This window comes from Dermacentor variabilis, chromosome 5, assembly GCF_050947875.1.
Source record: "Dermacentor variabilis isolate Ectoservices chromosome 5, ASM5094787v1, whole genome shotgun sequence".
Taxonomy (NCBI): Eukaryota; Metazoa; Arthropoda; class Arachnida; order Ixodida; family Ixodidae; genus Dermacentor; species Dermacentor variabilis.
This window is the reverse complement of record NC_134572.1, coordinates 195,896,154-195,968,242: the sequence shown is the minus strand read 5'-3', so window position 1 is coordinate 195,968,242 and position 72,089 is coordinate 195,896,154. Positions and strand designations below refer to the sequence as shown.

The following is a 72,089-nucleotide window of genomic DNA, read 5'->3' as shown; positions in this document are numbered from 1 at the left end:
GGTCCAGACGGGCTTCGGCACTCAAGGCCGTAAGGGCTTTGCTGAAGTTTTTAAGGACATGCGAATTGTGCGACCACCTTTGAATGTTGTAGCGCGTAGTTTCGCGTGTTAGTGTTTGATTTTCCTGGTTTCCATTTTTTCCTCTTCTTCTTTCTCCTTTTATTCCCTTTACCCCTTTCCCCAGCACAGGGTAGCCAGCCGGTACTTACACTGGCTAACCTCCCTGTCTTTCCTCCCCTTTGTCTCCTCCTTCTCCTCCTTGCCGTGTACCAGACCTTTTCTGCAGACTCTTGTCATGTATGGTATGAAGCTCAAGTAGAGTTACAGACATCCATTGTATAGTGCTTATTTTTATCAAGAGTGAAGTACTTAAGGTTAACCCATATTATGCTTCCATCTCCTGTAATAGCAGCATCTGTACAAAATACATTGCTCCAAAGGAACATCAGTGTACGGCCATACCATGGCCTCAAGTCTGTTCTTGCACCCAAGCATTCAGAAGTAACTGCAGCATGCAACCTCTTTAATTCACATGCTCATTCACGTTGGATTGGCAATGTAGCCATGATGTTCACCTGGGCATGTTCTTGAGCGAATAGAAGGAGAGCAGCTATTGCCCTCAACACATTCTGAATAATGATCTCAATCTGGTCCCTCTGCTGCAGCGAGAGCCAGTAAAACTGAGCCTGATAAATAATATGTCGCTGGAGTACAGACCACACAACATTGCCGGCTACTTCGGTACGCGCTCCTCCCCATTTAGAAGCAATCCTTCATATCAGGTCGAAGGTTGACATTGGTGTTTTCTTTATTTTGCCTAGCCGATTTGATCTTGTTCCGGATTGGCGAATATCGAGAACATGTATCTGTACTTCTAGTTCTTATAACAAGAACGTACGTGTGTGTGTGTGTGTGTGTGTGTGTGTGTGTGTGTGTGTGTGTGTGTGTGTGTGTGTTGTTGTGTGTGTGTGTGTGTTTGTGTGTGTGCGTGTGCGTGTGCGTGTGCGTGTGCGTGTGTGTGTGTGTGTGTGTGTGTGTGTGTGTGTGTGTGTGTGTGTGTGTGTGAGTGTGTGTGTGTGTGTGTGTGTGTGTGTGTGTGTGTGTGTGTGTGTGTGTGTGTGTGTGTGTGTGTGTGTGTGTGTGTGTTCGGGGCCAAGGGGTTACGCTCCCGGTGTCGAGCATGTTGCAAGGCAATGCTGGTCTAGTCTGGTGTGGTTGGAAACGCCTCTCAAACTAATTGCCAAGAATTCTTAGCTATATTGTGGCTCCTTTTCCTTGCAGCAAGGTGTGTATGGTCCAAAATCAGTGATGCACAAATGATGGATGTCGCTGCACCTATTGCTGCCTGCAAATGTGAGCAACCATTCAGGAACACAGCAGTACTGGGCGGTAGTGCTAGTAAATTCACATAATTAACAAGGCTTCATTATGCATACAGTGGAGTTAAATGTCATTTTTTTACTCCAATCCCCGGCTTTGCGTCTCTGGCTATTTAAGTACTTCGGAATGCAGACTTGTATGATGTTAACATATCTGAAAAGGAGCAGTATACACACTGAATACTATTATTATAGAAAGCCGCTGCTGTAAAATTAATGGTCAATCTCGGAAAGGGTCACGTCAATTAAACATAATGAATAATTTACTGAAACTATAAAAGCTGCTTTTCTGAATAAATCTTCCCAGAGAAATAAAGTAATGTGTGTGCCTTCTTTTACAAGAATTGCCAATTATCTTGAACATATTTGCTTTGAGGATTTGTCTCACGTGCCACAAGCACACTTAATGTAAAAGCTTGAAAGCAATACAATGACAGCCACACAACTCTACCACGTGAAATAAAAGAATCCCAGATGGTAGCACACTGCTTACCGAGTTAAAAAAACCGTCATTTATTGAAATTCCTCTTTATTTTTCAAAGTCAAATTCAGAAGAAGTTACTACAGAGTGCATTAATGTTTACGTCGGTTTCCATATTACTCGCCCCTCTGCGGCAACAAAATGTTGCACATACGCAATTAATCATGCATGCCCTCCAACAAAAAGTGCACTTTCTGGGTTGACACTGAGTGAATCGAATGACATGCGGCTCATTTCAAGTTGTAGGTAAACTTGATGGCTGATAGCACTAAGGGCAAGTTGTAGTAGTATAAATTTAATTTTACAGTGGTTTGCGCGGTCAGTGCGTCCCTCAGTCAAGGGCTCCACTGGTCTCTGTGGTTCGCTGGGGTTGATCGAGAAGAGCTCGCTGGCTCCCTACATCTTCGCTAGCAAGCCAAACATCCCACTGCCTCTTACTAAGCACTTGCGCTGTAAGGGGCGAATTGGAATTTGGAGGCTGTAGTTTACACGTTCGTGTTACGTGGGCAAGAGTTGGCAGCTCCCCGCACCAAGAACACGTACCTTCATAAAATACAGGGTGTATCTTACTCAGTATTTGTAGGTGTAGATATGTGTTAGTCTGTACAAAGCGCGAATCCCTGGCCTGTTCACTAATAAGGTTGGGGTGCTGGTGGCTGTATTTTTGTCTCTCTTTTTCCTGGTTTTCGAAGGTATCGTGTGGATCAAGGGGGGCTCCTTGAAAGGATCGACTAGTGCTCGGATGCTTATTGCTCGAGCAGTTCGGTCCGCCCTCTCATTTACCTCGAGTCCAGAATGCACCGGGCACCAAATTACAGCGTGGTGTAATCATGGTCAATGCAGACAACTTCTTTTGCTTCTGCATCTCGAATGGCGAGTGCTATGGCTGTTGCCTCCACGGTGCAGGTTGAAGGTTTTCTAATGGAGGTCGCTATTGTTGTGGACCGATTGAAGGCCACTATTGTGCATTTTTCTGTTGCCGCTCTACACGCATCTGTGTAGTATATGTCTGAATTTCTTTTATACTTCTTTTGAAAAGCCTTTGATTGCGCTTTTCTTCTGCTTTGCTGGTGTTCCGTACTCATATTCTTTGGGATTGGTGAAACTATAATTTTCTCTCTTGTTAGTCTGGGTAGCAAAACGGTTTTTTTCCAGCCATACTGCGCTCTCAGTGGATATCTCACTTTTTGCAACAGGGTCTTTCCTTGTTCTGTCGAATTCAGACGTTCTCTCTGTCGCGTGACCACTGCCGTGGCACGTTTTTCATATGTGTTGTGAATACCAAGAGCCTCGAACTTCTTGGCTCATGTGTTTTTGGGAGCCCTAACTGCCCTGATGATGAAGCTCAATTTAGACATTTCAGCCTTATTTAGTTTATGATAGGGGAGGATATAGGTCAACCTGCTAATAACGAAGGCTTGCAGAAGTCTGACCGCCTCCGCTTCTTTAAAGCCCTTTTGTTGTTTTGTGACTCTGTGGACCACTTGTGCCACATTCCCTGTGCTTTGTTTTAATGTTTCTAGCATGCCTGATGCCCTGCCGTTGTCTTGGTACAAAATCTAAGAATGCATTCAGGTACGTGGACACCAAGTGTAAGAAACAAGAAATAGACTTAAGATTGGCTAGGTGCTTTCGTTTAATGCAATGAAACGTAACTAAAGTCCCAGTGTGCATTCACACAGCATCTGCACATGAACACGTTACTAAAATACATCAAAGCCTCACCAAGCAGACAAATTCGCAGCTGTCTTTGAATTTATTCCATTTATCCTTTTCAGCACTGGTCCAACGTGAAATACAGGACTATGAAAAAGCAGTTAGTGTCTACATACAGAAAAAAAATTGTATGCCGTAACTGCCTCAAACTGTGATTTCTAATGCACACATTTTTGTGCACAGAAAATTTAGTTGAAGAGAGTGCTCGTAGATATTTCCTAGTGAAAATATATGCAGTTTGAAGCTTATATTTCACAAAACTGATAAAATCAAAATATTTGTGTGCACACACTCTGTGCCTCCGTTTAACAAAGAACTAGGCTGGCTATTCGCATTGTTCACGCTGCATAACAGTAATTTGTCGCCTTCAATATAATGTTGCTGTGACAGAAATCGCTGTCACAACCTTTATCGACACTTAGGGTGAAATGGTTATCACACCTGATGACAAAAATCCAACACTCTTTGACTCGCCGTAGTTGCTATAAGTGTCCTTGGCATTGTGGTCAGCATTAAGCACGAGGTCCTGGCCACGGCGGCCGCACTTCCGTACGGGCAAGTACGCCCGCGTGCCGTGCATTAAAGAACGGTGCACGGTAAGGAACCGCAGGTGGTCAATATTAATCCCAAGTCCCCAGCTGTGGCGTGGCTCATAATCATATCGTGGTTGTCGCACGTAAAACACGAGAAATTTAAAAATAAAGAAATGTCTCTTTTTCGTGCGGCACTGGCTCCTTGAGTTTTCTTGAGTGCACTGATAGGTTTCAACACCGCGACATAAAAGGTGTGAGCATTAAGCGCATAGCGCATTGGGTCCGCGCCGTACTTACCTCTGCAGCTGATGAAAGCCGCGTGAAACATGAGGAAACTGGGCAAGTAGTAATCCGAAACGCGCCGTTTCCAAAGCCGTCGACCCCGTACGCACTCCGATTTTGCGAGGACTGCGCGTGAGGTTTCACTAGCCGCTTTCATATCGCGGCGCAGTAGAGAATCCCTGAGCATGGCTGCGCGAACCACAATAGCGTATTGTAGTACACAGGTCACGACAAGGCGATGGCTACCCGGTGGCCGATCACCGCCGTGCTGCGCAGTGGGGCAGGTAGTTTTCTTGTGAGGTTCCACAGTGCACGAAACACTCTCCGACGGCCGCCAAAATTCTCTCGTAAGCACGCATATAGACACGCAGAACTACGAAGAGCAAAACAGGTTCCGTCACCGGCGCCGACGGCAGTGGCGCTTTGCGGCCTTTGCCTTCAGTTTCAGTTTTAGTTGCTGGGAAAACGAACAGAAGCGAGGACATTCTACGGCCGAAGCCGCCGCAGTTTTGCACGGTCCCGCTTCCGAATTCAGTTCGCCAGGTGCCGACATGGGGTTCTGGCAGCGCGACAGGACATTGTGGTCGATGAGGCGAACAAGTCGTCTATTATATCGCTCTAAATAAGTTGGCTTGCACTCTGGTAATGTATAATTTTGCAGAAATATAAAAATAAAAAGAATCACTTGGAAAATATATCTCTCCTTTCTCGTTTCCTTCTCACAGATGTGTAATATAAAATAATAGAACGCATAAAGTAAGAAATACAACTCTTTTTCACTAAAGGGTGTCCTCTATCTTTTAAACTCCCTCTTAAAAAGAATGTAGAATTGAGGTTCCTCCTCCTTCTTTCATCCCCATTCTGCGAGCAAGCGAAATGGAGGACGCTGAACATTTCTACACCACTGTAAGGGAGCGCGGTTTTCAGGTACGTAGTCTCAAGGGAGGTCACATCCCTTAAAATGCCCTGTTCGGCACATTTCCGTTTACACTATAGATTTTCTGCTCTTGTTCAAGTATTGACATCGCCTCGTATTGACACCCTGCATCCGCCGCCATGCTTATTAAGCAAGCGACTATTAAATGAAACCACACATGCTATCTGAATGCTTCAATTTATTAACCAGTTGCCTTAACCCGAAAATATCACGTGCACGTGACGCCTGCGTCGAGAATGGTGCTCCACGCCCGCCGCACGAGTCGTTAATGATGAAGCTGGCCAACACTTCCACGTTTAGTTCCAGCAGATAAGCATAATGACCCCGTAAAGGTGAAGGGATAACGGCGCCGAGGTAGCTCAATTGGTAAGAGCATCGCACGCGTAGTCGGAAGACGTGGGTTCGTATTCGACCTGAGGCCAGTTTTTTTTTAATTGACGTTCGTTTCTTTTAATCCATTGTTTCTTTTATTCAATTATTAAGTACGAGTGATATCGTCCCCTATATTGTCTTTGGTGTCTTTCTTTGTTCGCTTCTTATCGTACGACAGCAGCTCAGTGGTTCAGCAACCTTTGTTTACTGCGCCACAATACTGTACGCAGTGCTTTAGAAGGAACACCATCTGATTTCAAGGTGGACATCAATGGCACTTCCAGCTTCTTGCAGGAAATCATGCAGAAGTTGCTGCGCATGTGTTTTGCTCCGAAATAGTTTTACACGTGGAGTACGACAACCATCTTACGAAGCTGAACGATTGCGTGAAACTTCTTAGTTGTAAGCGATTACCAATCTGAAGTAGAATATCCGTTGTTTTCCACGAAACACGGCACAAATAAATTCCCTATCGTTCTTACAATTTCATGAAGATTATGGCTCTCATAATTTAAAAAGAAAACTGTTTTCTGCACTACAAAAGGTGAACGCTTGCTGTATTTGTGATGAACGTGAAGCGTGCTGTCACATTTACAAGCTACATTGCAATAGCTCTTCGCTTCAGAAAAATAGGTTGATAAAAAGTGGGTTGAAAAGCCGGCCAGAATGAAGGACGCCGGTTTTCCCAGAACTGCTTTCCCCGGTATATGTAATTATACCATATTCCGCTTTTTTTTTTTTGCTCACAAGGAAAGCAACCTTGATCCATCAGAATTTTTTTCGAACAGTAAGAACGTCCAGTTTGTTTGTGTTTCTGTTTAGCATTGTATTGTTTTAGACAGTCTCGCTATGTATATATTAGTCTTTTTGCGTGTGTGACAACGAGACTTGAATTGCAGTTCTATTACAATGCAATGCTGCCAGTATGTAAGGAGACTTTTCCGTTTCAAGACTTCTAGTGACAAAGCGCCGTTACTTGTTAAGATGCAATATTAGCAAAATTACAAAAGGTGATATAATTTCTATTCTGCGGCGCGGGGAACATTTCTCATGGACATCTGATATCATTTAACAAATATTCATGGACGGAACATTGTATGTCGAAGAAATTTATTAGTACTTCGTGGAACGCATCTACCAAAGTATCCCTCAAAGCGCTGCAACTTAAGGTCAATTTTTATTCATTTCATTGTAGACCTCATACTTAGGTTGCGGCTCATTCCACTGGATAGTTTCTTAGAATAACTGACGTGACTGCGCAACGCAAATGGGGCGTGCGATTCACTGCTGAATTGATGAGGTTTCACGAAATCGCAGTGATTGTACCACGTAAAATTCTGCAATACTTGAAAACAGAACTTACCTTCGACATTTCAACTCCATTTCATAGAACTTTATTCCTTTACGCTAGACACTTATTATTTCAATAAAGGTTTTTCTGTGGTGAATACTGAAAACAAACGGTGCTGTGTAGTGCAATGTTAGTCGTCGTATATTTCTGGTTGAATGACTGCGAAAGGTTAGAAGCGTCAATGAATCTGGCTGGACAACGCACTACATAATCTAATTAGAGTGATCTTTCGGACACATTTGCAGTAAGTTTCTAGGATTTTTAACTTTCTTGCATACTCTGTTTCCTTAACACTTAAGAAATCTAAATATTAAAACAAATTAAGGCTTCCCTCCTCATTACGTCAGCAACAGCTCGAGAAGTCCTGGGTTGGTGCTCAGAGGCACTTTTCCAATGTGGCGTGCTGTCGGACTAAGGGCAACTTTAGCTGTCAGCATTGTCTTTCTCTTGATGTGAGACCGAGGCGACAGGGGAATTTGCACATAGAATGATTTGCCTACCATCGCCATGGAAACGCCCCTCTTCGACGATTTCTGATTGTTCCCTACGAGCTATCGCCATGGTAACACTCGCGGAGGAAAAACATCCCGTGCTCTCTTTTTTGTTTCTTGCTGACTCCTCTCCCGTGCGCTCAATGGAGACCGCCCATTGGACAGCGGCACCGGCGCGCAGCCAATGCGGGACAAAAGCGCGCACTCTCTCCGAAGAGGAGAAAAAGGCGGCCGTTCGCTGGAGCGCGACACGCCGGCTCCGCCCCGTTCTCTTGATCACGGGTCCTAACGAACGCTTTCCCACTCCGCTCCATCCCCCGGCGGGCAAAAAGGCCCCGCCCTGGCAGCTTTCCTCTTTCCCCGCGTCGCAGTGAAGCACAAGATCTCCCCCTCCTCGACTGCTCCCGTGAATCCTGATTAGGTTTCCCCAAATGGAAGTTTCTCCGTCCTCTTCTTTCATCCCGGGTCATTCTGGCGACGGTGCTTGTGCTTGTTTAATGGCGCTGCCCTCTGAAGAGCGCGTTCATCGTACAACGCGCGCTGCGCAAAAAGCTGTCCCCGCAGGGGGAGTCCGCCGTTTGTTTGCGAGCACGCAAACATCGCTTCGTTCAAGCGCAGAGAGAAAAATGATGTACGGGTAGAGCGCCGACACCGCGCTCTCCGTCGGCAGTTTATCTCGCTGCCTGCTTGAACGGCAGAGGAGCCCAGAGAAGTTGTTGGCGCTTGCTTGTTTGTGCTGCACGTGATCAGAATTCCTGCAGCGCGTATCGAGCGACGCATCTTGGGCCTTAGCACTCCATGCGCGCTCTTTGCGAGTGTACTTGTTTTGTGCCCCGTCGTATCTCTCGCACGCCTCGCGGATAAGTGGGAAGTTTCACATGTTCGCCAGAACACTTTCGTTGGTGGAGGCACTTTTCTGCTTACAATAGGGAGAGGTTGCTTGCCTGCCCTTTCATTCGCCGCTTTCGCTGACGCACTATGCATGGTCGGATACATCGGCGCAAGGCTCGCCTATTGGAAGCACGGTGCACACACTTCCAAGAGCAGCGGCTTCGGTGCCGCTTCCAGTTCGGCTCAGCGCATCGCAGCGCTGAGAAAACTAGTCATTTCTCAAGGGTATCTATATGGAGAAAGCAAATTCAACGGTCAGCTTCGCAATGCAAAAGGCCTGCGGAGTGCCTGCTGCAATGCCTGACAGTTTCGTTGTGACCACAGACTAAAGGTCGGCTGGAAAAGAGGGGCGTGTGGGCAAGCTGGACTCCGAAAACATAAGCAATCATCTCCTCCTAAGATACCTAACGTTAGAAAGTCTCAATTTTCTATTTTCTGTTCCCATTGAAGCCTTCAGTGTTCAAGAACATTCTGGTACGGCAGTAAGTCGGAGCCAATATAACAAAGACTCGTGTGGATAAGTATAGCACAACAGTAGAAGAGAATATATACGTATATGAGCTAGACTGACGACCTGAAATAGATCAGCCGTGAGATATAACAACTCGCATTCAGCCTTGTTTAGTGATTATCATACCAAATTTCGATACAATTTAAAATCAAGAAGGTTATGTTCACTTGCCTTAACACTCGAAGGAACAATTCATATTGCCGACGTTGACAGAGGTAGCAAAATTACGGTGTACCTTGTACCGGGATTGTATTTCTTGCGTCTTCTCCTATCCATTTGCGTCGAGAATAAGCAATACAACCGAGCTGCTTCGGCTAACGCAAGTCTGGTGACATGAATGAATGTTTATATTTACAGAAAAATTGGTCTCTGTAAAAGAGGCTGACAAAAAAGACAAGAATGCCTAAGTGTCAGTCCCCTTCCCCGACCCGTTCCCAGTGCACAACATACTCAAGCACAAAGGGTAACCAATGTACACAAAGTGGACACATGCACAAAAAATGGAAAGCACATGCAATACGAAACAGGAATATTGAATGCGATTTGTATACAAAATAATGAACAGTCCCACCTGAAACTACAACAAATACCTGTTCACTTTCTTTTTAAAATGATTAGGGACGGTGATTAATTTATCATAGCGAGTAAGCCAAGGTGATGATTCAAAAAGTCGGTGACTATAAATGCTTGCTTTTGCATGCCATATTTTGCCCGAATCTTGCACTTGTTGTAAGCTATGTGCCTTGTGTTGTATTTATGTTCATTCGGAAGGTGCGCTCTGAAAAAGGTGCTTTTATTGAGTCTTAAAATGTGTTCAAGAAAAAAAAGAAACGACGTTTCATTCAAGGCAAAATTGAAATTCAAAAAATGTAATCTACAGTTTGTTTACACATACGCTTCTCTCTATCTATCTTTGGTATGGACAAGTACTGTAGTCGAATTTTTCGTCTCCTAATTCCCCACTCATGTATGCATTGTATTTGTACGTGTATGACTTCGAGTGCTTGCGTATTACCTCGCACATGTTCGTTTTTTTTTTAAATAAGTTTTCCTGTGCGCATTGTAGCGTTGTTTTGACATATTTGTCGCACCTTCTACGTACATTTTTTGTCGTTATATTATTACTGCCAACTGTATGGGTACCGGGGCCTCGTCAGGCCTTACCGCCTTTTGTCCTGGTCCACTCTTTTCCTTGAAAAAAAGAATAAACTTCACTTCACGTCACAAATATTACAATGGCTGTTGTTTTTGTTATTAAGGTTTTCTATTGTTAAAATACAATTCTTCTTGAAAGGCGGAGCGTAGTGGCTTCTAAAGTGCGCATTCTCAATTACACGAATCATGCGTTTCTGCAAGGTTAGTTAACTACGGTGATGGTTTTCGTCGCGGTACACCAGTAAGATAAACAATATTGGATGTGCGAATGCACTAGGCTTTAGTATAATTGTTTTTTTTAATCTAGAAGGTAATATATGCTTTAGTATAATAATAACACCAGTCGATATTGCAATGCTGGTTTTAATACTGCCAACATGACTAGATAGTTTAAATTTTCTTCACACGTAACGCCATGGAGTCTGTGGGACGTAGGACATATAATGATTTTATCACGGAATTTTAATACTGAGCTATCATAAATACCTTTGTTTTGAGCCCGAAATATAAAGTATTTTGTCCTTTTAGTGTATAATTCCAACTTATTTGCTCTAAGCCAGTCTGACAAATTACTGAGCCAAATATTTGTTTCCTGCTCGAGAGTAATCAGGTCTCGGCCAGAAAAAAAGGTGTCATCAGCATATACGATTACGGCAGATGTTAGAGGCACGTTTGTGATGTCATTGATGTATAACGAAAAAGAAGTAGACTTAGGATTGACCCCTGCGGTACACCGTATTTGATTTCACCCATTGTTGATTTGGAATGAAAAATTTCTGTATATTTTAGTCAGTGAAATAATTTTTTATTCGGTTAAAAGCAGTTCCCCTAATTCCATAGTCTTTTAACTTTTGTAACAAGATATCGTGTTTAATCGAATCGAATGCCTTTTTAATATCAAGAAATATTCGTACTGTGTGGAGCTTATCCTCAAAGTTACTTATTATTTTATCTTTAGTGTGTAACAACGCCATTTCAGTGTATCGGTGTTTTCGGAAACCATATTGCTTTATTATTATAACATTATTTTGGGCACGGATATTTGAAATTCTTTCATTAATGACCTGCTCTACTATTTTTGAAAATATTGGGAGAACTGAAATCGGTCTGTAGTTGTTCACGTCATTCCTGTCTCTCCCTTTAAAAACTACCGATACCCGTGCCATCTTTAATTCATCGAGGAATGCGCCAGTACACAAAGTTAAATTGCATATATTGGACATTGTTTTACAAATATGAAACGCCACAGCGTTTGTTGGCTCTGCCTTTATGCCACCCGCACCACACGCGGTGGAATTCTTTGACTCCAGAAATAAGCCCCTTATTGTAACAAATCCTAACTAACCATACCCGCCAGTGCAGCCCCTGTGAAAGATACGCCTTTACGCTTAACCTCAAAAACAGAATATTGTTCACTGTTCGGAAGTAATCATAAAATATTTTCTAAACATATTTTGGATAATAAAGAATATGAGTGAACATATTCTCATACTACCTCTCCCTCGTCAGCTTTATATCCCGGCCTAGTTTATTCCTGACCTTTCCGTATTTCATTAAGTGCTCTGGCTGCATTGTTTTTCTAAAGGTAGCGAAAAGTCTATCTCGTTCCTTTATTCGTTTTAGAAGCGCATTGTCAACCCACGGTTTCCTGCATTTCTTGATTCTTCTAACTTGTCTTAGAGGGAAAGCTTTGTAATAAAGATCTTTGATTATGCCAAGAGAGCGACTGAATGCCTTCACAGGATCCGTCAATACGTATATTTCGTAGCGATGCTGTCGCTTCAAAATCATCAATCGTGTTCTTGTTTATCAATATGTACTGCAAGCGCGTGTCACTTTAGCGCTGTCGGCATACTTTCGTCTCACGTGCAAAGAACAGGAAAATACGCATGGTATTGCCTACGTCAGATATGAGGAGACCCGTCTCTAATGCGGTTAATCGCTTTGTAATGCACAAATCTAGTAGGCTTTCAGAATCATTCGTCACCCTGGTTGCAAGAATATTAACATTTTCGTAGCCAAAGGAAAAGAAAACGTCCAGTAACACTTGTTTGGACCGGTCTATGGAAAGCAGGTTAATGCTACAATCGCCCTTAACAATGAGGGGACTGCCAAGCTGTGTACAAAATTCCAACATGTATTGAAGGAAATCTAATCACATGGACGCAACTCAAGATAGAGGCCTGGAAATATTTACAAATTTAGTATTCGCACACTTGATCATGAGGGATTCATAGTGCTCGTGCGATACAGAAAACTCAGAAATGACATCAAAGCATAGATCTTGTTTTACATAAAAAAGCTACACCACTCCATCTTTCATTTTTTCGCGACAGTGGACAACTCTTCTAAGCTGGAAAGTGTACAGCATCGTACTCGTCGCGGAACCAAGTCTCAGAGAACGCTAAAATATCAAATTCAGGCTGTAATTCGTGTAGAAGCATGCAGACAGATTTGTGCTTGCTTTTTAAACTGTGTGCATTCAAATTAAACAAGGACACCTTATTTTTACCACATAACGCACTGCTCTGCTTGAAGGAAAGCTTGTCGCAGTACTTGCACTCCTGAAGAACGAGCATACAAAACAACACTGGCTGACTATCTTATTCTGTCAAGCTCTTCCATTGTGATAACCCTGATGACTCGATCACGAGGACCACGACGCACTAAGAATTTTCCATTCTTGTTCGAGGCGAACTTGCACTCTTTTTCAGCCACTCGCGCCTTCATATACCAGAAAGGTTTTTTTGTTCAGTGGTGTGAGATTATTATTCAGGTAATTTTTTTACTTTGATCCTTCCAGTTGCGTTTTTTTCCCCGGCCAAGTATGTCTCATCCCGCGAGAAGTGAAGTGAACCAAGATAGGTGAGACTTTTTGTGCTTTTTCTGTGCTGATTGTTTCATTTTCAACGTCCACTGAGTCAACCTTGACCTTCAACGGAATGCGATGGACCGCTTCAATGTCCTGTTATGAAAGTTATGGGAGCTCGAGATTATCGACTAGTTTAGCTTTTCCAACAACTTTTCATTGACATGATGCGGCAGACCATGCACTTCTAAATTCAGGCGTCTGGCGCACTGATGGAGATTATTCAAGTCTTGCCTAAGTTTGTCGATTTCATGCTCTTTCACCTTAATTTCAGGTTTTTCAACACGCTTTCGAAGGCTTGCAGTGTCCGCATTTTGATGCTTCATCTCAAGGATGACCTCATCATGTTTTATAACGATTTCCTGCATTTCCTGTTTAACGCTTGTCACCGTTTCCTTTTTCTTTTGTTCCAAAGCATCTATCTAGACTTTCATTTCAGGCAGCCCCGCAAGTTTGCAGTGTATTTCTGAAATTTCGCTGTTTTGGTTCAGTTCTGGTCGTTCGTCGCCATTTTCTGAGCTCTGACCGCTTCGGGCCCTGCCTGTTTTGCACGTGGTGCACTTCCAAGATTTCAAGGCGGTCTCAGATTTCTTTCATTACGTACTTACTGTTACTCCCGAGCAAGTGCCCGCATAATAACTAAAATCGCATTCACAGCATGATAGGTATGGCTCATCGTCGTGAAGCAGCTTGTGCTAAACAAGACAGTCCGACATGATTTAGTTGATAATTCGGGAGCAGTGGTAGCACTAGACCATAAGAGCACAAGTTGAAAAACAACCAACCTGTGAAAAAAGATGATACTTGCTTAGACTCAGAGCAGCAGCATCAAGTGAAGCCACTGCTGCCGAGTGTGTGCGCGTGTCTGCAGGATGGTAGCGTCCTTTTATAGAAGCTTGCGCTAACGTAAGGAGCTCGTTCTTTCGTGGAGCCAATGGCAGTCTTCTAGGTCACTGTATGTGCCGGGCTCTTGTCTGGAATGTGACGCGTCGGTTCCTGTGAAGAGAGATTATGCTTCTTAGAATCAGAGCAGCAAGACCTAGCGAAGCCGCTGCTGCCAAGTGTGTGCTACCAATAAGCTACCGCAGATAGCTTAGTGACTATAGCGCGGTGCTGCTATAGGCTCCAGGTTGCGGCTTTGAACCGGCCTGGCGATCGCATTTCGATGGCGAAGAAATACAAAGCGCCTAATGATTGAGGCGCACGCTAAGAAACCACAAGTGGTCACAATTATTCCTGAGTCCCTCGCAACGACGTACCTTATATTGAGATCGGTATGTTGTCAACTACATATAAAAACATTTTTTTACATCTAAGTATTTTGCCCATGGTTAGCAAATACCTTTCAAATGTAACTCCGCAGGAATATCAGCGAACATCTGTCGCAACATTCAATTTCAACGAACTCGTCGTTTTAATGTGAAAGCATTATGTGCCCCATTACGCGAAAATCTGGCGCTGTAGCCGGTGGCATGACCGAATGATGGTACCAGAAATGACCGACGTCAAAGCGTAAAAACACACATTTCTCCTGGAGGTTTCAGTAGACAAAGTAATTTAATGCTATGAGAAGATTAGTAGGTAAACTCCGGTCAGTGTGGGAATCGAGCCTCCGGGGTCCGAGAAGCTTCACCGATGCCATGGCGGCTCCACGGTTCTCGATGGCCAAATGTGTGCCGAGTGCGTGCGTAATGGCGCACGTCACGTCGAAGCCACCTGGTTCACCAAACGTGTGGCCTGGTTCGTGCGTCGTTGGGCACGTGGCCGCGCAGCCGATGGGTAGGAGCTGGCACCACGTCAGAAGTGCATCAAATGACTGTATAAAAAAAGCATTGATGTCGAATCAAATGCCGCTGAGCAGTCCTTCAAATTATGAACTATGCAAAAGCCATAAAAAAAAACAAAAAGCCATGAAAAGCCATAAGAAGGCTTTTTGTTCGTGGTCCTCAACATTGTGGTGTTGAAATAAATTGAATTGAATTGAATTGAAGTGAATGAACTACTCGCGGGCAAGCGAGTGCGTTGATACGCGTGGCGCGTTTTCATTTGGCCTTACCAAGGTGCAGTTGAAACACAGGCGAGACCTTGCGCGGACAAGGAACGCGCAGAAAAAAAAAGATTTGACCTAAAGGACTATATTGCTTTCCCACACGCAAGCAGTCATAGGTGTCTCTGCCGAAGGTTTTTGGCATAGGGGCACTGTGTCTTGCAATTGTATACTGTGGCATGCAGAGAACATACTTTACTCACCCCTTTGTATACACATCAGGCAGAAATGGCAGCTGTAGTGTATAAGATCAGCGGTTGGTCCATTGGGGCAATAATTTTGGCCATTCCTAAACGAGGCCACGCCAGTAGTATATTCCCTACTCCTAATATCTCGGTCGACTTGTTTCAATTCGTTGTCATTTACCGGTGACAAGGTCAAAATGCATTCCTTATAGATGTTTCACCACCACTGCGTGACACCGCTTTAAATATAGTGGTTCTGACGATGAGAAACGCCCTCACATATGGTTTGGTAATAAAAATATAGCCTTCGTAAATATTTCGAGCTCGCCTCTCGAGTATGCAAAGCGACATTTGGAAAGAAGGGAGTGCGAGGTGTCTCTTCGAATCGCCTACGCCTGTGTTCGTTTGCTAGGGCAAGATAATATTTCTACACGGCCATTTAATGTAGTGGCGTTTTGGATCACTGACCATTATATTTACGCATGAACGCGCATACAAGCATCCAAGTTTATGTCAGTGGTATAACAGCGTGCATAACCCTGTTTTTTCCTGCTTCCGAAATGAACATACAGGCACTTGTTTATATGGATTATGAGCCAAAAAATCTTTGATAATGTATGGAAATTACAGAAGGACCTCTCTAAAGGACACCTTAAAGCAGCGGATAAAGGCGTTCCCTAGAACATTCCATATGATACTCTCTCTTAACGCTGTTGTCACAATCGTTAAGCATCACAATGTGAGTGTAGCTGCACGGTCCTAGAAAAACACAGAAAAAGGATCAAGCACTTTACCACAGCGTCCACAACATTTATTTTGCAGCTAGAGACTTTTCAGGCAGCCGTCTACCGATAATTGATATTAGAAAGCTCCGCAAGGAACTTGGAATAACTGGAAATCCCAAATAGCCAATTCGTGTCAGAAAATAAGTCACCTTATTTTTCAAGTAGGGACAAATAAAGAGAAACATGACGGACTCGTGACAGAGACTGGATTTACTATTTATGACAGCAGTTTGCACTTCGAACAACGGCACGCTCTCCTCACTACAAGTAGAAGAGTAGACCGTATACATGTGCCAAATGTCCACCAATTGTCAATTTAAGAGAGTTTAGCCGCGCTATTATAGCCGTGTGATAGCGGGATTCCATGCGGCACTAATTTTCTCGCACTTCCTTCATGTCACTGCTGTCCACTTGGCGCGCGCGGATATCGATGGAGAAGTTGGGGCTATTTCAAGCTGCTTGGTGATTCTGAGCGACAATAATTTGTAAGAGCAGCCAAGGAAGTCGCCAGAGAACGTGTCGCAATTAAACGTGCTAAAAACGAACCTGTTATGCTACCCGCGAACGGCATACACGACGAAGCCTAAACGTTACAATATAGCTGCTTGACTTAGCTTGTCCAAGTCTTGGCTTTGACTTGGCTAGGTTTCCCCACTTTCAGTTTCGAGGGTGCGCCGGTTATCTATCGGAACAAGAAATTACCCTTTCTGTTAGATACAGTGGCCAATTAGAACGCGGTCATTCAGTCACAGTCCAAGTTATAGGACGGTGTTTTATTGACGCAGTGCGATAGGACTAGGACAAGAAAACAACTACAATAGGACTGGCGCTGACTGTCAGCTGAACATTGTTGAAGGAAGCGTTAAACATTTGCAATCCTGAGAAAAAAAGAAGAAAGAGACGTGTCGACTAACAGGCATGCCGAAGGTGGCACTACAGTGGCCGCAGTTGCTTATTACGGGAGAACATCTCATCCTTTGATAGGCAAAGTTACGTCGCGCTGACAAACTTATCTTTCGATTTTTCCACAGTCAGCGGCTACACAAGTTTTCTTCATTTTTTCCTTGTTTTCTCGCGTTGCAGAAATCTGGTACTATATACTGAACAGTGGAGTGCATGCGAATTTGTTAGAACGAGCGTCTGGATGTTGGCTGTAGCAATTTTTACGTTGTTCTTACGCTGCCTGGGTACATCTTAAAACATTGCCCAATTTATAAAATGTATATATTTCCGCAGGGTAATTAAGGTAATTCATAGACATCAGGAGTGCACTTGGTGAATTTGGTTGTTTAGTAGAATATTTCGGGCGTTTACAATTTTTCATTAGAATAAACAGTTTTCGAAGTTTTCAAGGAGTGGAGAACTCTCAGTTGACATGATGTCCGCTGTCGGCTGTCTTAAGAATATGGAAATACCTGTGAGCATACGGTATGAAGTTACGAGAACAAAGAAAAACTGCGCAAAAAGGGACAAGACAGAGAAAGAACTACACGACACAGGCGCAGACTAACTGGTTTAATGCTCCAACGCCACCTTCCTACAAACAACAGAACGCTTGCGCACCAACCGCAAAGACCAATGCCGCTATCATGTAGTCAAGCCTAGGAACGCCAACTCCTTGCGGTACAAATGTATGGAAGCCTCGCTAACACATTTATCCGGCCCTAATCTCGCGATTTCTAAAGCTTCGATTACTTCACGCTCTTTCTTATCACTTGCGCGTCCGACAATCTTAGTCCTGCCGAAAAGTGGAGAACAATCATTGCCGTCATGCCTGCAGGTCTTGCAATACTTAGGAAGATGCTGTCCTCTAGAATCATCTAGTGAATTGGCATGTTCTAATAATCTAATATTAATGCAGCGGCCTGTTTGTCCAACGTACACGTTGCCACAACTCAGCGGAATCTCATAGATGACATTCGCTCTGCAAGGCACAAACTTGTTCCTGTGGTTAGTGCTGCACTCGATTTTCTTTTTCCTATTAGGTCTAGCTAAATTGCACAGACTGGACAGCTTACAAGGTGCCGAAAAGAGAACCTGCATGCCGAATTTACCCGCAACCCTCTTCAGGCCGTGCGAGACCCTGTGGACATAGGGCGTAACTTCATACTTCCTCCTCTCCTGTGGATCCGCCCCACGAGGCTTTGAACTTGGTCGTAAGGACTTCAACAGGGACTCGGCAACAGCCCGAAGAAGGGCCAACGGAAAACCGGCCGACCGAAGGCGATCAGCCTGGGCATCAAAACTAGACTGAACCATGTGTGGACAGGACTTCACTAACGAAGCCCTGAGGCACGTTGACGCAATCCCCCTCTTGACCGGCTTCGAATGGCTCAAGTTGAAGGGCAGAAGTGCTTTTTTCGACCTAGGCATGTACGCCCATCAGAGGTGGTCGGGATCGTTAAAAAATAATTTTAAGTCTAAGAATTGCAAGCAAGAGTTTTCAGGAAGTTCAATAGTAAAATTAAAACTGGCAAAAGCAGACTTAAAGGATGCTAAAACCTCCGATGCCACCTGTGTCAAGTTATCGTTGTAGTCTAAATTTAAAAGAATTAAAAAATCATCAACGTATCGGAACACACGAACGATGCGGTCGTCAGAAAGTACCCGCGCTAGCTGGCGGTCAAGTTCGGCTAAAAGGATCTCAGACAAAACGGGGGCTACGTACGACCCGATGCAGATACCGCAGTTTTCCTTTGTTCTCATAATGTCATACCAACTAGCCCCTCACCGTACGCTTCTAGGTATGAAGTGCACTTGTTTTTGTCTATGTTATAATTGCTCAGACGGATATATAGCAGCTTTCATTCACTGTGGATATCTAGCAGCTTTTATGGACTATATGTCATTAAACAGGCAATTTTTCTTTTAGTGTTCACATGACTTATTAATTGCTGCTTGAATGCAAGTGGGCACAGTGTCCATTTCCACCAATTCGGAATGGTCACAGGTCTAAGGAATGATGCGCTTCTTTGACTAAGCAAAGATGTTGACTCGATTAAAATGACAGATTGATATCTATAAAATACACGTTAAACTTATTAGGCAATTCAAACGTGAAAATAAATCCGCCTGGCATGGCTAGTATGAATTCTTTGAAAATTCACGTCTTTGTTGTGGAAAGAACAACCTTACCGACTTTTTAGATGAACAAGCTAATCATGTACTCAATAATGAGAGTAGGAGGTGAGTCATATTGCGCCACTGTTGCCGTAAATTGCCGCCAGATAAAAACATATTAAAAATAGGCGCCACGGACGACCAATTACAAATTCCGTGCGTTGGAACTAAAAGTGGCATTGTATTTGCTGGCTGTCAAACGAGAATAAAATTGTAAAAGTGTGATAAAATTGTCTGTATTATTCCAATTTGATCTTGAAATCCACAGGCACTTGATGAAGCATTCAATTAGAACAAACCTATAATATGGACACGCGTACTATTTAATATCCCGATCCCGAGCCCCTTTGCCGACACCAGGCTGCTACCTGTCGTCCCCGCGCCGACCATATACACTGCCCTATCCGCGGCCGACGTCTCAGCCCATATCCGGAAAACGGAAAGCCGCAACCGAAGCAGGTGCGGTGGCTGTTCGTCGAAACGACGAAGGTCCACCGCTGCCGATGTAGGTGAACGGCGTGATCTGTGTTGTTTCTTGCACTGCGTTGTTATAAGCGAAGATTACGTACGGCAGGATGGCATTCCAAGTCTTGTGTTCGACGTCGACGTACATGACTAGCAAGTCGGCGAGGGTCTTATTCAGCCGCTCAGTAACACAATTCGTCTGAGGGTGGTAGGCAGTTGTCCTCCTGTGCCTTGTGTGACAGTACTGCAGAATGGCTTGGGTGAGCTCCGCTGTAAAGCCGTTCTTCTGTAGGTGATGAAGACTTCTGAGGCGCCATGTCGCAGCACGATGTTCTCGACGAAGAATTTCGCCGCTTTGACTGCGCTACCTTTCGTCAGAGCTTTCGTTTGAGGTAGTCCGTCGCCCCGACGATGCACTTATTTCCAGTTGTTGATGTCGAAAAGGGTCCCAACAAGTTCCTCCCGATCTGCTGAAATGGTCCGCAAGGAGGTTCCATCAGCTGTAGTAATCCAGCTGGCCTTGTCGGTGGTGTCTTGCGTCGCTGACAGTCTCGGCATGTCTCGACGTAATGGGCAACGTCGGCGATCAGGCGCGGCCAGTAATACCTTTCCTGTATCATCGATAGCGTCCGGGAGAATCCGAGGTGTCCAGCGGTCGGATCGTCATGCAGGGCGTCCAGTACTTCTGGACACCGAGCTGAGGGCAGAGCACACCATGGAACGTACCACAAGAAGGTAGTTGGCGCGGACTGGTGAGAAGTTCTTCTTCACTGGTAGGCTGTTTTGAAGCGAGAATGAAGACAATCCTCGCTTAAATGCCGTAGGGACAACGTCGGTATGCCCTTCCAAATACTCGACGAGGCCTTTTTAGCTCCGGGTCGGCTCGTTGCTGATCACTGAAGTCTTCCGCGCTTATTCCAAGGAAGGCGTCGTCATCCTCGTAATATTGCGGCGCCGGGTCAATGGGGGCGCGTGATAGGCAATCGGAATCAGAGTCTTTTCGTCCGGACTTGTACGTTACAGTGATGTATTCTTGTAGTCTGACCCTCCACCGCGCCAGTCGTCCTGAAGGATCCTTTAAATTCACTACCCAACACAATCGTGGTGGTCGCTGACGACTTTTAATGGCCTGCCATATAGATAAGGGTGACATTTTGCTGTAGCCCAAACGATGGCGAGGCATTCCTTTTCGGTTGTAGAATAATTGCCTTCAGCTTTTGACAGCGACCGGCTAGCGTAAGCTATCACCTGTTCAACTCCGTTTTTCCTCTGGACTAAAACGGCACCGAGGCCTAGGCTACTGGTGTCAGTATGGATTTCAGTATCGGCGTACTCGCCGAAGTGCAAAAGTACCGGTGGCGACTACATGCGTCGTTTGAGTTATTCAAGGGCGTCGGCCTCCGGCGTTTCCCACTTGAACTCGGCATCACATTTAGGTGTGTCAAGGGCTCAGCGACGCGTGAAAGGTCCTTGACAATGCGCCTGTAGTAGGCACACACGCAAAGGAATCTACGCACTGCCTTCTTTACGATGGGCTGCTGGAACTTTGTGATGGCGGCTGCCTTCCGTGGGTCGGGCGGACTACAGATTTGCTGATTACGTGGCCCAGGAACATAAGCTCATTGTAAGCGAAGCGGCACTTTCTCGGCTTCAGAGTGAGCCCTGATGACTTGATGGCCTCTAGTACTTTCGCAAGCCGCCTAAGGTGATCGCCGAAATTTCCGGCGAAGATGACTACGTGATCCAAGTAAACTATACAGGTCTGCACGTTCAACCCTGCTATACACCGTGTCCATGACGTGCTAGAACGTTGCAGGAGCCGAGCACAGTCCGAATGGCATGACCTTGAACTCGTAGAGGCCGTCTGGAGTGACGAAAGCGGTCTTTTCTCGATCTTTCTCATCGACTTCAATTTGCCGCTAGCTAGACTTGAGATCCATCGACGAGAAATATTTAGCGTTGCAGAGCCCATTCAATGCGTAGTCAATCAGGTGGTAGAGAAATATGCGGAATATCTGCGTTCATTACTAATATTCGAATCATCAAGAATAAGCACACTTCCTTAGCATCTGCTTTAGAGACTTGAAATGCCGGCATTGTTGTGCTTATCGAAACGTGCCTACATTCACAGATTCAAGATAACGAAATTCTTCAAACTGCACACCATTTTTCTCTCTATCGTTGTGACCGTACAATGCGTCAGGGAGGCTGCGTGCTCTCAGCCATTTCTAAAGATTTCCCATCTCAGTCTATTCATGTCAATACTGACCTCAAAGCGGTTTCGGCCATCATTGAAATAAATCGTCAGAAGATAATCATTGGCGTTTGTTACCGCCCCCTCCCCACTTATTCAACTAATTTCGTAACTGAGATGCATGGTATCAATAACAGTGTTAAATCACGTCATCATACATTACCGTTATTTTTGCTTGGCGATTTTAATCTACTGAACAGAATATGGAACACTGAACCTCCAACTTTACAGCCTTTTTCGTCATTAGCCAATGAGTTCTTAACATGTGCTCTGTCTTTTCACTTTCACAACTTGTTACGCAACCCACACGAACTGCCGAATCCATTGAGAACACACTTGACCGTGTATTAACATCGCGGCCTGACCTAGTTTCCGACATCACGTATTTACCCGGCTGGAGCGACCATTTGGCATTTCCGTTTGACATAAATATATTGCGACCAAAACCGGTAAAAATTCAGAACTTCTCGAGACTGCGCGAAAGGAACTTTTGAAGCCATCAACGCCGAATTATCTGCTTTTCTAGACGTGCTTTTAAACAACTTCGGCAGCCGTAGCATTCAGACCAACTGGAATATCTTTGCTGCAGAAATTGCTGAACTAACAAACAAATACATCCCACTGCGCACCCTGGCATGTAATCTAAACACCCCGTGGTATAACATCCGTCTCAAGCGCCTGTCTAATAAAGAAAACGTCTTCACAAGTTAGCCAAACGTTCCCCTAGCGTAAACCGATCAACCAAATACAAACTGGCGGCAGATGAGTATGTAGCCGCACTTAAACAAGCCAAGGATCACTTTCTTGGCAATACCTTGCCATCAATGCTTAAAACTGACACCAAGAAATTCTGGCGCGTCATTAACCCCAAGGCGGATGACGTGATAACCTTAATTGACAACTCTGGAAACGTTATTCCAACTAATGAATGTGCGTCCGCACATAATGATGTTTTCCTGCACAACTTTTCATCAACTACAGATATTACTCTCCCATCCACGCACGACTACGATCACCAAGCAATGTTTCCCATAAGCATTGAACCAAAAGGCGTCGTATCAATTATCTCATTTATATAACTGTTTTCCGCTCCAGGACAGAATTTAATAAACGCGAAATTTTTGAAAAGCACTAGCTGTTACTCTTCCATTTTTCTAGCATTGATATTCCAACAGTCGATAGATAAGGGTTTTTTGCCTGCTGAATGGAAGATCAGGAAGGTGATCCGCCCCCCCCCCCAACTTCATAATTCTTCACTATAATTCAAGCATCTCAGCACTAAAAGCCCAAATAAACCTACCCTCTCTAGCCTCACGCCGTAGAATAGCACGTCTTAACCTTTTTCATAATTTTTTTCATTCTTTGCCTTTTGAGAACCCGTACATAAACAGAGCACATCGCATTGCGCGCCAGTCACTCTAATACAGTATATCCCCCACAAGCCCATACCGTTACTTTTCAGCAATCATTTTTTCTGCGCACAACACGAGACTGGAATGGCCTGCATGCCGAAGTTGCCACTATTATTGACCCACTTGCATTCAAGCGACTCATGGGAAATATCCCTTTGTAATTTGTAGTATCTGTCTTTGTCACTAACTCCCCACTCCCTCAGGTAATGTGTCAACAGAGAACTTTGACGAAATAAATTGTGATGTGTGTGGTGCGCGAGATGGTGCTGGGGTCGGGACGGGCAGAAGCAGGCGATAAGGAGTGCGCGCGCCGAGGCGAACTCCGTGCTGGAAGGAGAAAACGACAACGCCGAAGAGCGTCCGGCACGTGAACGCGCGGCGCAAGAAAAGGAACTAACAGAAGAAAAGCCAACCAATTAGGAAAGACCACGGGGCGTCAGGCAGCCAATCGGAAAATGACTAATCGGCCAGAGCAGAAGAAAAAGCGTGGTGCGCTGGCAGAAGGGGGAGACGCAGGGGGGAGACGCCGGGAGAATTCCAGGAAGCGACGCCACGAGAAGGTCAACCACCGGACCAGCAGTTGAAGACGGGCCGTCGGGTTGCGGACCCGAGCCACCAGGACTTCACCCGACTGGGGCCTCCTGCCAACCTGTTCCAGTGCGTCGCCCGTCTACCCGAGCGTACCGCAAGCTGCTCAAGGCCGGCGAGCTTCTGCGCCTGTGGGCAGGACGAGACCAGTCGGGCTACGGGCCCGAGTTCTAGGCCAGCTGCCCGGCCAGAACGCCGTCTCCGTCTGTCGTGCCGCCTGCTGCCCAAGGCCGGCGTTCGAGCTTCTGTGCCAGTGGGCAGGACGAGAGCAGTCGGGCTACGGGCCCGAGCTCTACGCCCAGCTGCCCGGCCAGGACGCCGCCGCCTTCTGCTCTTGCCGCCAAGCCGCCTGTCTTACCTCTCCAAGCCAGAGCTGGCGCGCTCCGGTCGCCCGGTCAACCATCCCACACCCCGACCTTTGGTGAGACCGGCGCAACTCCTTTCGTCAACTTACCGCCGCGTCTCCCCGTCGAGACTGTTATGCGTCCCTGCGGTCGTGGCAAGCCCGGACTCGCGAACTAGTTAACTTCATAGTAGCCCCAAGTGTGTTTGTTACTGCCGTGATGCCTATTTGAGTGTTTCTTTTATGTTTTCTATTTTCTTCTATTTATTTTAAGCCTCTTTTTAGTTCCACTAAAAGTTTGTGTGTGTTTTCGAAACCAACAGCTTTGCCCTCAATTGGGTTCGCGGAGGCTCCACCTAAGAGAGCCGTCGGAACCTTTGAGTACACGAACCTTTGTCCCCAAATGGGCATCACATAAATAAATAAATAAATAAGTCGGGTGACAAGCATTCTCCGCATAAATACCGCCCTATCTCGCTCACTTCCATTCTATGTAAGATGTTAGAACATATACTTGCCTCTAATGTTGCTAGCTTTCTTGAAACTAATTATTTTCACCATCGCAACATGGCTTCCGCAAGACATATTCAGGTGAAACACAACTAGTTTTATTTGCGCATAAGCTAAGCGTCATTCTTGACCACTTTTCAACTGCCGACTGTATATTTTTAAACTTTTCGAAAGCGTTTGACAAAGTGTGCCATAACCTTCTTATCTTTAAGCTGCATCGAATTGACATCAATCCCAGACTGCTTGCATGGCTTGAGTGCTTTTTTCTGAACGTTCAGAGTTTGTCTTTGCTAATGACTCAAACTCACAACCAAGGTGCAGTGCGGCGTACCTCAGGAGTCGGTACTTGGTCCCCTCATTTTCTTAATTTACATAAGTGATCTACCTTCTTGTGTTTCCTCTAACATTCATTTCTTCGCCGACGATTGCGTAATGTTCAGGGAAATAATATGCGACACTGCTATATCTTCTCTTCAATCGGACCTTAACGCTATATCTACTTGGTGTTAATCATGGTCAATGGAATTAAATATAAAAAAAATAAAATTTATGCGCTTGTAGAGAACACCTAACCAGCTTCCTTCTTACTGCTTTAATAATCTCCCCTTATACCCTGTTTCATCCTACAAATATCTTAGTATCCATATTACTAGCAACCTCTCGTGGTCCATGCACGCTTCTTAAGTAATTAAAAACGCTAACTGCTTGCTGGGATACTTTAACGCAGTTTCACTCTAGTCTTCCCTAAAATTAATGCTATACAAGTCACAAGTCCGCTGAAGCTTAAGTACGCCGTAGCAGTTTGGGATCCCTTTGAGAAAAGCCTAATTCACTCATTAGAAATGGTACAAAATAACTTTGCTCGTTTCGTTTTTTCCAATTATAACCGAACTGCCAGCACTTCCGTAATGAAATTAAACTTTGATTTGCCATCTTTAGCCTCTCGCCATAAAGGCCTTAGACTCACGTTTCCTAAGGTATTTCATCATGCTTCCCTTCGCGATGAACTTATCTCCCCTCGTCAATACATTTCATCGAGGTTAGATCACAGCAACAAAGTTAGAATTTCATTATGCCAAACCAATGGCATGTCTCATTCATTCCTTTCGCGTACATCTGCTGAGTGGAATCGCCTGCCCGCCTCAACCGCTACTATTGTTGAGCATCAGTATTAGATAACATTTTATAAACAGGAGCATTTCATTCACGTTTCTCTACCACAAATTCTATCACAAGGATCATTGTATTACTGCACTCTATGCACCGTATTTAATTTTATTAACCAGCACTCCAAGAACACTCAGATATCATTGTACAACCGAGAGCCATCTATTTCTGTACTACTAACCATTTTTCTGCACTGTACTTTTTTTCAGTATTTGATATATTTTTCAAATTTGAACTAACTACTATCCTCTTTAATGCCCCTGGCGCTGATGGTAAACAATATAAATAAATAAATAAATAAATAAATAAATAACCAACCCTTATATATAGCTTTCATTGAATAGAAAAAAGTGTTTGATTCAGTCGAAACCTCAGCAGGCATGCAGGCATTACGGAATCAACGTGTAGACGAGCCGTATGTAAAAATACTGAAAGATGTCTATAGTGGCCCCACAGCCAACGTAGTCCGCCATAAAGAAATCAACAAAATCACAATAAAGAAGGGCGTCAGGCCGGCATATCCAAACTTTCCCATGCTATTCACAGCGTGTTTACAGGAGGTATTCAGAGACCTGGATTGGGAAGAGTTGGGGATAAGAGTTTGAAGTTTGAAGTTTATTTTCTTTCTTCATTACAGAAAGAGGAAACGAGAGCTAAAGGCCATTTGGCCTGACAGGGGCTCTTGCTCCTAAGCGCGTTCGGCTAGTATGATGATACAATGTACGAAAAAAACAAATATAACAAGAAACAAGCAAGTACGATGTAGAAAATACAAATAAACAAGATTTGGGCAATACAAACATACAACAAATTATTTGGGGATAATCTTAGTAACATGCGATTCCCTGATGATATTGCCTTGCTTAGTAACTCATGGGACCAATTGCAATGCATGGTCACTGACCTGGACAGGCAGACTAGAAGGAGGGGTTTAAATTAATCAGCCGAACTCTAAAGTAACGTTTACCAGTCTCGTAAGAGGACCGCAGTTTACGATAGATACCGAGTCACTGGAAGTGATAAGGGAATACACCTACTAAGGGCAAGTAGTCACCGCTGATCCGGATCATGAGAGTGAAATAATCAGAAGAATAAGACTGGGCTGGGGTGCATTTGGCAGGCATTCTCATATTATGAACAGCAGGTTGCCATTATCCCTCAAGAGAAAAGGGTATAACAGCTGTGTCTTACCGGTATTCGCCTACGGGGCAGAAACCTGGAGGCTTACGAAAAGGCTTCTACTTAAATTGAGGATGAGGCAACGAGCTATGGAAATTAGAATGGTGGGTATAACATTAAGGGATAAGAAGAGAGAAGATTTGCTGAGGGAACAAACGCGAGTTGATGACATCTTAGTTAAAATCATCATCATCATCAGCCTGGTTACGCCCACTGCAGGGCAAAAGCCTCTCCCATACTTCTCCAACTACCCCGGTCATGTACTAATTGCGGCCATGTTGTCCCTGCAAACTTCTCAATCTCATCCGATCACCTAACTTTCTGCCGTCCCTTGCTACGCTTCCCTTCCCTTGGAATGCAGTCCGTAACCCTCAATGACCGTCGGTTATCTTCCCTCATCACATGCCCTGCCCATGGCCAATTCTTTTGCTTGATTTCAACTAAGATGTCAGTAACTCGCGTTTGTACTCTAACCCCAATTCGCTCTCATCTTATCCTCTTAACGTTACACCCATCATTCTTCTTTCCATAGCTCGTTGCGTCGTCCTCAATTTAAGTAGAACCCTTTACGTAAGCCTCAAGGTTTCTGCCCCGTACGTGAGTACTGGTAAGACACAGCTGTTATATACTTTTCTCTTGAGGGATAATGGCAACATGCTTTTCATGATCTGAGAATGCCTGCGAAACGCACCCCAGCCCATTCTTATTCTTCTGATTATTTCAGTCTCATGATCCGCATTCGTAGTCACTACCTCTCCTAAGTAGAAATATTCCCTTACAACTTCCAGTGCCTGGTTACCTATCGTAAACTGCTGTTCTCTTCCGAGACTGTAAAACATTACTTTAATTTTCTGCAGATTTATTTTTAGACCCACCCTTCGGCTTTGCCTCTCCAGGTCAGTGAGCGTACATTGCAGTTGTTCATCTGAGTTACTAAGCAAGGCAATACCATCAGCGAATCTCAATTAACTAAGGTGTTCTCTATCAACTCTTATCCCCAATTCCTCCCCATCTAGGTCTCTGAATACCTCCTGTAAACACGCTGTGAATAGTATTGCAGAGATCGTATCTCTCCGCCTGACGCCTTTCTTTATTGGGATTTTGTTGCTTTCTTTATGGAGGACTACGGTGGCTGTAGAGCCGCTATAGATATCTTTCAGTATATTTACATACGGCTCATCTACACCCTGATTCCGCAATGCATCCATGACTGCTGAGGTTTCGACTGAATCAAACGCATTCTCGTAATTAATGAAAGCTATATATAAGGGTTGGTTATATTCCGCACATTTCTCTATCACCTCATTGATAGTGTGAATATGGTCTATTGTTGAGTAGCCTTTACGGAATCCTGCCTGGTTCTTTGGTTGACGGAAGTCTAAGGTGTTCCTGATTCTATTTGCAATTACCTTAGTAAATACTTTGTAGGCAACGGACAGTAAGCTGATCGGTCAATAATTTTTCAAGTCTTTCGCGTTCCCTTTCCTATGGATTAGGATTATATTAGCGTTTTTACAAGACTCCGCTACGCTCCAAGTCATGAGGCCTTGCGTATACAGGGTGGCCAGCTTTTCTAGAACAATCTGCCCACCATCCTTCAACAAATCTGCTGTTACCTGATCCTCCCCAGCTGCCTTCCCCCTTTGCATAGCTCCCAAGTCTTTCTTTACTTCTTCCGGCGTTATTTGTGGGATTTCAAATTCCTCTGGACTATGCTCTCTTCCATTATCTTCGTGGGTGCCACTGGTACTGTTTAAATTTCTATAGAACTCCTCAGCCACTTGAACGATCTCATCCATATTGGTAATGATATTGTCGGCTTTGTCTCTTAGCGCATACATCTGATTCTTGCCTATTCCTAGTTTCTTCTTCACTCCTTTTACGTTTCCTCCGTTCCTGAGAGCATGTTCAATTCTATCCATACTATAATTCCTTATTTCAGCTGTTTTGTGCTCGTTGATTAACTTAGAAAGTTCTGCCAGTTCTATTCTAGCGGTAGGGTTAGAGGCTTTAATAGATTGGCGTTTCTTGATCAGGTCTTCCGTCTCCTGCGATAGCTTACTGGTATCCTGTCTAACGGAGTTGCCACCGACTTCTATTGCAGACTCCTTAATGATGCCCATAAAATTGTCGTTCATTGCTTCAGCACTAAGGTCCTCTTCTTGTGTTAAAGCCGAATGCAGTATGCTTCACGCACTGGCTGATTACATGCGACGTTATCTTCAGGATACTCATAAAATTATACTCACGGGTTACTAAACCTACCCTCAATAGACTGGGCAACGCTTGACGGCGGAACTGCTGATGCGTCCTGCACAGAAGCTCTGCTGGAAATTGCCTTTAACTTTAGCCTTAAGCAGATCATACATGCACCAACACGTGTAACCACGAAAATCAGCAATATATTAGATCTCACCTTCTTGAGCAACAATATTCCCGATAACACAATCTCTTGTGAAACAGTCAATGACATTGCAGATCACAAAGCAACCATATGTTCATTAACATTACACAACCCGCCGCGAGCGCGAAACAAAGACTCGAATATACGACTGGACAAATGCCGATAACGTTAGGGTTCTTGACTTCATAGAAGAATCTTACCCAGAATTCCTTCGGTGTTTCCACGATGGAAGCATGCCAACTGATATCCTATGGGTGCTTTTCAGGGCCAATGTTGAGCAGTGTCTCAGGAAATTCATTCCTAAGAAAATAAAAACCGTACACAGAACGAGGCCATGGATATCAAGAGAGATTATACATTTAAAACGCAGAATTGCAAGGCTCAGAAAACATAGAAACAAAAGAGCTTTTTTCTTCAAGTGTACAAGAAAAATTTGCGAACTTTCTCACGCGTTGAAGATAGCAGCGAAAACGGCTAAACAGAAGTACTTGGACTAAACCTTAAATACCTTTATTAAAAAATCCCCTCATAAATTTTGGCACTATCTCATATCTAGGGTTCCGAAGGAGAGCAACTTATTGCCAACAGACGCTTTAACCAAGGCTACTCAATTTAATCACTTTTTCCACTCAGTTATCACAGTGGACCATAACACTATCCCAGACAAGGTCGCACAGGCAAGTGACATAGGTGAAGTGCCATGTGAGCTAAATATAACGGGAGCGGGAATTCTTTCTTTATTACTCAATCTTGATAGAAAAACATCCAGCGGCCCAGATAACATTCCAAATACTTTTCTCAGAAGGTAAGCTGAATGGGTTTCCAAATACTTATTGCTAATTTTTACAACATCGTTGCAAACTTCTGAGGTTCCTCAAGAATGGAAAATTGCAAGTTATTCCGATACATAAATCGGGTGATGCTACAAATCCTTCAAACTTCCGTCCTATTTCACTCACTTGTACAGCGGGGAAAAATTTTGAGCATTTAATATTGAAACACATCGTAACCTTTGCTGAAAGTCATTCTCTGATTAACCCTAACCACCATGGATACAGGAGTGGTTTGTCTACAACAACTCAATTAATAGAGACTGTTCATGACCTAGCATTAACAATCGATAAGCGAGGACAGGTAGGCATAATTTTTCTAGACCTATCGAGAGCTTTTGATCGGGTATCGCATCCAAAACTAATTCATAAGCTGCAAGGATTTCTGGGACACGGTATTCTTACAAAATGCTTAAAAGTATATATTTCAGGACGTCAACAATTCGTTCATCTCGAAGGGCAATCGTCCGACTACGTTGAAGTTTTATCCGGTGTGCCTCAGGGCACAGTTTTCGCTCCCATTCTCTTCCTTCTTTTTATCAACGACATAGCAAATGGCATGACACAACGGTACGCATGTTCGCAGATGACTGTATTATTTATAAACCAATACAGACCAAGGATGATCAGGTTGTTTTGAATGACGCACTTAAATATATAGCAAAATGGTGTCAGGACTGGCAGGCGACGCTAAATGCAGAAAAAAAATGTCTGCATGACAGTCACGAGAAAGAAAGCACCACTAACCTTTCCACACCAAATTCAGCAAACAGAACTACAAAGGATAGAATAATACAAGCATTTAGGTATCATTATTTCTTCCGATATAAAATGGAACAAACACGTGTCATACGTGGCAACAAAATCACTCTCAGCGCTTTTTTCCCTCAGATACATTTCACCCAATACCAAACTACTCGCGTACACGTCACTAATTCGCTCCGTTATAGAATACGGCGCCATATGGTGGTTTCCATACACTAAATGTGCCATAGCGAAGTTACAGGACGTACAAAGAAAAGTGGCCAGATTCATTTATAATAAATACCGTCGTCATGATTCCCCAGCTGAACTTCTACCCTTAGCCGGACTCCCAACTATTAGTGATCGTGCTAGATATATCCGACTAAAATTCCTCTTTATTCTCCAGAACAATGCCCTAAAAATAGACAAAAAGAAGTTTTGGTACACTCTAACGCTAGAATTTCAAGAACGACAAACAATAAACAATTATCTGAGTATAGGTTTCACAATGACACCTTGAGATATTCATACTTCCCACAAGCTATCAAAGAATGGCATGTTACCACAAAAAGTTGTCGATTGTACAACCCTCGATCCTTTTTTGTCTTTGCTGTCCAACCATATCTTTGTTGCTACATGATGAAATGTGGTTTTTACATTATGTTCTATTGTCACCAAGAATGTGCATTGTCTACATCGCTGTACGTGTGTATGAATAAGCTTGTTTTTAAACCAAAGGCCTCTTGTAAACGATTATCGTTGAACCCTGTGTGAATGATGTATTTTCCCTTTTATGAATTTACCCTTTCCTGCCAAAGCCTTCGTTAAGGCTAGCAGTATGTACCAAATAAATAAATAATAAATAAATACCTGTTCCGTAGCTTTATCCGGAATTCCTCTATTTTCCTTCTTACCGCTAACTCATTGATCGGCTTATGTGCCAGTTTTTTTTCGTTCCCTTCTCAAGTATAAGCTAATTCGATTCCTTACCATCCTATGGTCACTGCAGCGCACTTTGCCGAGCACGTTCACATCTTGTATGATGCCAGAGTTGGCGCAGAGTATGAGGTCTATTTCATTTCTAGTCCCGCCATTCGGGCTCCTCCACGTCCACTTTCGGCTATCCCGCTTGCGGAAAAAGGTATTCATTATCCGAATATTATTCCGTTCTGCAAACACTACTGATAACTCTCCCCTGCTATTTCGAGACCCTACGCCATATTCCACCCACTGACTTGGCTCCAGCCTGCTTCTTGCCTACCCTGGCATTGAAGTCGCCCATATATATAGCGTATTTTGCTTTGACTTTACCCATCGCCGATCCCTCGTCTTCATAGAAGCTTTCGACTTCCTCGTCATCATGGCTGGATGTAGGGGCGTACACCTGTACGACCTTCAATTGGTACCTCTCATTAAGGTTGACAACAAGACCTGCCACCCTCTCGTTAATGCTATAGAGTTCCTGTACATTATCAGCTACATTCTTATTAATCAGGAATCCGACTCCTGGTTCTCGCCTTTCCGCTAAGCTCCGGTAGCACAGGACGTGCCCGCTTTTTAGCACTGCATATGCTTCATTTGTCCTCCTAACTTCATTGAGCCTTATTATATCCCATTTACTGCCCTCTAATTCCTCCAATAGCACTGCTAGACTCGCCTCACTCGATAACGTTCTAGCGTTAAGCGTTGCCAGGTTCAGATTATAATGGCGGCCTGTCCGGATCCAGGGAATCTCAGCACCCTCTGCTGCGCTGCAGGTCTGACCGCCGCGTGGTCAGTTGCTTCGCAGCTGCTGGGGACTGAGGGCCGGGGTTTGATTGTTGTGTTCATATGGGAGGTTGTAGCCAAGTACTGCACCAAGGTGGCCAATCCTGCTCTGGTGAGGGAGTGCGTTACCGGTTTTGGTCACCGGGATCAGGCCGCACTCCAGACCTGTTTGTGCAAGTTTATCAACACGCGGATATTTTTTATATCCGGTGGAAAATTGCGCGGTGCCGGGATTCGAACCACGGTCCTCTTGCACGCGAGGCGGATGCTCTACCTCTACGCCACCGCTGGAGACCTTCAGTTGAAATCTAGAGAAACAAATGGGGGGGGGGGGGGGGGGCATGGGCAGGGCATGTAATGAGCAGGGAAGATAACAGATGGTCATTAAGGGTTACGGACTGGATTCTAAAAAAAGGGAAGAGTAGCAGGGGCAGCAGAAAGTTAGGTGGGCGGATGAGATTAAGAAGTTTGCAGGGCCAACATGGCCACAATCAGCACATGACCGGGGTAGTTGGAGAAGTATGGGAGAGGCATTTGCCCTGCAGTGGGTGTAGCCAGGCTGAAAGTGGCACATAGTGAGCACAATGGTGCTCACTATGTGCCACTTTTTAATGAACGACTTACAGGTTTAGCTAACAGCGCCATGAATGACAAGGAAATGTGCCGATTTTCGATGAACATCATGCCACCTTGTGTCACTGATTGCGTCCCATTGGGCGCGCCGTGAGCGAAGGAACAATTCTCAGCATTCAAATGCACCGGCACGCCACACTTCTTGTATAGGAGGCGTTCTCGGTAGCCCGCCACAAGAGGGCACAGCTTTTCCAGAGAGAACCACGGGAGGGGAGTCTGGTTGCCACACCACGCGTTTCTCAGCGTTCGCATGCGCCGGTGCGCCAGGCATTTCGGAGGCCAGGCGCCAGGTTCGTGGCGGCTCCGCTACCAGGCCCGGGGTGTTCTTCCCGAAGCATACAAACGAAACCGGTTGCATTACAGGCACCATAGATGCTTGTTCCGACCGTGGCAATGCGTCGCTGTCGCTATATTGATTCAACGCTAAACGCCTCCCCATCGACAGTCATCGTGAGATGAGTTCTGTGGTGTTTTTTTTTCTTTTTTTACCTCAGCGTTCAGTGCACGTTCCGTTTAAGCCTTTGTGGCTGCAATGGTCGCTTAGTGGCTATAGGGTCCTACTCTTGGGCCCAAGGTTGCGGTTTCGATTCCCGGCAGCCGCGGCGGCATTTCCACGTGGTCGGTATGATACAAATACTATGAATTATTCAGGCACGTTAAAGGCGCTCCAGCTGGCCGAATTATTACCATTCCAGTGCACTGCCTCTCGTAGCCTCTGACTTGCTCTTGATGGCAAACGGCATAATTTTTAATTCCTACGCCTGTGCAGTTTAACAAGTGACACGCAACCCTTTGGCTGGGACGGTATGATGCGCGTTCCTTTATTATAGCGCGCATATTGACACGTGTACTTGTCTTTATCGGGCGACACGTTTTGCCGCCTAAGGACGCGCCGGACAGCGTGGGACGCGCCTGCATGTATCCGAAGTTTCTGGAAAGTTATCGACGCTTCTATCCGCTGTCTGTTGTCGCCGAACGTTGTGTTATCTGATTTCATCGCTTGACACGAATGGTGTAGAACTTTGTAGAAGGCATGCGGGTCCCAACGATTAGTCTGGAACATTCGATGACTGCTTTATAAAAGCCGACGCGCTTGACCTACTGATCAGATTTTCGACGATCGCCGAGCGTGCTCGCCGCTATCGTTGTGCTATAAGTGTAGCCTGTTTTGTGGGCACAGGTTCGCCCAATAAAAGTTAGTTTTGTCGTTCACAGTATTGCTACTGTGTTATTCAACGTAACCACCACGTGACAATATACAAGTGTTGTACTTTCATTTTCGGGTACTTCGTCTTTTTAAGAGCGAGGTGTTAGCTGGGGGGGTATTCAGCTCACAATATTGAGTTTCGATAACTCCGTCACAAAAACTGCTGCGTCAAAAAACGATTTGAATGCAACAGTTCAGGAGAATTTCTGGGAAACACATTATTCTTCAAAGCACAAGATCGGCGTAATACATTTGCTCTTGCTCGGGCCTAGCATTAGATAACTTACAGGAAAACAGCTGTCATTCCTGCGCCCCCGAGCGTATAGACACCACCTCTGTGTGAGGCATGCTAAGACCGCACGTGTGTGACAACAGCGAACTGGGTGTTTGGACATTTCGGCCTTGTTAGGAGCCACTGTGCGTTCCGGTGACTGTCCCGGGGGAGCAAACAACATAGTTGGCCGAGTTGCGCCGCCCGCCGACAGTTACATAACTCAATTTTCTGCTTCTGTACGCAAATGAATTGGAGTAACGGCACGTGCCAGTGCCGTGCAGCGCTTGCAGAGCAGCACGCCATTGAAACATGGACCGTTCACATGATTGCTTTTACCGGGGTTGTCTCAGGGCCACATCCTCCTAAGTACTGCATTGTAATTACCTACACGCGCGGACGTGTTCGTGCATCTACATGGAATAGCCAGTAAGAAAAAAAGATACGCAAGTGCTCGCTGAAACGCAGCTCGTGTGTGAGCCGAGGCTGTAACCCTTGCGCACTTATCTCCATCGACCCGGTGCGAAGGCAAGCACACAAATGGGGGCCCGCAATCAGCTAGCTTGCTCTAACGAGGAAGCAAAGAGGGGCTTTTGGTTGAAGACAGCGACTAATTGTCACCGGCTCGAGAGAAATCAGGCGACAAAGCATTCATTGTTCCCTACAGGGAAAGAATTGTGCCTGACCGAAGGTCGAACAACCCTGTTTTCTACTGAAGTTGTACATGTAGCTGTTAGAACGCGTATGGCTATCTGTACCACACACTAGCTATTGTGTACACTTCTATACAATAGCTTCACCGATCTTGTTCTCACTCTCATTTCAACATTCTTCTTAATTACTACCTCTATACACTACCTTTCTCGTTCTTTCCTTCGTTCGTTTTGCTTTCGCTCGTATTCAGGTGTTCAGACCAACTATTGTAGTAGTCTCGTGTGCCGGTTCACTCTTATACCTCCTCTTCTGAAATTTTGTTATGTCTAAGCGAAACATGAACATACCTACTGGTTTTTTGCTCACCTATTACTACACACACACACACACACACAGATTATATATATACCAGAGAAAGAAGCAGTTCTGGGTCCGGGTAAATATCCACAGTGAAGTAGACGCGCGTATGAAAGAGGGTTCATCCTTGTTTCATAGGACTCGGAAGAACACGAAACTGAAACGCGTGTGTAGCATGTCTATTGCACGCAAACACTTAAGTTGCAAGTAAGCAGCAGCGGTACCGCACCACTGCACAGGGATTCTCGACAATTCTGAGACAAGCGAAAGTTGTCGAACGACTCGCGACCTGGAAATATCCCCCGGAGACCCTCCTGCATTGCACACGCCGGAGCACTGCGCAAATCCGCCATAAACCACAGTCGTTTAAACCATAAGCCACAAGCGAAACCGAACGGGTCGTTGCTAAATCGATTCGTGAACGCACGGTCTGCTGCAGCGAACGGCACAATATTTGCGGGTAGGCAACCCGTCTTGCAGGTTTTTGTGGCGCACGTCCTCCTGCTGCGGAGTCGCTTCGCCGAAGGTACGAGCATTTTGGTCCGGCACCGTAGTGTCTTGGCTACACCACCTAGATAGCACAATGCCTGATCACTCTGATCCATGACGGCATGCAACCTGAACAGTTTGCCATAGAATCTAATGATGATGCGGCCGAGTAAGTCGTGGTGATTTTGACGTCACTACTTTCGACAGGCCAGCCTTGGCAATGGAAATTTCGGGCCAGTTAGCTTCACACCAAGGATCGGAGTGAACATGCCGTGCGCTATCTAGGTGGTGTTGGTCTTGCGCAGCCTCTTTAGTAGAGACACGCTCAGCTCCAGGAATGCAAGTGCCAGAGTTCGCAGCGTGCGCCGCAAACGTGTGAAGGCGTTCCGTTTCGCGCTGATTTGTATCTCGCCGGACCAAAGCGGCATTTGCCCGTCGACGTCATTGCCTTTCTGCGCATCCTAGCGAAGCAGTTTTCTTAGTTGCTGCCATGTCAAGTGAAGCAGTAGGCGGCGTGCAAGCACTGCTGGTGCCGTAGGCGACGAGGCGTCGCAGGCTAAGCCGACGCGAAAGACAAACCATGTGTGGTAACTGCGTCGTCACCTCAGCAGAATGCCTACGCGGCCTGTACCAGGCTACGCTAGACCGCATTGGAGTCTCCGCTGCGCTGTGACTACGGAAGCGTTCACTGTCGGCGCTCCTTAGTGTCATGATACGGCGCTTTGCTTCAATGCACCAAGATGATGGCGCCATCCCTGTCAAGTGAGCACATTTTACGCGTTCGCGTCAACGTCACATCCTTTAGAGGAAGTTCATTGTGCCTCCCTGCATAAAAAAAAACACTTTCGTGTTAAAAAGTTACAGTGGCGTCTCACTTTGTGAACGCGGGTTACGCGCAAGCGTATGGGTGCTATTCTATTTTACTGTATTGCGCGTAGAATCTTTTAAAATTGTTCGATTGTGTCTAAGCGTGGCGCTTTTTCGAGCCCTTACTTTACTGTGTATGTATTACGTACGTCTTTTTTCGATATTTATAAAACGTGAAGTGTCATTTGGAAAGATGGTAACGCACTGCAAGGAAATGCAGTCTTTATTAGTTTAAGCAATTTGGTAATGTCCTATTGACATTATTTCTTTCCCCCTTCTTACTTTTCTGGAGTCTCCTGGGCACGCTAAGCTCGTGCCTTTTGCCGGACTTGTTCAGCTTGTGCCAGGCGCTTGGAGACGACTTGGAGGTCAGCCAACTCGCTCTCGGCCTGCAGCCGCTTGTGTCGCTGCTCCGTCCTACCCGCCTGGCGCGCGGTCTCGATCACGAGACGAACCGGGTACGTTCATAGCACACACAAAACCCGTAGCACTGTCAGAGAAGAAGGATCAACGGAGCGCGCATGCGCCTACCCTCCTCCTCCTCCGCGACGCTTCGCCACCTTTCTCCTTCCCCGCTTCGCTCAAAGCCACATAGACTTTCCTCTCGGTGGCATTACTTTGACGCGATTCTTCTTCTCCACCTCCAGCCACCTTCTGCCCGTGGCACTGGTTTCCCTCCTGGCGGCACACATAATCTCGCCGATTTCACAGACCCGGCATGTATGCTTGTGCGTAAAAAATATAATTAAGAATTCTTGCGGAAACTACAAACTGGTGTGGGTGTTCAATGAAGAACGTCTTGGGCATTCATCCATGTGATAGCGCCTCTGGCGTTCCATTAGCGTATCGCTGGAGCATACAGAAAAAGTGGATAATATATATCCGTATACAAGCAGATACCGTTAAAGAAGTTGAGAGTCCAAAAGAAACAAACCATACCGTTCTGCTACTGAAATCGTTCAGCTGTCCAAAAAGAAGTACTGCACAGCCGCCGCTTGCTCGTCGCGCGGGAGTGAGACTCCCGGCTCGCACAGGCAGCGTGCCAAACTACTCCAAAGCTGGTACCCGCTCCCCTCTCCCCCGACCGGTGCGCGCTGCCGCACGTATTCTGCGGCCTGGAAATTTTGTTGCGCGACGCCGATCAGCAAAGCACCTTTGTACAGCTAGTAAATAAACAGTTGTATCATTACGAAGATATCTTAAATTGGGGACGAGGAATTAGTGAACCTACAAGATCGACCGTGGAAGCTTGGGCCGCAAACCGGAGTTCTCCCAGCGATGATACTTTAGCACATGATACGATCGCTTTGAATTTCTGTTCGAGGCTCACGACCTCACCTACCCCAAGAAGTGCGCTCTTTTTCTCACATCCTTTGGTGAGTCTACGTTTTACGTCAGGCAAGCCCTACCCGCACCACAGCGACCTTCGGAGGTCGAGTTTGAAGCCATACTAAAACGCCTCAACAAATACATTAGCCGAAGTCCAATTAGCTGCCGAGTCGCTTCAGTTTCAATCAAGGAAGCCAGACACAACAAAATCGATTGCCGAATATGTTGAAGTGCTACGCAACATCGCACGCGACTGCAACTTCGGAACAAGCCCGACATGGATGTTGACAGCTTCCACGCCATCAGCAGCAGGGGCTACTGTCACTGCCCTCGACATGGCCACGTCAGCGACACCAGCTATAGCTAGTCCATGGGAGGTGCTCTACATTGCCTCTGACTATTATATACCGAGACACTTCATATGCCGAATGCGAGACAGTCGCCTGAAAGAATGCCTGCTGACTGAATGTGACATCACTTTCGATCGCATTTACACCCTCACCTTCTCAGCGAAATCAGTGGCACAACAGACTCATCTATAAGCCGGCAAGCTTAAAGGAACAATAGAAATCACCAGATTTTCAATACCACGCAAGCCAAATGTGAGCAAGAAACCGCGCTTCCAATGCACCGGAATGCATTCGCCGGGCGATTGCAAGAGAAAAGCGTCGAAGTACGCTTAATGTTCCAAAAAAGGCCACATCGCCGTAGATTGCTTCCGCAGGAAGAATGAATTCCACAGCTCAAGAACAACAAATGCACCCATCCACAGCACCTCGGTGACACGAGAATCGACAACTGATGTCCCAGCCCGACTCAGTGGGAGATCTCTTCGTCACGAACAGTGCGACTGTTCTGCTGCACAGAACAAGCTTACATAGATGCTGCCTCTGCCCGCATGGTCGGCAGAAAAACGAAGCTTTTCGGACACTGTCCATAAAGTTTCATTTCGTGTGAAATGCTCGTGTGAAGTGCAGCTGAATGACAAAACCACACAGCTGCACGTCGGACAAGTCAAAGTAGCTAGCCTTCTTAGAAAAGATTCGTTTAAGGATCTGTACATACGAATTACCGGTGCCAAAGCCTTGACCCTTCAAAGCTGAATAGAATTTTGCCACGAGACGACTACGTGTTCGACGGACAGATGGAAAGACATGTCGGTGAGTTATTCAACCTCCCCCATGCAAACTAAGGCTACGCAAAGCTTCTGGAGTGTCAGGTGCTGCAAGCTTTTCGTATGGTCATGCATAAGGAACTCCCGCCACCCATTGACGCAGAGGGAATTCTAGACCCTGTGAAATAATCAGCCGCTACACACAAAATGCCATACGAACTCATGTTTGGAAGGAGAATGACAACGCCACTTAGCCTCATGACTCCATCGGCGACCTGCCATGAGGTGGAACCCACAAATGATCACATCATGCAGCGTCATCTGGGGCAAACAGTCTAGACGCGAAACTTCCGTGCAACTCCTGCTTGAATCCGAGGAAAGACAAAGCAGCAGAGGGGAGCGCATTCTTTCCTGGCGAAAACGACGGACGGACAGCTATATAGGCGTTATTGTGATAATATTCAAAAGCGCAAATGCTTGCTAGGCGAAAATCATGGATGAAAGTGCATCCACCGTGGAGATTCCCAATCCCGGACAGCGAACATGCGTACACAATGCAGCTGCTGCCGCAGGCTTCCGAGGGGAGGGAGGCACAAGTCACGAGAGATGCAATGAGCCCTGATGTACTGGCAACAGAACGGCAAGTGATATTGTGGCATCACAGCCACACACGAATAGCAGTAGTCGCAAAATCAAGCCACCGCCCTATTACGGACAACCAGCCTTCACGTAGAAAGGGAAAGGTGCTATATATCGATGGATATATATACATGCCGTTAAAGATGTTGAGCGTTAAAAAAAAACTCGTACAACATCGTTCTACCGACGTCGTTAAGCTGTCCAAGAAGAAGCACATCATAGCCGGTGACTTATTGTGACCCGAGAGAGGCCGGCGCGGCCGGCACCGAACAACTCACTGTAAAGCTCGGAGTGAATCCCCGCCGGTCGAAGCACAACGTCGCGTGTATTCTGGAGTCTGCATATTCCGTTGGCCGTTGCCGATCGCCAACCGCCACGTTTATTACAGATATCCAAAGAGCAGTTCTTTTGTTATAAGAGGTGTTGGCGACTGGCGGCATCATTAACCAGCGCGAAAAAGACATCGGATGACCAAGAGAAGAACAAGCGAGAGAGCGGCAGACTTCTTCAAAATTTTTACTACAAAGAATCATACAGATTCATGGTATGCGCCGAACTTTGATGCAAGGAAGCAACAATCACTTTTCCTTTCTCCCCTCTAACACATGAGCTATCGGAACCAATCGATGAACAGGTTGTTCCCAGATACGGACAACCTTAAGAGCGAGAGACGGGGCGCTTACAAACCTACCACCCATTTGTTTGATGCAAAATGCTTCGAACATTTATCTATCAACCTGCCTCTGGAGCCACCTGTGTTCACGAGTGCTTGAAAGTGCGCGTTGAACGAGCACCAATAGCAATGGTCAATCGGATGGCAACCAACCGCTAAAGCACCGACAGCCGCCGTATGGTGGATGAGACGTAGCAACGGGGCGCTTAGGCTAATATCACCCCCCTTTTTCCTACAAATCGCTCCAATCATTTCTCCGTCAACCTGCCTCTGGAGCCGCCTGTTCTCACGAGTGCTCGGAAAAGTGCGTTGCACAAACACCAACAACCAGCCGCTAAGGCACTGACAGCTGCCCTATGGTTGGTGAGAGCTAGGAAAGGGGCGCTTCCACTACTATTACCCACTTTTTTTTATACAAAACGCTCCTAACATTCCTTTGTCGACCTGCCTGTGGAGCCACGTGTGCACCAGAGTGATTTCAAACTGCGCGGTGGAAAAGAACTTACGGCAGTGATCAGCCAGATGGCCATGAGCTGCTAAGGCATTGACAGCTGCCTTATGATTGGTGAGAGCCAAGAACGGGGAGCTTCCGCTACTATTACCAACTGTTTTCATACAAAACGCTCTGAACCTTTCTCTGTCGACCTGCATATGAAGCCAGCTGTGCAGCCAAGTGCTTTGAAACTGCGCATTGCACGACAACCAAGAGGAATGGTCAGCCAGATGGTAACGAGCCGCTAAGGCACTGACAGCTGTCCCGTGGTTGGTGAGACCTAAGAACGGGGCGCTTCCGCTACTATTACCCACTTTTTTCATACAAAACGCTCCAAACATTCCTCTGTCAACCTGTCGCTGGTGCCAGCAACACACACGAGTACTTTTAAACTGCGCGTTGCACGACCACCAAGAGCAATGGTCAGCTAGATGACGACCAGCCGACAAGGCACTGACAGCTGCCGTATGGCTGGTGAGAGCTAGGAACGGGGCGCTTACTCTATCACCCACATTTTTCATGCAAAACGCTCCGAACCGGAGTGATGTGGGCACAACGAGAAGGTTGTTTGCGCAAGCTGGCGAGAATTTCTTCTTCCCTAGGACGTCGATTCGTAAGAAAAACGAACCCAATACGCGCTTAAATACCCTCGGGACATCGTCGGATTTGCATTGCAAGTACTCAAGGTTCTGAGCTCTGTGTCCGCTCGCTGCTGTTCGGCAATGTCTTGTCTTGCCTTGTCTTGTCTTGTGTACCAGACAGTGGCGCATACCCACTATGGGGGATTGGCCAAGAAGCAGGCGGGTTTTCCGTAGGCTTAGAAATGAAGCCAAAGTAGATTTAAATAGTGGAGCGTGGGACTAGAACTGTAATTCAGACGTGTGATAAAAATATTGTTAATACTTTTGATAAAATACGTTAGCGTAAATGAATGAAATAACAGAAAATATTATTAACTTTAGAAATTCAGCAAGGTATTCTTTTTGTCTAATAAAATTATAAATTGCAAGAAAAGCATACTTCTGGCTGAATCCCAGTGAGGTCGCACCAAAGGAACGAATGATTGGTGAGGTTAGAGATAGCCCAAGTTTGGTGAATGAGTATACTAATATGTCTTAGAAAGCGGTGCACTGCACAAAGGTGCACTTCAAAAAGAACATAAAGGGGACACAGCGATACCAGACCTGTGTAAGTAAAAATTTAGAGGAGGCAAAGTCGTCTGCATTTATTGTACCTAAAAAGGCGTCTTCATCTTCGCCATCTTGGGGCGTCGGGTCAACAGGAGCGCGAGACAGGCGGTCGGCATCAGATTGTTTTCGTCCAGACTTGTAGATTCAAATGGTGTTATGTTCTTGCAGTATGAGGCTTCACTGCGGCGGACGTCCTGAAGGCACTTAAAGTTCGCTAGCCAACACAACGCGTGATGGTCGCTGACGACTTTGAACGGCTTGCCATGTAGGTAAGGGCAGAATCTTACTGTATCCCAAATGATCGCGAGGCATTCCTTTTTGGTTTTAGAACAATTGCCTTCAACTTTTAACAGTGAGCCGCTTGCGTAAAATATTGCTACGGTATTTGCGATCACGAATAGGCGAGCAGTGTGAAGACGACGACGACGATTAGAGGCTAGCGCGGGCTGTTGCCTCTTGGCCAAGTGCGGCGTATCTTCTTGCAAATATACTTGTATATAGTTTTTCGCCTGCGTCTTCCTACGTAACACATATGGTGGAGGTGGACGTTCCCTGTACCTCGTCACGGAGCTTCGCAGTGGACGGTACGTCGAACCTTCCTTCATGGCTCCCGGCGACAACTCGACTCCGCCGGCTCCGACACCTGCTGCCACTTCGACAACCTACATCACTCTCCCCGCTCACCGTGATCCTGGCGTATTCTCGAGCAAAGATGTGGAAGACGTCGATGACTGGATCAGCCTATACGAACACGTCAGCCGCAATAACCGGTGGTACCTTACTATCATTCTCGCCAATGTAGTCTTTTACCTTGGTGGCACACCTCGAGTTTGGTTTCGGACGCACGAAGATGAGCTCACCAGTTGGGATTCACTTAAAGCAAAAGCTTCGAGACTTGTTCGGCAATCCCTACGGTTGCCATCTTGCCGCGCAGAAGGCGCTTTCCGGCCATGTGCGGACGTCAACAGAGCCCTATGTCATGTACATTTAGGACGTCTTGGCTCTGTGCCGCACAGTTGACGCACACATGACTGAGTCAGACAAGGTTTCCCACATCGTCAAAGGCATTCCCGATGACGCCTTCTACTTGCTCGTTTGCAACAACGTAGCGACGGTGCATGCAGTTATAAAAGAGTGCCGCCGCCTGGAACTCGCTAAAAGCCGACGTATTCGCCAGCAGTTTGCCCGTCTGCCCAACACCCCAGCGACATCTTCCTGTGCCGGCGCTCCTCGTCCCACCAACACTGCCGATGTTACCAGGATCGTCCGGCGTGACATCGAGGCCGCCTATCCGGCTTCCTTCGACTCCAGCCCCACCAACGCATCTGCAGTCACGGTTTCCCTGATCCAGGCAGTTGTCCGCCAGGAGTTCGAAAACATAGGCCTTTACACCATCTGCTGGGCCCATCGCCCTGATACCCGCCCGACTTCTTCGATTCCGCCCCGTCCCGCATCTTCTTATCCACCACGTTGCCGCAACCCATCTGAATGGCGCACTGCTGACAAGCCCATTTGTTTTCACTGCCATCGAATCAGGCGCATTTCTGTCGCAGTCGCCGGAGTTCCCCGATCCCATCTACTCATACTGCCTACTCTCGCCCCCCAGGTGGCCCTTCTCGTCCCTATGCCGCACGCTCCGATAATGCCGCCACTGATTCTCCTGCACTGAACCGCCCCTCGCCTTAGCCCCAATGACGACAATCTCGCTCTCCTCAGCCTCGTCGCTCCTATTCGCCGACTCCCTTTGGACGCCGCTCCCAGCCGGAAAACTAGACGGCGCAGCACCTTCAGGTGAAGCTGCATTGCTTTCTACACCGCCAAATCCTCTACTAACGTTGCCCACTCATCTGAACCTTCTTGACGTGCAATTCGACAATGTTTCTGTGTCTCCTCTTATAGACGCTGGGGCGCATTTACCGGTAATAAGCGCTGACCTTCGTAACCGACTCAAGAAAATAATCACGCCCGCCACGACAACTGTTGTCCTTGTCGCCCATGGCGGAACAGCCCCCGTAATTGGTATGCCTACCGACCGCGTCTCCTTCGCCGATCGCTCCATTATCGTGCTATTCACAGTCATCGCCTACTGTCTCCACGACATCATCCTCGGCTTAGACCTCCCCTCCGCACATTCTGCTCTCATCGATTCTTCCGCCAGTACTCTCCGCCTTGACCTGCCTATTCTGGATCCCGCTGAACCATACCCGAGTCGCTTCAGTTCGGTCAACTTCGTTCACTTGCTACGTTCGGCACTGACTTACGTTGACTTAGTGTCATCCCACCAGTCCGCGACGGTCACTACATCGCGGCTCCTACGCAAGACGTCGTCCTTACACACGGGATCACAGTACCTCATACACTTTTATCTATTACGGCGAATTGCGTCTACCTGCCAGTGGTCAATTTTGGTTTGACGACACAAATGCTGCAACGCGGGACGTCTCTGGCCCAGCTTTGCTCATTCGAGGATCACTCAGTAGCATCTATTGCAGTGGATGACAATTCATCCGATCCTCCTCTACCATCGCTGTCGGCAACTTGTACCATCGCCGACTTACAGAAAATGATTGCGCCTGACTTGCCATCCGAGCACGCTCGTGAGCTCTACCACGTTCTGTTTTCCTACCACGATATTTTTTTTTACTTTAACGATCATCCTTTGGCCCAAGCTACAGCTGTTAAACATCGCATTAATACCGGCAATGCCCCTCCTATTCATAGCCGCCCGTATCAAGTGTCACCGGCTGAGCGTCAAGTTATTCACGCAGAAGTTTTCAAAATGCTTGCCAAGAACATTATTGAACCGTCATGTAGTCCATGGGCGTTATCTGTTGTACTGGTCAAAAAGAAGGATGGCTCATGACGCTTTTGCGTGAATTATCGGCACCTTAACCGGGTTACCAAAAAGGACGTGTATCCCCTACCTCGGATTGATGACGCCCTTGACCGCCTCCACGGTGCTCACTATTTCTCTTCTATTGACCTTCACTCCGGCTACTGGCAGATTGCCGTGGACGATCTCGACCGCGAGAAGACTGCTTTTGTAACACCCGGCGGTCTTTACCAATTCAAAGTGATGCCGTTCGGTCTATGTAACGCCTCTGCCATTTTTGAATGCATGATGGACCACCTTCTTCACGGTTTCAAATGGTCCACGTGCCTGTGCTACTTCGACGACGTTATCGTATTCTCCCCAACGTTCGCTACGCACCTCGAGCGCATCTCAATAGTCCTGGACGTTTTTCGTCGAGCCGGTCTGCAACTCTACGCATCGAAGTGCCAATTCGGCCGTCGTCAGATGACCGCCCTTGGACATCTCGTTGACGCGAATGGAGTGGAACCGGACCCAGGCAAAATCCATGCTGTCACGCACTTCCCTGTTCCTAAGTGTGTCAAGGATTTGCGCAGCTTCATAGGCTTTTGTTCGTACTTCCGCCGTTTCGTGAAAAATTTTACCGCCATAGCCCAACCACTAACCGAGCTTTTGTAAAAAGACGCCCCTTTCTAGTGGGGCGATAACGCGGCCTCTGCATTCTCGCTTCTAATCTACCTTCTCACAATGCCTCCCATTCTGGCCCATTTCGATCCTTCTGCGCCTACCGAAGTCCGTACTGATCCCAGCGGTCACGGAATTGGGGCAGTACTGGCGCAACGCCAGCGCGGCCACGACCGTGTTATCGCTTACGCCAGCAGGCTCCTCTCGCCCGCAGAGCGCAACTATTCCCTCACTGAGCGTGAGTGTCTGGCCCTAGTTTGGGCGGTTACGAAATTCCGCCCATACATATATGGCCGACCCTTTTCCGTTGTCACAGACTGTCACGCGCTTTGCTGGTTATGCTCACTGAAAGATCCTACAGGAAGACTTCGTAGCTGGACCTTACGCCTCAAAGAATATTCGCATAGTGTCACCTATAAATCTGGCCGACTACAAAAGGACGCTGACTGCCTGTCTCTCTACCCGGTAGATGAGCCTGACGGCGCCGACAATAGTAGCGCCAACGGCATTTTCTCTGTGTATGCCTTCGCTAACATCGCCGATGAGCAGTACCGTGACCTATCGCTGCGAGCACTCATAGAGCGTCTGCGCTCTACACCTACCGACGCGTCCGTTCGCCGATATGTCCTCCAGGGCGGCATTTTGTATCGACGGAACTTCCTCGCTGACGGCTCTGATCTTCTTCTTGTCGTGGCAAAACATCTACGACATACTGTGCTCTTTGAGATGCATGACGCACCCACTGCAGGACAGCTTGGGGTAACCCACACGTACGACCGCGTCCGCCGCCTCTTGTATTAACCTGGTCTCGCTCCCTCCGTCCGACGCTATATTGCTGCCTGTGATCCTTGCCAGCGTCGGAAAATACCTCAAGTGCTACCTGCCGGTCATCACCAGTTGATCACCGTCCCTCTGGAACCGTTCTCTCGTGTCGGATTAGACCTCGGTCCCTTTCCCACGTCATTCTCTGGGAGCAAATGGGTAGCTGTCGCAACTGATTACGCCACCCGATACGCAATCACGCGGGCTCTCCCTACCTGTTGCGCTACTGACGTCGTAGACTTTCTCTTGCGTGACATTATCTTACTTCATGGCGCCGCGCGACAGCTGCTTACTGACCGTGTTCGAAACTTCCTCTCGAAAGTTATCGCCGACATGTGCGTTCCTGCTCCATTCAACACAAGCTGACTACTTCATACCATCCCTAAACCAATGGCCTCACAGAGCGGTTAAACAGTACTCTTACCGATATGCTGTCCAAGTACGTTTCCAAGGACCACGACGACTGGAGCATTGCCCTTCCTTACGTTACATTTACGTACAATTCTTCCCGACACAATACTGCCCGATTTTCTCCATTTTATATATATATACTGTACCGTCGCGAACCTACCTTGCCCCTAGACACGGAACTTCCTCCTGCTGCGATCTCAACAAGCGAGTATGCGCGTGACGCCATCGCCCTCGCCGACCATGCGCGCCAGCTTGCCCGTGCTCGGCTGACGGCCTCACAAACGACTCAGCAATGTCAGTACAACGCCCGCCATCGTGACGTACAGTTTTCGCCTGGTGCACTCGTGCTCCTGTGGTCGGCCTCTCGTCGCGTCGGACTTTCAAAGAAGCTCCTTTCGCGATACAAAGAGCCCTACCGAGTGCTGCGCCAGGTGACGCCTGTGATGTACGAAATTGCTCCTGTGGGTTCAGCCTCATCCTCTCCTCTGGCATCTAGAGATGTCGTGCATGTCAGTACGCTGAAGGCCTACTACACTGTTTCCGAGTCCGGCCTTTAGTCGCTCCGGGACGGCGCTTTTGCCGCTATGGGTAGTGCTACAGAACAGTATTTGTAATCACAAAGAGGCGAGCAGTGTGAAGACGACAACGACGATTAGAGGCTAGTGCGGGCTGTTGCCTCTTGGCCAAGTGCGGCGTATTTTCTTGTAAATATATTTGAATATAGCTTTTCGTCTGCGTCTTCCTACGTAACAATATCACCCGCTTAAATCGGTCTTTCCTCTGTACTACGAAGGCACCGAGGCCTAGGCTACTGCGTCCGTGCGGGTTTTTGTATCGACGTCCTCGTCGAAGTGCGCAAGTACCAGTGGCGACTGCATGCGTCGTTTGAGCTCTTGAAATGCGTTGCCCTGTGGTGTTTTCCACTTGAACTAGACCACACATTTAGTTAGATGTGTTAGCGGCTAAGCAATGCGTGAAAAGCCCTTGACGAATCGCCTGTAGTAGGCACACATGCCAAGGAATCTAGGCGCTGCCTTCTTGTCAATGGGCTGATGGACCATTGGCATGGCCGCTGTCTTTCAACGGGTCGGAGCGGATTCCGGATATGCTGATGACGTGGCCGAGGAACAGAAGCTCATCCTAAGCGAAGCGACACTTTGCCGGCTTCAGAGTGAGCCCTAATGTCTTGATGGCCTCTAACTGCCGCATGCCGCCTTAGGTGATCGTCCCAATTCCGGCGAAGACGACGACGTCATCCAAGTAAACTAGAGAGGTGTGCCACTTCACTCCTGCTAAGACCATGTTCATCACGCGCTGGAACATTGCAGACGCCGAGCACAGTCCGAATGGCATAACCTTGAACTCATAGAGGCCGACCGGCGTGATGAAGGCGGCCTTTTCGCGATCTCTCTCACCGACATCTATTTGCCAGTCGACAGTGTTGAGATCCATCGAAAAATATATTTAGCGTTGCATAGCCGATCTAATACGTCATCTATCCGTACGAGGGGGTATACGTCCTTCGCGATTTTGTTCAGTCGACGATAATCGACACAGAAACGCAAGGTTCTATCGTTTTTCTTCACCAAGACTACGGGAGATGCCCACGGAGTTTCCGACCGCTGGATGATGTCGTCGCGCAGCATTTCGTCGACTCGTTGCCTTAAAGCTTCACGTTATCGGGTCGAAACAAGGTACGGACTCTGGCGCAGTGGACGAGCGCACTCTTCGGTTATAATGCGTTGGTTTGCAACTGGTGTTTGGTGAATCCTCGATGACTTCGAAAAGCACTCTTTGTATCGTCGAAGAAGACTTTTGAGCCCTTTTTGCTTATACAAGGGGGGGGGGGGGGGCTTGGATTTACGTGGAAGGTCGGTTTGGGAACTATGGCCGTCGAGGTAGATTCGACAGAATCCGAGAAGTGAAACAAATTGCTGGTTTCCACAATTTACTCGAGTTACGCTAGCGTTCTGCCCTTGTAGAAGTGCTTGTACTCCTGGCTGTAGTTGGTTAGCATCATTTTCACTTCTGCTCTGTGCAGTCGAGTGATCCCTTTCGCGAAGCAAATTTCCCGATCGAACAGTGGACGTTGATCGCATTCGATAGCACCTTCTACGTTTGCAGGTGTTTCGGTGCCGCCTGAAGTGACAATGCTGGAGTAAGGCGGGATGCTCACTTGATCTTTGAGTACACTTAACGCGTGGTGACTTCAGGAACTCTCTGTCGGTATCGGTTGATCTTCGGACACCGTTATCGACTTTGATCTCAGATCGATTATTGCGCCATGTAAGTTCAGGAAGACCATGCCGAGAATTACGTCTCGCGAGGACTGTTGGAGGACGACGAACGTCGCCCGGTAGGTCCTGTCATGAACTGTGATTCTTGCTGTGGACATTCAAGTCGGCTTTATGAGGTGTCCTTCGGCTGTCCGAATTTGAGGGCCGTCCAATGCAGTGTTACTGTTTTCAGCTTGTCGGCAATAATCCACTGAGGACAGACAAGTCGGCTCCAGTGTCTACAGCGCGGTGACATTGTGGCCGTCCAGAAGCACGTCCAGATCTGTGGTTCTTTGTCTTGCGTTGCATTTCGGTCTTGGCCTCGGGTCATGGCTGCATCGCGTACACGTGTGGCTGGTACGTGGCGTTGAGTCGGTGCATTCTTTGCTTCCAGGCTTCGTCTGGATGGCGGCGTCTCGTTGATATATCGTTGAGTTACACTTTTCAGCGTCTTCGTCGGCGGCGGAGGATCTCCGTCACTTCGACGAACAGCAACCGCGCCTTCATCGGTTCCTGCTTGTAGTTTCCCGGATATGGGCTCGCAGACAGGTCTCGGGCTGGCCCAGTGTGCTGTCGGCGTTATGGCGACAGGATGCAGCCTCTTGAAGGCGAACGGGACAGTTGTAGAGAACTCCACTGGGTGGCATCCAGGTAATCGGCGATGTCACGAGGGCGCTCCCCAAGCTGTGGATGCGGCGCATTGGCGGCGAAGCCTCTCAGTACCAAGTCGCGGTATGGGCATAGGCGGTCCACATGGCTGGCTTCTCTGCAGTGATTCAGAGCGGGCGGTGGTCGGAGGCGTGCCAAATGTCCATCTTCTTCGCGTAGCTGTGCTGGGCAACGCGTGGGCATGCTGGCGGCAGCGGTGGTTCCCGACGGAACTGCGGCGTTACAGGGCCCTGGCGTGGTCGTGGAGGGGGACTCGGACGGCGTGCGATGGCAGCGTAAGTCATCGCTTCCGGCTGTGTCTGCGGTGATTGTGATTGCACCTCAGCAACTCCAAGCGACCGCTGTACCTCTTTGACAATGTTGGCGATTGAGGCCACTTGAGGCTCCGACCTCGGAAAAAGCTTCTGAAGTCATCGGAAACGACCACTCTGATGGTGTCCCGCATGTCGTCGCTGCCGTTTGTTTGAAGGTCGGTGTAGTTTGCAGCCAGCACTCTGTGGTTGTATGCCTTGCCCGCATATCGAGCGTCTTCTCAGTAGTTGTGACCTCGGTAGTAAATTCGGCGGGTTCCGTGTCAATCCGGCGAAAAGCTCCTGCTTCAGGCCACGCATCAGGAAGCGAACATTTTTCTCTTCCGACACGTCTGGGACGGCGTGTCGGAAGAGGCGAGTCATCTCCTCCGTAAAGATCACAACGGTCTTATTGGGCAGCTGCACTCGGGCTTCCAGTAAAGCTTGGGCTCACTCTTTGCGCAAGACGCTCGTGAACGTCTGCGTGACGCCGTAGCGGAAGAAGTCCCATGTAGTCAGGGTGGATTCCCGGTTCTCAAACCACGCCCTCGCGGCGTCTTCTAAGGCGAAGTGCGTACACGTGCCGGAGCTTGTTGCGGGAGTTTTATTTGTTGAATGCAGCAGCCTTTTCATATGTTTCCAGTCAGTTATCCGGGCCTTCATATGTTTGTCCACTCTGTTGGTGGCCTCCTGGGCTGTTGCAGCACGATGGGGGACGCTGGGGCTACCATTGTCGTTGACTTGTCGATGATCTTCTTGGTCGTCTCAGGCAAAAGTCTGTCCTCCGGGGGCAGTCATTGCAGCCTGCGGCTACGTCGCTACTTCTTGGCGACGTTGGTGTCGTCTTCCGCGTTTGCACTTGGGTCGCGGCTTTGTGGGGGCCTCCGGTACATGAACCCATGAACCAGATTTCAGGTAGTAGTGACGGCAAAAAAAGAAACAGTAGCAATACTGATAATGACGAAACCAACATTTATTGGGTGAACCTGTGCCACAAAAACAGGCTACACTTAAAGCACAACGATAGCGGTGAACACAGTCGGCGATCGTCGAAATCTGATCTGTCGGTGCAGCTTTTCTACATGAGTCATCGAACGCTCCAGAGTAATCGGTGGAGCCGATTAGAAAGTTCTACACAATTCGCGTCGCACACGCAATCAGATTACGCAAGCTTCGGTGACAGCAGACAGCAGATAGAACCGTCAGTAACGTTCGAGAAACTTCTGATACATACGGCCGCGCGCCGAGCTGGGCGGTAACAATTGTTAGTCGGTGAAAAGCGGACCCCCGAAAAAGGTGAACAAGTACATGTGAGGATATATTACAAAGTGGACACAGCTAGACCATAGAGAAAGAAATTCAACAAGAAGTGACCCTCGGCGAAAATTGGCAGCAGGAAGCACGCAACGCCTATAGTGTCAACCCCACCCGTTAGTTGACGCGAGCATCAGAAAAAAAGAATGTGAAATGTACTTACAGGAGTTTTATTTTTTTATTCTTTCTGGCTAAAACTAAAAAAGCTTTTCGTGTAAATTAGCTTATAATTGCGACTTATTTTTCTTGCGTCGTTTAGCAACAAGCTAGAGGCACGCCAGACGCGCGTGCATATGTCATGCGCCCGACATGCCACTCAAGCTAGCGCGGCCGGCGGTGTATGTGAAGCTCGCGTGCTCGGTGACCCGCCTCTTTTGGATGTAGCCCGTTTTTGGGCTCCCGGCATCCTCTTGCGTTCCTTCATTTCGACAAGTCACCCCTGCACTACTGGACTGCGGCAAGGTGACGAATTGTGTTTGACAGTGTGCGACGCATTTCAAGAACATTTAGGCTTAGCGCAGAAAACCGAACCTGTAAAGTGGCGCAATTAGCGAAAAACAGCTCCGCCGCCCTGGCGCAGTTAACTTGAGTTAAATGCCTCATGTTTGCGACGCTTTCTATGAGCCCAAGCACCATTATAACTTATGTCGGTAGTTTTTGGGCACGCTCGCCGCACCTGGCTTTGTGATGAAAAGCCCCTTGGCCATGTGACGCAGTTTCACTTGTGCTTAATCTTACCGGGACAAGTTTTGGCGATTTCTCTGACCCCAACATTATTGTAACTAAAGTCGTTACATTTTGGCGTACTTTTCAAGCACAGTGGCCGCGATCGGCGTAGTGACGCAGTTAGCGAAAAGCAGCTCGGTTGTGGGCCGCAGTTAGTTTCGCGTGTACTGAATTTTGCTGGGGCAAGTTCGTGACGCATTCTCTGACCGCAAAAATTATTGTAATTCGTAAATTTTTGGGACAGTTTCGAGGCATGCTCGCCGCACCTGGGGTTGTAAAGCTGTTAGCATAAAAGCAAGCCGGCCTTGCTTAGAGTTAGTTTTGCGTGTTCTGAATTTTAGTGGGGCAAGGTTGTGACGTTTTTCATGGCCCTGCAACAATATATACCTTTTTTCGGTACTCACGCTCGTCGAAAGCGCGACGAGCGATTCCCAAGAGTGGTTACACGGAGTGTGTTGCTTGCGCCGGCAGGATGCGTAAAAGATAACGCCGAGGAGCTCAAAAACCAAGAACTTGACATTTCTGTCTTCTGAGCGACTGAAAATAGGCTTTGCAACGACGAATTTGTCGTAAGTGCGACTACAAGGCATTCTGCGAGCGTGTAATATGGTGTGGCCGAGAGCCTGTGTTGTGGCCACCTCTGTGTACTTGGCGTACCATCGCGTCGACTTAGGCCAAGTTGTTTTGGAAAGGCGCAGTCACCGGTGTATTTGTGCTCATAAAGTGCAGGAAATAATGCCCGGGAAGGGAGGGATGCTTGAAGATAAGATGTTTTCTTCAGATTTGATGACATTGTTTGGGAGGAGTCTATTTGCTACGAAATTTATGTAAAACTGAATTTATCTGTAATGCCGCATATTCACCACTTACGCACCTTTCGCCACTACACGAAATATTCCTGTTAGGCCAATATACCAAAATGATACATGCTTGTAATTTACTTTTTTTTTTCAGCTGATGGCATCCGGTGGAGCTCCGTACGGCAACTGCTGCTGCTTACCTGGTGCTACAATTTTGTATTAATGCACAACAAGCCCGGAACGAGCATTTTAGAGCAAAATATTTCGGAAGACGTCTTGCGATTTCATTATGCAATTGCCCGTGACACAGATTCGGTGGAGGCTTGTAAAGATCGTTCGCAATCATTTTTATGAAATAATAAAACGATTCTGTGCCAAGGCCGCACGTGGTTCAGCAGCAGGAGCGAAAAGAAAGAAAAATGCGCCGATCAGCGGAGCTGGCGTGGCGTGTGCCAACTGGCGTTCAAAACGCGCGCGCCGAAAACAGAAACAGGAAGGTGTCAATACTATCCGCTTGGTGCACTACAGTCAATTCGGCCGCTGGGCTCTATGGGAGCGTCCGCTCTTTGTGTCTCTTTCTCTATGGCTAGACAGTCAAAACTCGAGCAAACGCACACACGCGTCTAATAAATGCATCCAGTCTGGCGGAAGTTCCTGCGCAGAGTATCCACTTCTCACATGAGCAGCACTTTCGCGAAAGAAAGATTTTCTAGTTTGCTGGCTTTCGGCAAGGAAATCACGCTGTTTACTACTCGATAGGTTGTATAAAGCTTGTGCCATGAACATGTCATACTAAGGACCTAATTGGACTAAGGATACTAAGGATACCTAATTGGACTAATTGGATACTAAGGACCTAATTGAGTACGCATTGATATCAACCTTTTTTCTAAGCGTCCGCTTGACAGTGTCTGTAAAAACGCAGCATCGCTACAGTCTATGAATCAGTTCTATAGTCTCGGCACCTGGAAGGAGTCGACAGTTCGTTGACCACGGCACAAAGCAGCCCCTCGTATTTAGCCAAGTTTTAACACTGAGTGTTTCCGAATGCAATTTAAAGAAAAATGTTTTTACTCCAGGAGGTATACAGGTTTTACGGACCCTCTTATATATCCTCTCTTACGGACCCTTTTAAGTATATCCTGATAAGGCTGACTAAAATAAGGTGCGCGATACGAAGGATCTGGGAAAATCGGGTCCACCAGTGCCGCAGAAGTTGCTTTTCGACTCGACGTGAACACCCGAAGAAATTTAGAAGGTACCGACCAAGAAGGAAAGATGGAATGACGTTTCGGCTCCGCCAAGGGAGCCTTGTTCACTATGACCACGGCGGCTCCACGGTTCTGGCTTACTAAAGGTTTGCCTATAGCGTGCCTATTGCGTGCCTGATTGCACACGTCACGTTGTAGCCATGTTGCCGACTAGTGCGCGCGTCATTGGGCGGTGTACTTGACGTTGCGGAGAAGGTGGCACCACGTCATCAGTATAGAAAATGAACGCGTTGATGACATTCCGACGTTTACAAACGGAATAATGCTTCCGCGTTCCAACACGTAAGCAGTCTTAAGTGTCTGCCGAATTTTAAGTTCAGTCATTGCTGTCCAGCCAGGTGTTGTAGTGCCGAAAACCGGGCGGGCGGGCGTGTTCTGCACAATGACGTCGGAGAGGCGTCGGCTGTCGGCGGCGAGCGATGGAGAAACGTGCGCTCTCTTGCGGCTCGCTCGGGCGGTGGCCCAGGTACGCCACTGCGGAAGCAGGGCGTGCGCCTGGGTGAGGAGGTCGCCCTGGGGCCGCCATGTGTGTACTTCCCATGGCGGCTCGTTGTGTCTTGCCCCGGTTGTGTAACTGCATGTATAACCAAATATGCGGCAGGCTTTCGCCTTGTTTTGTTACAAGGGTGTAACACGTGCCGAATGTTTTTTTATAGGTTTCATTGTACATTCTGGGGCTCTTTAAGACAGAGATCTACATTTTGCCACCTCTTGTCTGACTAGGATGCGCATATGCTCATTGATCACACCCCATTTTCCCCGCGTGGGCCGAAATGGCTTAGCCTGCGTTCTACGCGGCTATGACGTCCAGGTAACTCACGTGTCATCCCAAAAATTACGCCATCGGCTGGTAAACGTGAAAGACAAGCTTCCGAAGACAAAATTTCCTGGCATCGTCTACGGGATTCCATGTGAAGACTGCGACTCCGTATATATCGGCGAGACAGGCAATTTCGAACAGCAGTTGAAGCAGCATGTCAACGATGTGAAAAAGAAAAAAGTCGCATCAACGCCTTCGCAGAACATGCAGGTGACTTGGGCCACAGGATTGATTGGTATAACTCCAAGATGTTAGAAGAAGAAAGAAATTTGACTTCAAGGCTCCACTTGGAATCCCTCCTAATCCAAATGACAGATAGCACTCTCAACCGGAATGACGGAACCCGAAGCTCTTATATAAAACGCAACAATTCAGATCGCCTTGCACATCCGCTGTTGCTGCAACTCCCCTGGATGTGGTCGAGACAATTTAGCTTGATTCATCAAGGCATAATGGCCCCCTCTGGTGCCGTGGCTTGCGCACACAAGATAGCAGTTGTCCACCGTAAACCAGCGGGCAAATCGATTGTTATTTTATGACCGACCAAACTTTCTCAAACATTGTGCCAGCGGAACTTTCGCTTTTGCAATAGCTAAGGTTCCCGATTGTATAATTAACAGTAAAGATTAATTTTACAACAAAGCTGTCTATGGCTGCACTCCAGAAACATTGTGGCCGCGAACACAGAACGCCTTGCGGCAAAGCCAACTTTCTCACGAATGTTTTGTAGCTCTTAATCTAAGGTAGGTATCTTGGAAAAAGATATACTAAAATTGGGCACTACAACAACTCTATCATCACGCTGAATTTCATTTGCTTGTCATGCTTAGTTAGTTCATAGTGACGTTGTAAACGTTACAGAGTTACTGTCTGCTGTCAATACATTTGCATCTGCGGAGATAGTATGGTTACAGAAAATGGCCGTAACTCTTGTTCTATTGAAACTATCCAGAAACGAAGTGTATGACAATTAGCCGCTAAGTCGTCTGTAACATTACGCCGAGTTTCATTTAGTTTTCTTTATTACGTAGCTCACAGTAAAGTTGTAAATATACCCGGTTTACTAAATATTACATAGTCACAAAGTTTAGAGAGTCTCCTGGATCGTCCTTCTTTTGAATACGTCATTTCCAGGTTCGGGCAAGTTTACTATTACGCATTCTTCTGGATCGGTCCGGTTTTTAATACAATAGGACGGGAGCAGTAAAGTTCGCAAAATATTACACAGTTTCTCGGATGAGGCACATTTTTGAGTACATCAGTTCTGGGATCACTCGAGTTCCCTAAATAGAACACATTCTCTTCGATCAGACCCCTCTTGAATACATCAGTTCCGGTATCAACCAAGTTTACTAAACATGACACAGTCTCCTGAATGGGTACACTTTTGAGTACATCAGTTCCAGGATCGGACAAGTTTACTATTATGCAGTCTCTGGGATAGGCACGCTTTTGCATCCATCAGTTGCGCGCTCGCCGCAGTTTACTAAATATTCCAGTCTCCTGGATGAGGCACATTTTTGAATACATCAGTTCTCAGATCGCCCAAGTTTACTAAATATTACAGAGTCTCCAGCATCAACCCATATTTGAATACATCAATTCCTGAATCGGACAAGAGTACTATTACGCACTCGTCCAGCGGCCAACTTCTGAGCACATCAGTTGCGAAATGGGCCATGTTCACTATTGCGCAGTCTTTGGGATCGACCCACTTTGGCATACACCATGTTGTGGATTGGTCAAACTTACTATGAAACGTAGGAACAGGCGCGGTTTCGCTCGCACTATCTCCGCTATTGGCTCATTTTACTATTACGCTTTCTTTGAGGTGACCCCACATTATACGGCGATAAACAGAGTAAAACACGTTGTGGGGCTAGTTGGTGCATAGCTTTCAAAAAATGAAGCGCCAATGGTAACGGCACAAAAAGAAGGAACAAAAGACAGGACAAGCGCCTTGTCCTGTCTTTTGTTCCTTCTTTGTGTGCCGTTGCCGTTGGCGCTTCATTTTTTTAAAGAAAAACAGATAGATAAAAATGTATAACCAAATTGCTCGTATTGCACAGTCTCGAACTTTCGCGACTGTCGGTGATTGCTCTAAGACATACAGTGAAAGGAGTATAAACAGTAGACAGACTTGACCAGCGAAATTAGATTCGATGATAGACAACCGTGTTTGCTGCTATCCTTGTCATTTACAAGTTGCTTTCATTTCTTGGGCATCAATCCTAGGAATGCAAAGTGAACTTCCGCATTCACTCGTGCAATATTTTCCCTTCGTCACAGGCACTACACAGAAATTATATAATCAATACTTTGTGCGAGCTCTTTCATTGAGCTATTATTTCAATTGCAACGCACTTCCGAAGAATCTAGCAACCCCAACACCAGCCCTGAAATGAAGAAATACGAGAGTGTGAGAACTAAACACAAGAAGACGGCAGCTTATTATTACAGCAAGCATGCACAGGTACGCTTGTAAATATTTATTTCAAGTGAAGCGCACTCAGGCAGATATGTGGTCTATAGGATGGCATTTTAAATAGGTTGGTGCGTTGCAATGAGAGAGTCGGTACCAAGGTATGAAAAACGCTATGGAACGCGATGGAGTCTTGTGATGCCCTGATGTAATCACTAAGATCACTGTGAGAAGTTGAGAAGAGCGTGGAGTCCGCTTAGGCGAGCCAGAGGAGCGTTTAACCTGCATAATTTTGCGGATGTACATGGATTCTATGAGAGTCAATATTCAGACGACTTGGAAAGCTTGAATAAAAAAAATAATGTGACTATTTTTTTTAATGTGGAAACGTGAGTCACGCTAAACCTTAGTCAACACGTAAACCGAGAACAGCGCAAACCTGAGCAATGTGAGAGGCGACCTAACGCCGGTGAAGAGGAAACGCGCACCCATAGTAGCCCTGTTATTTCTTTCCGTTCTGTCCGCATTTCTTCCTACACTTTGCTCAGGCTTCCGGTGGTCTTGCTTTAAGTGTTGACCAATTGGTACTCCTACGCGCGTTGCGCAATACATACAATCAGATTAACAAATTTTTTAACATCTGATGCTTTCAATTAGGGACAGCATATGTCACTGCTCGTAGCCACGGAATGACGCTATAAAGAAGTATTCATGATGATGCGGCACTGCTTTGCATTTGGTGGCGCTGGTGCTACAAACTTTCCTAAGCACACTATTCGCCGTCGCGTGCCAACTCCATGCATTCGTGCCTAGCCGTGTTACAAGGCAACCGCTTTTATGTTTTACTCGCGTGCACTATGGCTGCTCACTTCGGCTGCCGGGAGAGTTGATGAATGCAGCAAGCGCGGCGCCGGCCAATAAAACCGTCCACGATGCAGGCCCTCCATCAGCGCCAACGAATGAGCCTGCCCAGGGCGCCAATAAATGGTTGCCGGGCCGTGATCCAATATATTCGCTCACCGACAAATGGCCTCCTCCTAAGCCGCCTTTCTGCGTCTGAGAACACTTGTGTACGCTCTTCAAGCTCCCTCATCGCTGTGGTGAAGGCTAAACATTATGACTACGTGTTGTTTATAGAAACCATGTGATGTCACTCAATGTGCCGTGATAGCAATACTGGCAAGTCATAAATCTAAGTGAGAAGAAGCGCGGAAACATAAAAAAAACTGCCTGGTAGTTATGGTGCGTGAGTACGGCCACTTTTAACCATATCTGAAAGCATTTGATCTCCTCGAGAGCCTCGCATTGAGAGAGCTTCTGTTTAGCAAACTGGATATCTGACGAGCCACGCTGCGCCGCACTTGACACTGAGGTAAAGCAGATTCAGTATGCCGTGATCTGTGAGCATTGTTAAAAAAAAAATTGCACAAACAGCAGAAGACAAGAAATAACTCGCAGTATGAGTACTGCATAAGGGAATATTTTTTTGAAATCATGAAGTTCAAAGGCACGATTTCACGGTTACATACAAACTAGCCCTAAAAAGCAACCTACAACGGGAAGCTCCAAAACATAAGAAAAAGAAAGCTGAAGAAGAAAATTGCAGTGTGAACTACTCTTCATTAAGTAAAAATGCTTTTTAAAGAAGAGCGCAATAATCATTAGTGGCACGAGCATCGAGCGACACTCGTTTGTCGCGCAGCACTTCTGGTTCCCCTCCTGAGACGACTGGGGAGGAAATTGAAAATAAATCAGAAGATGTAAAAGAATTGTCGAGTGCAAAATTTATGGGTTTCGTTAGAGATATAGTATCCAGATAAGATTAGTTAAAACTTGAGTTACTGAAGTGTCTAGAATAATTAGAAATAATTCGAAATTACTCAGACCACCAGGGACGAAATTCAAAATAAATAAGAAAATATAGAAAAGAATAACACAGTACATATTTCACGAGATTCATTATAAATACGAGACCAAAGCATAAGTTTAGCTATAAGTTGAGTTACTGAAGTATCTGGGACCGATAAAAATTACTGAGACCATGGGGGACGAAATTCAAGACAAATCAGAAAACTTTGGAAAAGGAGAGTAAAATTTCATTATAGATATTGTATCGGAGCATATGTTACAGGTTAAGTTACTGAAGTGTCTAGAATAATTAGAATTACTTAGAATTCACTGATCACCTCACACGAAAGCACCGAATCGTTCGCTTCGGAGACCCGCCACGTGAGCACGACTTAGGCGATATTCCTGGAAACCCGGAAGTAGAAAGTGTAAGTAATGACGTCGATAATGACGTCACACACGAGAAGGTGGGATGATATGTAACCCGCTAATAAATGGAAAAGATTTACCTCCGAGATCGGTTCGCGCATTGCGTTCGCCTAAGCTTGACCTAAAGAACACCGATGCCGAAGTGTGAGTGCCATTCAGAGACACGTAAGTCCAAAATTAGGGTCGCCAACCATTCTTGTTTAACTGCGTAAGACATTTTGTTTTAAAGCGAAGCTATTTGCAAACCCTCTCGTATTTTGCTGAACGTATCTGGTGCCGCTGTCTTGCCGAATAGCACACATATAATGCAGCGTGGAAGTGCTGTAGCTCAAGAGAAAGCGATGGGTAAAAATTCTCACTGTAACATATACAAGCCTTCAAGCACGTAATTCTTCTAACAAATCGAAGCCAAGGTCGATGCAAATGGGTCACGAAGCTTCGGACGTGAAGCGGTCCAGAAACAATTGTCACCGACATCAGCAAGAGCGGTTAGGGAAGCAGCGATAGACACGCGACTATGCGAGGAGGGAACAAACATTCTGAAAAAAAAACCATTTTTTTACTAAAGAGACACACACTTGTATGTCATTCCACAACCATAAAATTCTGGGTCCATGTCGTATACGCGTGGTGGGGAAAGAAAGGACAACTCTCGGTTACTACCATGAGCAAAACGGGAACAAGGAGGCAAGGTTTCGACAAGTGTGCTTGCCTTCTTCAAGGCCTTGAAGAAGACAAGTCCATTTGTCGAAACATTGCCTCCTGCTTTCACCTTGTTCTCGTTTCGTTCATCGCCTTGAATTTCCATCTCCCACCTTCCCCGTGTTTTCCCTGGAACTCTCGTTTACTGTATTATTAACATAAATGCCTCTTTTTTTAGTGGCTGCTAAAAAAGGAGGTTCACGCCGTTATCAAATGTAATGCAATGCAGCTTTTAAATGCGCGGACGTAAAGTTCACGTCCCCTGACTCCTTGTGTTGCTTTGTTTGTCAACGTTTATTAGATTTCTGGTGGCGCGGTATTTTCAAGGTCTGTTTCATCGATCCTCTGTATGCTCAGAATACGTGAGTTTAAACCGCCAGCTAATTGTTTACTTAAGCTTCCGTCGTGCCATAGCACTGGCCAAAGAGCGATGGGGCGACCAGCGCTCAACACACAAAGCTTTCTTCGGCATGCGAAGAAAGCATATTCTGTGAAAGTGCGATTTGGACAGCCGTACATCTGACTATTTTTTGCATCAATTCCCGCGCTAAAAGCTCCAAACGAGTAGAGAGTTGAATTGCCGGTGATTCAAAAATACAGCTCCAATGGCCTGCCGTTGGAGCTGTGTTCCCTGGTCACATTGGTGGCGCTAAGCCCCATGAACCGCGATGCGCCGTCATGCTTTCAACGTATGGTCTTCTATGGAAGCTTCGGTACCAGACGTATTTACCTTGGCGAATCTCTCGATACCTTCCTTCCCAAGGCTTGGGTCATATCCTCTGTCGAAGCTTACGGCCAAGTAAGGTGCGACGGTACTAGAGACAGTGCAATAATGAACTCCGCTATCCCAAGGCTCATGCGTCTAATACTGGAGCGATCTTGGAGACGCTGTGAACTACGATCGCGTGTCAAGCATGGCTGATTTCCGGGGCTAGCACGTTACCGTTATTCTGCAAAGCGCTTCGCAAAAGTTGAGCTTAGTTTCCTACGTCATCCACAATGTGTGTGGTATTCGGAAATTTTTTATGTAGTATAGGCATGCGCTCTTTATAGCGTAATACCTTGCTTGTCGGGGTGGAGTGGTTACAGTATCGGTATGTTTAGCGTGGTGCCAAGCTTGTTGAATTGTTTCGCATAAGAGAGCGGGGTGACAATTGCATTAGTCAAGCAACAGTCACATCGCATAAAAAATCACTGCCAAAGCACTCTGTACAGATGGTTAACCAGTGAAACTGAAACGTGCAGCCCCGGTGTTTATCAATCCGTTAATCCCGTCGGTTCATTAAACGACGGCTTGGTAGGCTGCCGCACACTCGGTGCGCAGTTGCTGCTTGCGCTCGGCTGCACGAGCCTGTTCTTGTGCCCGGGCTGCAGCATGGGCACGGAGTAGACGAGCTCATTCGCGGTTTTGCTGGCGGCGTTGCTGATCGAAAGCTGCCTGCTCGTCAGGAGTACGTATGGCACGCGGCCTATCCATTTAGGAGCCAGAGAGAAACTGCTGCGGGCGTGCTCAGCTTCGATGGAGAGCAACGACGTCGCTACTGGCACAGCCAATCGCGCGCCTGTCTTTCTCTTCTTTCTTTTCGTGCATGCACATGGAGTTGCGCCGTAGGACTATTCAGCTTACAACCAACACATGGACGGACGAATCGGCTAGCCATATATAGCTTCGCTGTAAAACAAGCTCATTTTTATTGCGACAGCAATTATGCAGTCACTCCAGGCGTATCATCGCCGTTGGCGTCGCCGTGAAATTCCGTATGAAGTCGAAGCTCGATAACATCGCGGCTGCGCGCCGTGCGCTGTGGGTACGAGTAGAAACGTGCGAGCGTAAACAAAGGACGGTGGCTTGATCTCCGCGGGGCAAGGGAGGAAGGCGGGGTGGAAACGCGCCGTCTTCTGTCACGTACAAGGCACCGGTGGGCGCGGGAGCAGGAAAGGGTTCTACTCCGGTGACAGCGTATGACGAGGCTGAGCGCGGCCCCGCGGGCACGATATTGAAAGCAATCTGCGGTGGGGACAAAGTCTAGGTCTGCGAGCTGATAGCTTCGAGTGCGATATGTTCTCGACGCTTAGTTTGCCTTCAAGCCAGAGGCAGCACGAACATCCACTCGCTCGCTGCTGCTTGCGCGCATTCTGAAGCCAGCGTTTTGACAGCGAGCATCCGCGATCATCGAGTGAAATGTGTTCAGGTTTGCCTGTGCGAGCGTGACACCATGCTTGTTAATTTACTTAGTAAGCGAATGTGTACAAGTGTATACAGCAGTTAAAACTAGCATCCTTACTTCCTTTAGCTCTGGTCTCGCAATCTATGCTTTGTCTTTCGGGCAAAACTGCGACTTTCTATTTAACAGTTAGCAGTGCCATAATTTGTGCTGCTCGAGATTTGCTTTCCGTTTTTCTTCTCACGTTGGCTTTAAACTGTTTAAGGTGTGACAATTATGCATGGATCTTGTGATAAAAGGTTTCATAGAAGGAATGGCTGTCTTTACCTGTGCATTGCCAAGCACGTGCAAATTTGTAGCCTTCGTTATGGGCGTGAGTTTGCTTCAAAACATTTTCAGTCCAGAGTAAATGTTGTGTCGGTTTCCCTTTCTTTACCAGTATTTGAATTAGCTGCTGCACTTCACAAGAATACATCGTGATGGACATCGAGCAACAAGGCCGTGTCCTCATTTTGCCACGGAGGCATTAGTATGTTCTCTTGGCATCTTAGTGCGTTTGTTATGGCGCCCCTGAAGTATTCTCGCTGAATTATATATATATATATATATATATATTCACATACTCTCAATCCCTCATGGGATTATAACAGGAAGGGCAAGTACATATGGTAGTATTTGCGAACAAAGAATATAAATAGATTATATAATCATAAGTGTGTTATTGCAAAGGTTTTGGTTTCACTAAACAAAAGAATTAAGTAGTTCATCACAAATGCAATATTTGGGTACAACATACTATAACAAGGAAGAATCTGAGAAAACAAGAAACCAAACAAGAAAAAAGAAAAATAAACACCTGAAAGCACATGTGATATACAATACCTAATGAACATGACAAACAGGATGCAGTCGTGCGTATGATGCATCATACAAAAGGAACACTCATAGATTAAAGTGTTAGGCTATGAAGATCGGTAACAAACCTGACTATGTGAGTCAGAGCTGTAAGGCAAGGCGGTGTTCTTCTACTGAATTAGCAAATGTATCTAATGAGGAGCTGTTACGAATGGATTCACTCAGTTTATTCCACTCTCTTATCGCTAAAGGAAAGAATGAATTCTTAAAGCAATCGGTATGAAAAGAATGCTCATTGAGTGTTTGTGTGTTTTTATGCCGTGTTGGCCGTGTTTCATTTCTGGAGATGTATCTAGGGGTATCAATATTAAGCTTGTTGTGTAAGAGCTGGTACATAATTTAGAACGGGCTAGTACAGCTCGGTTTTGTACTGTTAGGATTCCGGCTTTGTTAAGTAGTTCGGTGGCCGAGTCTGTTAATTTATGTTTATTGTATATATACCGTAGAGCTTTCCTTTGTACACCTTCTAGTTTTTTAATTAGTTCTTTTGTGTGTGGAAACCAGATAACATTTGCGTACTCAAGGACTGACCTGACGAAAGTTTTGTAAGCCAGAAGTTTTTAATCGGGTGGTGCTAGTCGGAGGTGTTTTCCAAGAAAGGAAAGGCGTTTCATTGCAGTTGCTGTAACATTATTTATATGGGAGTTCCATCTCAAGTCATGTGTTAACGTTAATCCAAGGGTCTTGTGTTCATGAACTCGTATTAGTGGCACGTCGTTAACGGTATACATAAAGCTCGAGTTATTTTTTTTTCTGGTGATTGAAAGAACAGCACATTTCTTAGTATTGATGGTCATCTGCCAGTGGGCACACCAGTTAGACACAGCTTTCAAGTCGTTGTTTAATGTTATATGGTCATCATACGTGTTAATATTTCGATAAAGGATGCAGTCGTCTGCAAATAGCCTAATGTTTCCTGTGATTTTTGTGGGTAGGTCATTAATAAAAATTAGAAATAAAAGGGGAGCCAGAACGCTTGCCTGGGGGACTCCCGATGTTACCCGGGCTGTCTGGGAAATCTGTCCATTCACTTCCACAAACTGGGTACGGTTAGTGTGATAGTCGCAAATCCAGGCAAATATGGGGCCTGTACCTAATATAGCCTCAAGTTTCCTTATGAGCTTTTCGTGTCATAACCGATCAAATGCCTTCGAGAAATCGAGTAGGATGAGGTCTGTTTGTCTGTGTTGGTCGATATTAAATGATATGTCGTGGGTTAGTTCCAGTAGTTGAGTGATTATAGAAAGGCATTTGCGAAAGCCATGTTGATATGGTGATATGATACTCTCCTTGTCTAAGAAAACGGTTATATGTTTTAGTATGATGTGTTCTAGAAGTTTGCACACAGTACTCGTAAGCGAATTCGGCCGAAAGTTGGACGGGTCGTCTTTGCAGCCTGACTAATGTATTGGGACAACTTTTGCGGATTTCCAATCCTGTGGAAGAGCAGATGATGATAATGGTTTGTTAAATATTATAAAAAGGTACTTCGTCATCCATTCTGCGTATCGTTTCAAGAAAGCGTTGGGTATTTTATCCGGGCCTGGCCCTTTTTTTGTGTCCAGGTTTAGGAGAAGGTTCAGTACTCCGGCCTCCGTGACTGTGAGGGGGCTTAGTGTACTGTTAACGGTGATGTCAATTTGGGGTAGTTTCCAATCGTCAGATGTGAAGATAGAAGAAAAGTAGTCATTTAGTGAATTAGCGCTTTGTTTGCTACTTTCGGGCGACACTTGGGGATCACTTGATGCCTTAGGATTAAGGTAGTTCCAGAATTTGCTCGGTGAATTTCTTAGAAATCCTTGAAGTGTGTTTGTGTAAAAGTTTGACTTCGCTGTCTTTATTTTAGATTTCATGTCTTGAATAGCCAGAGTAACATTACTTCGAGATGAAGGTTTAGGTGCTATTTTTATTGATTTTTTCAGACGTTGGACTTTACGTTTGGCATGAATGATGTCACGTGAGATCCAGGGATTGTGCTTTCTCGTTTTTTTAACTTTAGGAGGTACATACTAAGAAATACAATGAAACATAATTTTTTTGAAACCATGCCACAATGTTTCGATGTTTGTAGTGGAACGTACTGAAAGTTCTTCAAAGGCGGTAAATTCGTTAGATAAGTAGTCAATAATACTTGTATCGTCTGCTCTACTGAAGTCCGGGTAAGTGATGCGTAGTTGGGAAGAAAATGTATTCTGAGCAGGTACAACACATAAAGTAATCTTATGATCAGACATGCCATTAATGAGTTCAAGGTGCGTTTGCTCCTACGGAAAATGATGGCTCAAAAAAACAAATCAAGTGTGTTGGAAGTAGTTCCTTGAACACGTGTGGGCTCTGTTACGATTTGGCTAAGATTCAGTGAAAGCATGAGTTCGAAAAGCATATCCGCACTTGGTGAGTGGTGTTCAAATGTTTGCCAGTTCACATCAGGCAAGTTAAAATCTCCTAGAAGTATTTGTCTGGCCCCCAAAACATTATTTTGCGCATACAAACACAGTCTTTCCATCACTTCAACCTCGCATGAGGGACTACGATAAATACAGCCGACGACAATATTGCATGTAGAAAATATTAGTTTACGAAAAATTCCTTCCACTCCTGTGACACCAGGTAATACGAAATAAGAGATGTCCTTTTTAATCAATAAGGCAACGCCGCCACCACGTGTTAATCGGTCTTTCCGTACGATTACGTAGTTTGGTGGTGTGATTTCAGCATCCCTGATATCAATTGTTAGCCAAATCTCAGTTAAAGCAACAAAATCTGGTTCGATACCAAGAAGTAATGCCTCAAGGAAGTCAGTTTTCTTTAGTATGCTACGCGCATTAATATTGCAGAAAGTTATTTCTGACGTGGCGCGTTGCGCCGAGTGCGCGTTGTTTGCCTTTCTGCTTCCTGGTTTTTTTTTTTGCTCGAGGTAGCTGAATGCGGTTGGATTAGGGCCACATCATTTGTTTCGTAATCCCATCGGTAGAGGTCATCATTGATACGCAGTTTGTCGTAGGACAGCGATACCTTGTCCCCAGATTCTTTTCTAGCTTTCGCGTAGTTCCACAGTTTCTTCCGGATGTTTCTTACACGCCATGAAATATCTTCGCCGATTGAAAAACTGCTCCCCTTCAGCTTATAACAGATGCTTAGGATTTGTGTTTTGTCGCGGTAGTCCAGCAGCTTCAAGATAACCGGTCTGGTTTTTTTAGCTGCTGGCCTGCCCAAGCTGTGAATCCTTTCAATCGTTACATCTTCGACTTCGAGGACACTTTTAAGAGTTTTTTCGTGCACTTCGTGTTGAAGTGAACCTTCGTTTTCCTTAGCTTCCTCGGTAAGACCGTAAACAATTAGATTTGATCTTCTTGAGCGATTGTCAAGATCGTCCACTTTTAGTTCAAGCGATATTAGTACTTTCTGGAGGCTATTACTTTGTTCCATGCATGTAGAAACCTTGGTATCGAGATTGCTTAGGCTGTCAAGTTTTAAGTCGATGGATATTAGACGTTCTTCCTTAATAACATGAAGGTCGTCTGCAATTTGTTTTAGCTGCTTGGAAAATTGATCATAATCAGGCCCAGGGTTACTTTCCACATTCCCTGCTATAAGCCGCAATTTAGAAACATGCACGCAAAAGTCACATAACAAATTTGAAAGCAGCCTTGGGCATGGCAGCACAATTAGGCACAATTAATTGGATTTTAGGCATTTCCCAAAACGTTTGCTCACCTGTATGGCAAAAACAAACGGGTTTGAGCTCATCGTACCAGCAGAGCTACCATGCCCAGTGGTCCGTCGCAGTCTGTCGCCTCCTTTTCTGGTCGGTGGTGCCTATAGCCTCGCTGTGGTGGCGCTGAAGTCCGTTACGTCATCCAGCGTTGTTGTTGCACTGTAATGGTGCTGTAGATCGGGCTTATCCAGATACAATGGCGCGGTAGGCACTTGGGATCCAAGATACCCTGGAAGATAGGTCGAGTTTGTTTTCAAATCCTGGCCTTTCCCTTCGTACCCGGCTGGTGTGAGCAGTAGGGCGGCGATCTGTAAGGCAAAAACAAACGGGTTTGAGCTCATCGTGCCAGCAGAGCTACCATGCCCCTATATATATATATATATATATATATATATATATTTATTTATTTATTTATTTATTTATTTACAATACCCCTAGAGGCCCTCGAAGGAGGGTATTACATAGGGGGGGGGGGGGGATACAAGAAAATCAAGTGTACATTCAGGTACAGCATACATGAAAAGAAAAACATTTAAAAGACATGTGTTTTTTTATTTTCGTTCAACAAGGCAGTGTAGTCATCGTAAGGAACAAAAAAAAACGTTACATAAAAACGTCAGAAGCAAGCAACAAATCACAAAGCATAAACATTATCAGGGAAACACACTTAATAAGGAAACATTTTAACAGCTTCTCACAGTTGTACAAATTGTTTCCTTAAATTTGGCTATGTCGGTTTCCATGGCTATGTATGAGGGTAAATCGTTCCAATCGATGATAGTGCGTGGTACGAAGGATTGAGCGAAAGTTAATGACCGGCACAAAATGCGTTTCAGTTTGTTAGTGTGATCGCGGCGAGGAAAGATAATCGGCGGTGACTGAAAGAAATCATCACGAAGTGAGGAATGGTGGAAAATTTTATGAAATAGTGATAGGCGGGAATGTTTTCGACGAAGACTCAAGGATTGCAAATCGGCACGATTTTTTAAATATGTAACGCTGGTGAATGTAGAATAATCTGAAAAAATAAATCGCGCAGCACGGTTCTGCAGGGCTTCAAGGTTAGAGGCTAGATATACCTGATGGGGATCCCAAATTGCCGCAGCATATTCAATTTTCGGGCGAATGATTGTGGTATATGCCTGTTTTCGTACGAGTGGTGGCGCTTGCTTGAGGGTTCGTCTAAGTATTCCAATAGTACGGTTAGCAGCTGCCAGGGTTAAATTTATATGGTGATGCCACGTTAGGTAAGACTGGAAATGAAGGCCAAGATATTTGTAGGAAGTGGAAGACTCAATCGTGCTGTTATTAATGAAGTAAGTGTTTCCAATTCGAAACTTTCGGCCGTTAAATGTCATGAACTTGGTTTTAGAGATATTAAGCGACATTAGCCATTTGGAGCACCATAAGGCATTTGCATGAAGGTCAGATTGCAAGCATTGGCGATCGATATCAGAGGAAATTGTGCGGTAAATTACGACATCATCGGCAAAGAGACGAACCCGGGACGTTACACAAGAAGGAAGATCGTTAATATATATTAAGAAAAGTAAAGGACCTAGCACGCTGCCCTGGGGGACACCGGAAGTAACCTGGGCAAAAGAAGAATTGTAGTTGTTAGCGGAAGTGAACTGGAGCCTGGAGGAAAGAAAATCTTTAACCCATGCGAGGACGTTAGAGTGAAGGTTTAGGCATGCAAGTTTGAGAAGTAATCTGTGGTGCGGAACGCAATCAAAAGCTTTGGATAAATCAAGGAAAACTGCATCTACTTGTAAACCAGCGTCAATGGATGAGTGTAAGTAATGAACAAACCCTGCAAGTTGTGTTTCACAAGAGTAGCCCTTGCGGAAACTGTGCTGATACTGGTATATTATGTTATGGCTTTCTAAGTATTTGGCAGTTTGGGAGTGAATGACGTGTTCCATGACCTTGCATATGGTACTTGTTAGCGAAATAGGTCTGTAGTTGCATGGTGAAGAACGGTCGCCTGACTTGAAAAAGGGTGCTACCTTGGCTATTCGCCAATCATCGGGGATAGTGCCTGTGGCGAGAGATTGTGAAAAAAGGGCCGTCAGAATACTACAGATGCCATGGTGTGTATTTTTCAGTATAGTGTTATTGATACCATTATGATCACATGTAGAATAAATTTTCAGTTTACTTAAAAGGGAAAATATACCCGCTTCGGTTACATCAATTTCTGGCATGTCGATGTCAGATATACAATCCTTCATAGGTGCGGTAGTAATGTCCTCGCAGGTAAAAACAGCCGTGAATGTCTCATTTAGAAGTTCTGCGCATTGTGATTCCGGAAGTGAAATGTTGTTGCTATCATGAAGAGTGATACCAGGATGTTGTTTGGGATTCACGATGCGCCAGAATCTTCGAGGGTTATTTTTAAGCATAGATGTTAGGTTATGGCAAAAGAAATGACGGCATGTGGTTTTAAGTAATGTTTGGTATTCTTTATCGCAGGCTTTGTAGCGCAGCCAAGAAACCGACGTAACGTTTTTATCGGCCTGTCTGTAGAGTCGCTTTTTTTTTATTGTTTAAACGCCGAAGCTGCTGCGTGAACCAGGGAGCAGTACGGTTGCTTTTTATTGTAATGGTAGGTATGAATTTTTCTATTAGTTCTTTGAGGAAGTTTTTAAGCAGAAGCCAATTTTCTTCTACCGTGAATGATAGGTGCCTGTCAATAAAGTGCTCTGAAAAATTCAATAATTCGGAATTCATATTAGCAAAGTTGGCTCTGTTGTAGCATCTGATTTTTTTGTTGGTGGCTTGTCGTGTGTTAAACGGGCGTGTGAGGTTGCCGGTGATAATGGCGTGGTCAGAAAGGCCATCTAAGTGGGTGATATCAGAGCAAAGGTCAGGATTGTTTGTAAGGATGAGGTCGAGAATATTTGCAGAGGTTGCCGAGTGCCGCGTAGGTTGATCTACTACTTGTGTTAGCGAGTGGTCAAGGCAAGTGGTAAGAAATTCGGTAGCTTCGGTATCTTTGCACACAACTGTGAGCGTTGACCAGTCGTTGACCAGTCTATATATATATATATATATATATATATATATATATATATATATATATATATATATATATGGTTCCGCGCCAGACCCGCTGGCATAACTTTCACAAAAGAAAAAAAAAAAAAGACGAACGTTAGGGCGTATATCTTCTTTACGGGTTCAGGTCGCACCTTGAACATCTCGCAGATTATATACTCATCTCAGCTTCACGCCCATCTATGGGAACACTCATGCACTCGATTGGTCGGCGCTTCCTCGTGCCATTCGGTTGTGGAACGCTCTTCCTGATTTCATCGTCTCCGAAACAAATCCCGATAAATTTCACCAGCTCAACAGTTCATATTCGACTGGCTAACTTCAATAAAATGCATGATGCATTTTCTTTTGTTTTCAATTGACGTGCTCTCTTGTTTGTGAGCTCATTATTTCAATCATTATTCTTGTATTTTATTTTCCTATGACATTAGAGTGCTTATATTGTTTTTACAACGTTTAACGAAAGAACTGCATCTTTTGTCTTTTCCCTAATGTGTAGACTACTGGTCCTATTATTCTTGTGCAATACTTTAATGTTTGTGTAAGATGTTGTGTATACATGTAGATTATGTTTTCATATATGCGCGCTATATATACTCGTGTAGTCCTCCTGTGACGCGCCCCCCTTACCCAATGCCTCAACGAGGCCTGTGAGGTGTATGGACGTTGTTAATAAACAGAGGTTAATATTTATACTATTTTATCTTTTTTTGGTACCTATATGTGCCATATCATTCGTCTTATATATATATATATATGTATATATATATATATATATATATATATATATATATATTGTGCGTGCGTGTGTGTATGAGAGAGAGAGCACTACGACATAGCCCGGTTTCTATGCAATTACAAATGCCACCGAGCGCATCTATACGTATTCATAAATACTCATTTGTTGGTTCGGTTTGACAACACCTAGGACATTAGGAGAGAACTGTTAGTGCAACTTAAATCGGCACATAGGTTTTCTGCAAGTGCGCGTTGGTGGGAACTGAGTCATCGGCTCGACGGAAACACTCGCCGGCGTGATTCATGAGCGCGCGGTACACGATCGTTGGTTGTATGCAGATTTTCTTCATTTAAAGTCGCAAAGCGCCGGCAGGTCCAGCGAACACCTGACGGTGTGGGCCAACCTAGGTGAGCATGGAAGCCATCAATTGGTGGGCCCCGAAACTTCCGTAATTAATGGCGGTGGCCCGGCGCTTGTTTGCTCCCACCGTATACCTGCCGCAGCAAGCCACG

The 72,089-nt window shown here is 46.1% G+C and overlaps 1 protein-coding gene across 1 annotated transcript; it reads left to right on the top strand.

Moving 5' to 3' along the window:
- Positions 1-20,045: 20,045 nt before the first annotated feature.
- Positions 20,046-54,963, top strand: LOC142583745 (uncharacterized). Its single transcript, XM_075694231.1, has 3 exons — positions 20,046-20,092; positions 23,738-24,245; positions 53,643-54,963. The coding sequence occupies exons 1-3, from the start codon at positions 20,046-20,048 to the stop codon at positions 53,709-53,711; spliced, it is 624 nt and encodes a 207-aa protein (XP_075550346.1). The 3' UTR covers positions 53,712-54,963.
- Positions 54,964-72,089: the final 17,126 nt, after the last annotated feature.

What these genes read in the sequence shown, in the direction of transcription:
- LOC142583745 (XM_075694231.1), top strand. Translation starts at nt 20,046, where the DNA reads ATGGTCCGCAAGGAGGTTCCATCAGCTGTAGTAATCCAGCTGGCCTT. An exon ending in GTAGTAATCCAGCTGGCCTT is followed by an intron (nt 20,093 to 23,737) that starts GTCGGTGGTGTC and finishes GTGCGCTGGCAG; the next exon opens with AAGGGGGAGACGCAGGGGGG. An exon ending in ATCCCACACCCCGACCTTTG is followed by an intron (nt 24,246 to 53,642) that starts GTGAGACCGGCG and finishes TTTTTTTTTCAG; the next exon opens with CTGATGGCATCCGGTGGAGC.